At 33.8% G+C, this 72,089-nt stretch overlaps 6 protein-coding genes and 1 pseudogene across 10 annotated transcripts; 4 read left to right on the top strand and 3 right to left on the bottom strand.

The window, feature by feature from the left end:
• The first annotated feature begins 4,904 nt into the window (after window positions 1-4,904).
• Window positions 4,905-5,612, top strand: LOC131629938 (uncharacterized). Its single transcript, XM_058900743.1, has one exon. The coding sequence runs from the start codon at window positions 4,905-4,907 to the stop codon at window positions 5,610-5,612; it is 708 nt and encodes a 235-aa protein (XP_058756726.1).
• Window positions 5,613-7,369: 1,757 nt separating this feature from the next.
• LOC131629936 (uncharacterized) lies at window positions 7,370-8,494 on the top strand. The gene has a single exon (XM_058900742.1). It carries the CDS (start codon window positions 7,370-7,372, stop codon window positions 8,492-8,494), a length of 1,125 nt encoding a protein of 374 aa, XP_058756725.1.
• A 7,561-nt stretch (window positions 8,495-16,055) lies between these two features.
• Window positions 16,056-16,155, bottom strand: LOC131629953 (small nucleolar RNA R71; annotated as a pseudogene).
• Window positions 16,156-26,270: 10,115 nt separating this feature from the next.
• Window positions 26,271-28,552, top strand: LOC131629952 (uncharacterized). The gene is made up of 5 exons (XM_058900757.1): window positions 26,271-26,403; window positions 26,563-26,624; window positions 26,840-26,963; window positions 27,299-27,369; window positions 28,134-28,552. Exons 1-5 carry the CDS (start codon window positions 26,310-26,312, stop codon window positions 28,431-28,433), a joined length of 651 nt encoding a protein of 216 aa, XP_058756740.1. The 5' UTR covers window positions 26,271-26,309; the 3' UTR covers window positions 28,434-28,552.
• A 5,147-nt stretch (window positions 28,553-33,699) lies between these two features.
• On the bottom strand, window positions 33,700-40,314 carry LOC131629926 (phosphatidylinositol 4-kinase gamma 6-like). 5 transcript variants are annotated; one of them, XM_058900731.1, is made up of 5 exons: window positions 40,121-40,314; window positions 39,833-39,906; window positions 37,038-37,083; window positions 36,723-36,952; window positions 33,700-36,598 (listed from the first exon to the last, which is right to left on the bottom strand). In XM_058900731.1, the coding sequence occupies exon 5, from the start codon at window positions 36,417-36,419 to the stop codon at window positions 34,443-34,445; it is 1,977 nt and encodes a 658-aa protein (XP_058756714.1). In that variant the 5' UTR covers window positions 36,420-36,598; window positions 36,723-36,952; window positions 37,038-37,083; window positions 39,833-39,906; window positions 40,121-40,314; the 3' UTR covers window positions 33,700-34,442. The 5 variants fall into 5 exon arrangements, with proteins under 5 accessions (XP_058756714.1, XP_058756713.1, XP_058756716.1 ...); XM_058900730.1 differs by lacking the exon at window positions 36,723-36,952; XM_058900733.1 differs by lacking the exon at window positions 36,723-36,952 and having other exon boundaries at window positions 37,038-37,053.
• Window positions 40,315-51,326: 11,012 nt separating this feature from the next.
• On the top strand, window positions 51,327-56,070 carry LOC131629924 (O-fucosyltransferase 27-like). The gene is made up of 10 exons (XM_058900726.1): window positions 51,327-51,743; window positions 52,156-52,240; window positions 52,581-52,651; window positions 52,743-52,831; window positions 53,191-53,434; window positions 53,533-53,645; window positions 53,751-53,841; window positions 53,932-54,060; window positions 54,294-54,841; window positions 54,936-56,070. The coding sequence occupies exons 1-10, from the start codon at window positions 51,552-51,554 to the stop codon at window positions 55,402-55,404; spliced, it is 2,031 nt and encodes a 676-aa protein (XP_058756709.1). The 5' UTR covers window positions 51,327-51,551; the 3' UTR covers window positions 55,405-56,070.
• A 180-nt stretch (window positions 56,071-56,250) lies between these two features.
• LOC131629925 (transcription factor BIM2-like) lies at window positions 56,251-61,129 on the bottom strand. Its single transcript, XM_058900727.1, has 7 exons — window positions 60,943-61,129; window positions 60,740-60,836; window positions 60,012-60,081; window positions 59,820-59,915; window positions 58,144-58,577; window positions 57,015-57,144; window positions 56,251-56,561 (listed from the first exon to the last, which is right to left on the bottom strand). The coding sequence occupies exons 1-7, from the start codon at window positions 61,049-61,051 to the stop codon at window positions 56,460-56,462; spliced, it is 1,038 nt and encodes a 345-aa protein (XP_058756710.1). The 5' UTR covers window positions 61,052-61,129; the 3' UTR covers window positions 56,251-56,459.
• Window positions 61,130-72,089: the final 10,960 nt, after the last annotated feature.

Here is a 72,089-nt window from a genome sequence, read left to right as displayed (position 1 = left end):
ACCATATGTTTGACAAAAAGCCTCGCGCATGCCTTGAACTTCCGCTCAGCCAGACGCATCATTGTGACTTGATGAGGGCACGACTTTGAAGACTTGTATCTCATTCAATATTTGCCCAATTGTGCCAATTCTTGTTTCAATGGATAGAGGGGATGGCAAAGAAAATAATGATACCAAGTTTGCATTCATGGCATTCTTGTAGAGCTCTAAAAACGGCTTGAGATTTGGCACGCCATGTGTTTGGCAAAATGCCAGGTCATGACCTGACTTGTGACCTGGATTGTGACTTGGTTCAAATGAGTTTTCAGAAACTTGTCAACACTTTAATTCTTCATACAAGCTTCAAATGAAGAAGTGTCCAACTGCAAAGTTGTTCTTCTCCATGAGAGGAACAACTTTGATGTTGGAAATTTCTCCAAAAAACGCCATTTGCCACGTGTAATTCAGTGCTGAAGTGGACTGCCCAACAAGATCCAAAACACCCAAAAAAATTTCTAAGTGTGGAAATTTGCCTTTTTACTATTTTTTGCAACTTTTTGTCGAACTCCCGATTTTATCCATTCTTTGACTTTTCTTGACTAATTTTCCACCAAAAGTCAATATTTGAATAATTTTCCGATTTTGACCCAAAAGTCAACTGTTCCGATTTTTCCGACTATTGATCAAATTCCCGATTAAACCTCTTCCAATCGAATCCAGTCGAACAAACACATCCACACAGTCAGTATGAGAAGTTTTCCACACATAGAAGCCACTTCTGATTAAATGTTGACCAGAAAGTCAACTGGTTGACTTTGGTCAAAGAAACCCTGATTTAAAGAACCAGATGATTTGCAAGCTTGTACCCTCTAATCAATGCCCTGATTTGAAGCAGAGAGACGCCCCAATCCAGGAGGACTTCAATGAACATAGGGCCACATGATTATACCTCAGTTTTCTCATTCTTTGATCGTACTTCTTTGCTATGGAGCTTTTTCTTGCTGGCCCTTGAATAACACCTATGATATGAATGCATGAGTATGGATTATGACCTAAGTGACGTATGTACATGAATGCAAAGCCTAAGCCAGTTAGAAGTTAAAGGGTAGGACAAATTTAGGGTATGACAACTATCATATGCAATTTTTGGAATTTCTTTCCCTTCTCCAGAAACGTGGACATTCATATGCAATCTTCTAGAATTCCTTTACCTTCTCCAAAAACGTGGACTATCGTATGTAATTTATGGAATTTCTTTCTCTTCTCCAAAAATATGGACTATCATAAGCAATTTTTGGAATTTCTTTCTCTTCTCCAAAAATATGGACTATCAATTGCAATATCAATAATTTCTATCCCTTCCCAAAAAACGTGAACTATCATATGCAATTTTGGAAATTTCTTTCCCTTCTCCAAAAACGTGAACTATCATATGCAAGTTTCAAGAATTCCTTTCTCTTATCCAAAAACTTACACTATCTTGTGGAATTTATGGAATTTCTTTCTCTTCTCCAAAAATATGGACTATCATATTCAATTTTTTGACTTTCTTTCTCTTTTTAAAAAACGTGGACTATCATATGCAATTTTTAGAAGTTACTATCCCATCTCCGAAAACTTGGACTATCATATACAATTTTTGGAATTTCTTTCCCTTCTCCATAAATGTGGACTATCATATGCAAGTTTCAAGAATTCTTTTCCCTTCTCCAAAAAGGTGGACTATCATATGTAATTTATGGAATTTCTTTCTCTTCTCCAAAAACATGGACTATCATATTCAATTTTTGGAATTTCTTTCTCTTTTCAAAAAACGTGGACTATCATATGCAATTTTTAGAAGTTATTATCCCTTCTCCAAAAACAGGGACTATCATATGCAATTTTTCAATTTCATTCCCTTCTCTATAAACGTGGACTATCATATGCAAGTTTCTAGAATTGCTTTCCCTTCTCCAAAAACGTGGACTATCATATGTAATTTATGGAATTTCTATCCCTTCTCCAAAAACATGGACTATCATATGCAATTTTGGGAATTTCTTTCCCTTCTCCAAAAACATGGACTATCATATGCAATTTCCGGACTTTCTATCCCTTCTCTTAAAACGTGACCTATCATATGCAATTTTTGGAATTTCTTTCCCTTCTCCATAAACGTGGACTATCATATGCAAGTTTCAAAAATTCCTTTCTCTTCTCCAATAACCTAGACTATCATATGTTATTTACGAAATTTCTTTCTCTTCTCCAAAATCGTGGACTATCATATTCAATTTTTGGAATTTCTATATCTTCTCCAAAAATATGGAATATCATATACAATTTCAGGAATTTCTATCCCTTCTCCGAAAATTTGGACTATCATATGCAATTTTTGGAATTTCTTTCCCTTCTTCATAAACGTGAACTATCACATGCAAGTTTCAAGAGTTCCTTTCCCTTCACCAAAAACCTGGACTATCATATGTAATTTATTGAATTACATACTTTTCTCCGAAAACATGGACTATCATGTGCAATTTTTGGAATTTCTTTCCCTTCTCCATAAACAAGGCCTATCATATACAAGTTTCAAGAATTTCTTTCCTTCTCCAAAAACGTGGACTATCATATGTAAGTTATGGAATTTCTTTCTCTTATCCAACAACGTGGACTATCATATGCAATTTTTGGAATTTCTTTCTCTTCTCCAAAAACATGGACAATCATATGCAATTTCAGGAATTTTTATCCCTTCTTCAAAAATGTGGACTATCATATGCAATTTTTGGGATTTCTTTTCCTTCTCCATAAACGTGGACTATCATATGCGAGTTTTAAGAATTCCTTTCTCTTTTCAAAAAACGTAGACTATCATATGTAATTTATGGAATTTCTTTCTCTTCTCCAGTGTTGGATGTATAAGAGAAAGAACCCATTTACCTAAAATCTTAAGGTTTTGGGTGAAGATGTGACATCTCCCTCTCTCGTAGTCCTGGATCATTGATCCTGATTGTGCTCATATCTTTCTCGGACTCCCCAAAAGTGGGATCATAGTCGTTGTTCGGCTTTGTGGGAGAGCGGAAGCTGGATCCTGTTATAGGATGTGCGAGACTCGCACTTGTGAGAGAGAATGTTGGATGCAAGTGTGAATGATTAAAGTCCCACATTGTTTATGAATGGGTGGAATGTTGGATTTATAAAAGAAAAAACTCATTTACATAACTCCTTAAGGTTTTTGGTGGAGATGTGATGTCTCCCCTCTTGTAGTCCTGGAGCATTGATTCTGTTGGTGCTCATTGCCTATGAATGAGTGAAAGGTTGGATTTATAAAATAGATGACACATTTACCTAAGCTTCTTCGGCTCAACCCTCAATTTTGTTGAGACACGTAACGAGTGAGGAAGACAGGAACAGGTTCGCTAATGCTATGGTGGGTGAGATTCTGATCGCGGGTTCGGCGCATAGAATCCAAACCATGATGGATGCTGTTGGTTTTCACGCTATTAAGGTGTCGGTGTTAGGGCCGAATCTTTGCTTGCTCGAGGAAACGGAACAAGGGGCTTTGGGGATTCTGTTAGAGGAAGGTGTATCAAACTGGAAGTGTTGGTTTTCTGCAATCAGGAAGTGGACTCCTGATGTTGTTGACTCGGAGAGGACAATTAAGATTAGGGTGTTTGGTATACCGTGTTTTGCGTGGAACAATGATTTTCTTATGTCGTTGGCGAATTCTTTGGGAACGTTTATCTGTTTGGACAGTAGGACGTGTGAAGGGAGTTATTTTGAGTTTGCTAGGATCTCACTGAAAGTGAAATTTGATTTTGCTTCTCAATAATCAGTGTTGATAGATATTGACGGTGTCCCTTTTACTCTGCTGGTTTTGGAAGAACTGGAGTGTCATTCTTTTCCCTCCGTCTCCATTGCTTCTTCTAATTCTAATTCTGAATCTTGGTCGTCGGATTTCGTCGATTCGGAGGAGGCTTGGTCTGATGACTCAAAAGGCAACAGGGAGGATAATGTGAAGGTTTCTGATTCTGACCCTATAGAGGAATTTTCGTCTAGACATTCCTTGGCTGGCAGTAATATCAGTTGTTCCGCATCAGGGCAATCTGATTCGGTCGTTAAAAACTCTGTGTTAGAACCTTGCTCCCCTTTAGATAGTGTTCAGCCCGAACTGGGAAGATATGATAGGGCTCTGATTGCTGCGAAATCGAAGGATTTATCTTTGGTGTCTGATGGTAATGCTCTGTCTGGCACTGTTCCGTTGGAACGGGAGATTGCTCAATCAGCAGCGATGTCGGATGCTGGTTTTTTTCAGGGACGGGTTTGTTCAGTGGCTGGTGGAGGAAGTCTCGTGGGTGCTGGTCAGGACAAGGTGTCAACTCACAAGCGGTTAGCAGTGAGCAGCACAGGCCATGTTGGAAATTCTTTCTTATTGGACAATTGTGGTAACAGGGAGGTTAATTCAGTTTTGAAATCTAAAACGATCAAATTGAAGAGAATTTCTGAGCTGGGTTCTGTCAAATTTTTGGCAGCTACAAATAAATTCAGGAAGATTAAAAGGAAAGGGACTCTGCAACAATGTTCTTGTTCTGATTTACTGGCAGTAAGTAGTGGTAAAACTGAAATGTGTTATTGGGATCATGCTGAAAATTCAGTTATTTCAAGGAACAACAAAAAGCAACGGGAGTTAGTGGAAGATGAAAGGGGAGGTAAATTGAAGGAGTCAATTATTGCTTTGGGTGTTATAGGTAGGGAGGAAGCTAATTCTAAAGTTGTCCCGACAACGGTTGGAGGGGAGGAGAAAACAAGCCGGTTTTTATGATTATTGGCACGTTTAATATAAGGGGGGAGCAAATGCTCTTAAAAGAAGAAGAATTAGTTCTCTAATTAAAAAAGGTGGGGCGGATGTTTTCTTGATTCAAGAAACGAAGATTGCTAACATGCATGAGTTTTGTGCTCTTAGTTTTTGGAGCAACACGAATATTGGTTTCTCTTTCTCTAACTCCCTCGGCTTATCAGGGGGGCTAATAACGCTTTGGAAAAACGAGGCATTGGAGGTTATTCACAGTTTCAAGGGGGAAGGATATCTCGGAATAAAAGTGATATGGAAGAGTTTTATTTACTACATTGTGAACGTTTATTCGTCGTGTATTTTATCTAAGAAGAAGGAGTTGTGGAGTAAGTTGTTAGAGTTGAAAGAGACTTTCACGGATGGCGAATGGATTATAGGAGGGGATTTCAACGCCGTCAAACATCGTGGCGAGAGGAAAGGGAGAACGTTATATGATAACAATAGTGGTATGAGGCTTTTCGCCGAGTTTGTGGAGAAGAGTGATTTGATAGACATTCCTTGCAAAGGTAAGAAGTTCTCGTGGTATAGTGGAGATGGTAGGTCCATGAGTCGCATTGATAGATTTCTTCTTTCGGAAGTGATTGTTGATAGATGGAAGGTTATTGGCCAAAAAATTGAAGATAGAGATTTATCGGATCATTGCCCCGTTTGGCTCGTGATGGACAACCGTGATTGGGGGCCGAAGCCTTTTAGGTTCAATAATGAATGGTTCTCTTTTGATTCTTTTATTCCTTTTGTGGAAAAATCTTGGAATGAGATTAAAGTTGAAGGAAGAGGGGACTTCATTTTGAAATAAAAACTCCGACACTTGAAAGATTGTTTGAGGTGGTGGAACAAGAATGTTTTCGGGAAGATAGATTTGATGATGGAGGAGGATATGAGAGAGATTAATTTAGGGGATGAAAGGTTGGAACAAGATTCTTTTGATTCTTATTCCGATGTTGTTTTAGATAGGAAGAAGGCTTCTAGTAGGTTTTGGTTGAATTTGAGGATAAAAGAAAATATGTTAGCTCAAAAAACCAAATTGAGGTGGTTGAAAGAGGGGGATCGTAATAGTTCTTTTTTCCACAAGGCTATGAAGGAGAGAAGAAGACTTAATCACATTGGCCCTTTATCTTCTTCGGGATTGTTGTTGGATTCGGTGTGTGAGGTAAAGGAGGAGATTCGTAGTCATTTTTCCAATAAATTTGCGGAAGGGGAGCGGTTAAGGTCGTTTTTGGGAGGCATCAATTTCAACAAAATTAATAGCGAAGACGTGAAGGAACTCGAGAAACCTTTTCTTGAGGAGGAAATTAAAGAAGCGATTTGGAATTGCGGTGATTCGAAGAGTCCGGGCCCGGATGGATTCTCCTTTTTGTTCATCAAAAAGTGTTGGAATATTGTCAAAGAAGATTTTGTGCGGTTTTTTAATTGTTTTCACTCCGGCGAGGCTTTATCGAAAGCGGTCATTTCCTCTTTCTTGGTGTTAATCCCGAAGTCTCCTAATCCGGTTTCCTTGAATGACTATAGACCTATTTGTTTAGTAGGTTGTATGTACAAAGCCATTGCGAAGCTCTTGGCCGGAAGATTAAAAAGGGTGTTGAACTCCATTGTCTCTCCTTGTCAAACCGCGTTTGTTCTGGGCCGGCAACTTCTTGACGGCGTGCTAGTGGCAAATGAGGTGGTTGATTATGCTAAAAAAGAAAAGAGGAATTGTCTTCTCATTAAGGTGGATTTTGAAAAGGCCTATGACAAGGTAAATTGGAATTTTTTAAGATCTATGTTAATTGAGATGGGTTTTGAATCGAAGTGGGTTAGATGGATGGACCTTTTGATCTTTCATAGTAATATGTCTGTGTTGGTTAATGGTAGTCCAACCGATGAATTTGTGGTAGAGAAAGGCTTGAGGCAAGGTGATCCTCTTTCACCTTTTCTTTTTGTGTTAGTTACGGAAGCTTTGTCGGGGTTGGTTAGGAAGTCTATGGAACTAGGGGAATATAGTGGTTTCAAGGTAAATGGAAGATGTGTGGTGGATATTCTTCAATTTGCGGACGACACTTTGTTGGTTGGGGAAGGAAATTGGAAACACGTGTGGGCTATTAAGGCGGTTTTGAAGGCTTTTGAAGAGGTGTCGGGTCTTGGTATAAATTACCACAAGAGCAAATTGATTGGAATTAATACTAATCCTTATTTTTTGGAAGCGGCGGCGCATGTTCTCTCATGTAGGAGGGAAGACAATTCTTTCAAATTTCTTGGCATTAATATTGGTGCTAATCCTAGGAAGTCTTCCTCTTGGGATCCTCTCCTTGCTAAAATGAGGAAACGTTTATCGGGATGGAAAAATCGCTTCTTGGACATTGGAGGTAGGTTGACTCTCTTAAAATCTATTCTTTGTTCTTTATCTATTTTCACCATGTCTTTTTACAAGATGCCGAAGAAAGTGGCCAAGGAGTTTTCGCAACTTCAAGGTAACTTTTTGTGGGGTGGTGTGGAGGAAAAAAAAAGATTCATTGGGTTAGTTGGAAGAAGGTTTGCCTTCCTAAAGAATTGGGAGGTTTGGGTATTAAGAACGTGATGGACTTTAATCTTGCGCTTCTTAATAAATGGAGATGGAGAATTCTTAAAGGTGATAATAATGTGTGGTACGACGTGCTAAGAGCCCGTTATGGAGACATTTCGACGACGGTATTTTGTGGGGATTCTAAGGCGCATTCATCTTTATCCAAATCTTTGTGGTGGAAGGACTTAATCAACATTGGCATGGCGACTAATAGAGATCCAATGGCGAATCATTGCAAATTCGAGATTGGCAACGGTTTTTCTATTCCTTTTTGGGAAGGTAGATGGACGGAAGGCAATATTCTAAGTCATGAGTATCCGGACCTTTATTTATTGTCTTGTTTCAAGAAGGTTTCGGTGGGAGCGATGGGAGGGTGGCACAATGGAGTATGGGGTTGGGGTGATTTTGGTATTAAATCTAGCTTTTTGACTACCGACATTCGTCTTTCTTTGAACTCCCTTCGTTCCTCTCTTCCGTTGATGGCTTTTGGTTCGGATAAGGGAGACAAAGTTGGTTGGTTAGGGACTAAAGGAGGTGAGTTTTCGGTAACTTCTTGTTACATTTTTTATGCTTCCTTTCGTACTCCGTTTGGTCCGTGTAATAAAAATGAAGAGTTGGTGGCCAAAATTTGGAAGTTGGCGGTTCCTTTTAAAATAAAGATTTTTGGGTGGAGACTTTTTGTTAATCGATTACCGACTAAAGATCTTTTGAAGATTAGAGGTATTCCTATTCCTTTAAACTCTTTATGTTGCTCTTTTTGTGAGGCGGAATTAGAAAGTAGAAATCACTCCTTCTTTAATTGTAAAGTGGTGGATTTAATTTGGAACGATATTGTGATTTGGGTCGGTAAACCGGTTGGTAAGGAGGAGGATTGTTTAGCTAATTTTTTGGATTGGTATAGTTTTTGTAAAGTTAACAAAGTTAGGGAAAGCAAGTGGGGCCTTATTTGGATGGCAACCACGTGGTCGATTTGGTTAACTCGGAATGGTATGTGTTTCCGGAATGACGGTTGGAATGTTGATAATACGGTGTGGAATGTAAAGTTGCTCGCTTGGAAGTGGTCCTTTTTGGGAGAAAATTCTAATTCCAATTATAGTTTTTACGAATTTGTAAAGGATCCTCTTTTGTTCCTATCGTAGCTAGAATTGGTTGGTATTTTCTCTTTGTTTGGGAGGACTTGTCCGCTTTTGTGTAAACAGGATTGGAGAACCCTTTGTTCTTCCTTTTATTGATTCTTGATTACTCAAAAAAAAAAACCTATCACCTTGATGTTTCGAGTAGAGATTTGACGTCTTTCCCTCTTGTAATCCTGAGGCATTGATCCCGTTGGTGCTCCCGCCTTCCCCCAAATTCCCCAACATTTTTATCCCCAAATATTTATGTTTATATTATTGATACATTGAATTGTGGCCAAGTCTCTCGATTCGTTTTTAAAATATATTTTGTTAGAGTTAAGCACTTTAGGTGTGGATGCATGCAAGATTACCTACTTAGTGAGATGTCCCTATTTTCATCTTTTATTTCACTTAATTTTTTTTCTTTATAAGAGAAATATGATATTCCTATATATAATGGTCAAGAGGTCAAAACCAGCCGTATATGATTATTAACTACTTATTAAATGTAATAAATTATGTATTAAAACAGTAATCATTCATCTTGTGTGTCAAAGTAGTACTACTAAGATTTAAAATAAGATGAGAAACGAAACCGACTATGTTTTTGTCATGAGAGGCACACCTTTCTCAAAAAGAAACCACTTGCATGAAGTTGGAGGCTACGCCTTATGTTCATAGAAGCACGTAGTACAATACAACACCTTTTGTAGTATTATTGTTTAATCAACTTGTGCATATGCTTCACATTTCTATGCATTAAATCAAGTGCTCATTTTCAGAGGCTCTTAATTTGATGTTCTCGTGTCTCTTGGGGAATTAATATGCCATGAACTCCTTGAAATCATCACCTTTTTCCTTCTTGTAGTAGGTGTATGTCTTGAGAAAGTTTAAGTGCATGTTTTGACTCACTTTAGGTTTCACATGGTAATATAGAGAAGTGTTAGATGTGTAATAAACGTTTCTAGATTTGTATAAACGTTTGAGAAATGCTATCAACACTCTCTTTTCAACACTCTCTCTAATACTCACTTTCTTATTGGTTGAAACATGTGTGGGTCCTACCACTTTATGTGAGATCCATTTCCAAAGTGAGGGACCCACACATGTTTTAACCAATAAGAAAGTGAGTGTTAGGGAGAGTGTTGCTAGCACTCCTCATAAACATTTAGATATAATTGTGTTAATAATAGTTTAGTCTATTAATATTTTATTATATTTTTTTAAATTATTATTTTTACTTTATATTATTGAAATTTTATTTTTATTTTATTATATTTTTATTGATAATATGATGTTTTGTGTTTCTTTTGACTCATCAAGAATTACTTATCCCATTTGCTGTTGAGTTATTAAAATTTTGGGAATATGTTTATTCTGATTTTTTTATTGAATGAAAAATTCTTTCATTGAATGAGTAAATTGTTCTAGACATATTATGTCTCATTTTAAGTGTTTGAAGATCGATATTTACTCATATATAGTTTTGATTGATTCTTTCACTGTCAGTTATAATATTGGTCATGTATACTATTCGTCTTCCTCTCTCTACGTTGTAATTTGAATTTCTTATTTGTTTGATTTCGTCCGATTTGATTTTGTTTGGTTCCTTTCTATATTGGTTTCAATTGATTTGGTTATGTTTGACTTAGTTTAATTTGATTTGATTTCATTCAAATTTGTTTGGTTTGTTTAATTTGATATGATATGGTATCATTTGGTTCATTTTGAATTGATTTGATTTGGTTTTGTTTTATTTAATTTGCTTTTGTTTGGTTTGGTTTTATTAGTTTGGATTAGTTTTGTTTGATTTGATTTCATTCTGTTTGGTTTGGTCTGGATTGGATTGAAGTTGATTTGATTGTTTCTCTTAGAATTTGAGGTTAGATCTAATTCAACCTTAAAAAACCGGCTTTTAAAGTAAGGATTTCCCCCACTTATAAAGCTATATTTATTCCATATTCATCAAATGTGTGACTATTTAACATGCTTTCTCACGCCTATAACTATTGGGCTTGATATGTTAAACAACTTGATGTAAATGGTGAGAGACACGATATCTTAAACAACTTGATAGAAGGTGGCCAAATGGATCTTAGATAGATTTTTATACCATCTTAGAATTTAAGTTTGAGCATAACTCAACCTTACAAAATCAATTGTAATGCGAGGATTGTCTCACATTTATAAACATATCTTCAGATTATATCTCATCCAATGATGGACTCTTTAGCAGGTTTAGTTTGATTTGGTTTGTTTTGTATTGGTTCGATTTGATATTATTTGATTTGATTCTTATGTTTGATGATACTCACCATTTGGAGGCTTCTCTTCTTCCTATTGACTCCTATATTTGTTTTCTACTCCTCTCTACGACAATTCTTCTCTTTGATTGCTCCCTTCTTTAGTTATGATATTGGTTGATTTAGTTTGATCTCTTATTTTTCAAAGTTAATTTATAGCAAACTTAAAGTGTAGAAAATTTTTGCTTGAAGGGGAATGTTCGAGTTTTAAATTTATAAAGTTTATTATTTAGTATGCTTTTGTTTTTGAAACTCTAGTGGCATTGTAAGTTTAAGGGAGATGATAGATAATACTAGAACACACTTCGATTACAATATGTAAGTCTTCGACAACAGCATGCGAACAAGTTTCGACCTCATGCATATTCTCTGTCGAATCAGAAACTACACTTCGACATAATAGAGTTCGATCCAATTCTCACATCGTAAATGTAGTGGTGCAGACTTGAAGCTGATCGGAACGTTGATGTCGTCTATAAGTATTCGAATTTTGCACCGTGTCCCTAAGCCTCAACTGAAGAGCAACTGTTTTGGGATGACCAAAATAGTTCCACACTATTTAAAAATTAAAGTTAATTAAAGATAATTTACATACAACAAGTATACATTTCAACCTACCAAGACGTATTTTTTAATGGACAAAGCTATAAACTCACATCGCAAACGGACAATATATTATAATCGTAATAACGCGTACTTGAGGTCTACCAAAATAATATCAAATAATTTTCTTAATGGTAGTATTTGGATTAGAACCTTGGGGGATCTTTGATTCCCAATTGCTTTTAGTCTTCCTAAGTTCCACCTAAAGCCTAATAAAAGATTCTACCTCTTATACTATTTTCTAGTCTACGTTGCCATTAAAATAACAAATAAACTCTCCTACCCCAAGGAATTTTCCCCACATGTGACTCCTTGTTCTGCAATTAATCTATTTTGCTGTGAGAAAGAGGTTCATTTCATTTTGAATTGGAATCTACAAGAAGAACACTCATTTTGTCTTATCTCACTAATTAAAAAGATCTTTACCTGAATACATCGTTTTGTCTTGCTTTGTTTTTTCTTTTAACCACCATATGACAATATTTTGTCAGAACTATTCAACGTAGGTCCAATCTATTCAACGTGTACCATACATGTACAGCCAGCTATTTAACTTCTCATTAAATCATTTCGTTTAATTTGATGGCACTTCCAAGATAATTAATAATCATAGTTTAATTCCGATAGGTACATTGATTTATTTGTATTTTTTTTTCTTGGAATCATATTCTTAATTTCTTATACTTATATTATACATTCAATATTTACACTAAACATTATTTCCCTTATTTATATCGTAATCTATTAGAAAGTAATAAATATCAATCATTAAATTTATCAAGAGAGAATGTTAACACATTAATGTGTCTATTAATTTCTCTTTATTGATGAATTTAATAAATGATATATATATATATATATATATATATATATATATATATATATATATATATATATATATATATATATATATATATATATATATAGGGCATATCATATGAGAATGACATATTTATATGAGAATGTGAGAATGAATCTGAACCATTGGATTTTAAAATAAATGGTTGAGATTATGAGTGAATCTTTTTTTCTCTCTCCTATATCTTGAAATAAATGAAGTAGGAGAGAGAAAAAAAAGATTCACTCATCATCTCCACCATTTATTTTAAAATCCAATGGTTCGGATTCATTCTCACATTCTCATATAAATATGTCATTCTCATATGATATGCCATATATATATATATATAGGGGACGATTCAAGTGAGAACACTTGGTTATTATGAGAAATGAAAACAATGAATCACGACCATTAAATTTTGGTTTTGTTGATTTTAATGGACTGAATTGGTTTCTCTTTCTATATTGATTTAAAATAAATATTAAGGATCATAGAAAGAGAAACCAATCTAGTCCATTAAAATCAACAAAATCAAAATTTAATGGTCTTGATTCATTGTTCTCATTTCTCATAATAACCAAGTGTTCTCACTTGAGTCATCCCCTATATATATATATATATATATATATATATATATATATATATATATATATATATATATATATCCAGGAGTAAATTATTATAACTTACTCCAAATCTAGACCATTGATTCTTCTCAATCTAATGGTTAAAAATAATAAATAATAGTTTTCTCTCTCCACATTTAATTACATATTATTTTTAACCACTAGATTGAAAAAAATCAATGGTCTAGATTTGGAGTAAGTTATAATAACTTATTCTTGGAGTAAATATAACCCTCCTCATATATATATATATATATATATATATATATATATATATATATATATATATATATATACATATATATATAGTGTTTAAAGGTAGTGCACTGACAGTGTAAATGATATATAAATAATATATATATATATATTTATATATATATATATAAACAGTGATGTGAACAGTGTCTCTTCATAGTGTATGAACATTGACTTTTAATTGTAAAATAAAGTTGATTAATGAAATATAAAAAGTTGGTTAATAAACACCCAGATATTTAAAATGTAAGATATTGAGATCAATCATGTCAGAATAGCACAACGAAGACTGTTTTATATAAAGAGAGATTTACAGCTCATTAGATGTTATAATCCATGTGAGACTTATATACAAATATAAATATATATTCTATCACACCCCTTCAGTCGAAGCGGGAGGTTGACGGACGCTTAGATTGTTCCGAAAATTATCAAAGAGAACTTTAGGGAACCCTTTGGTGAAGATATCGACAATCTGTTGTCGGAAAGGAACATGAAGAACACGAGCTTGACCACGAGCAACCTTCTCCCAAACAAAGTGAATGCCCATCTCAATGTGTTTTGTGTGTTGATGCTGGATAGAACTTCCGGATAGGTATATAACACTAACATTGTCACAGTACACAAGAGTAGCCCGAGAAATAGTAAAATGAAGCTTCAAGAGAAGGTTGTAGAGCCAACATGATTTTGAAACCGAATTAGCAATGCCCCGGTACTCAGCCTCAGTATGAAATTAAGTTGTCGCCAAGAAAAATACAATAACCCGAAGTAGATCGACAAGTTGTCGGGACATCCATCCCAAACAACATATGTGTAGGAAACAAGTTTCTCGATGGGAGAGGGTTAGAGATGCAAACCATGTTTGTAAGGTTCCCTGAACGTAACGCGGGATGTTGATAACCATGAAACTTATATCATTTTTTGACTCGATTCACATGCATATTTTATCTATTTTGTGTTTCATTTGTAGTGTTATGTTGTTATTCATATGTTGTAGGTTTATGACAAGTTTGGATTGACACAAGAGAAAGTGATGTAAAAATGAGCAAAAGAGGAGAAAAAGGCATGTAGCACAAAGGAAAGCCCAAAAAGGACGTTTCTGGGCCCATGGCATTCGCCATGTCTTGGTTGCGTCTGCCATGGGTTGCTTAACCAAGTCCTCCTAATTTCAAGGGCGTCGCATTTGCCATGCAGCGCATGCCCAAGAATCCAGCAACTTCCCGCTATTTCTTCTCCCGCTTCTTCCAAATCTTCCTCAATAAACCTTGCAACGAATGGGCAGGTAGTTGGAGAGCATTATCACTATATATATAGTTTATGTTTTTAGGTTTTTAGGATTAAAGTCTTCTAGTTTTCATTTATGCATATATTTTACCGTAAAAAGTATTAAATATTCACATTGAGTGATTAGTACACCATTTGTATTCACGCATTCTGAATTTTCTAGAGCACCTGGATCAATTGAAATTAATTCTGCCTCCATTTTCATTATGAAGTTTTCTTATTCAAATTTACCTACTTTCCATTCCTTGCACCACTTTAATTTCCGTAAGTTTTATATGCTATTATTACTAGTTAGTAACATATATGGTTGAATCTAACTTTGTATGCTTGTGTTGCTGAATTGAATTATTATATAATTATTATCATGTTTCTCTTTTGTATGCATAATAATAATAACAATAACATGAGTTTTAGGCATGTTATGCCTGGATAAATTTATAGAGTCTGATATGTGAGGATCGTCGTTCCGACAGGACTCAATAAATGGAATTGGTGTGATTTTTATATTAAACTATTTTTTTTCTTCTAATTTTTAGCTTTAAGATTAAAAAGTTTTGTGCGAGAGCGACAACACTAAGGTACCGGTCAATAGCACGACGGTGTGAGCCCTGTACTAAATATTAAAAATTGGATTTAATTTCTAAAAACAGCGAGAGCGCTTTAGTGATTAATTATGATCTATTTGTTTTCAAAAATTGTTCCCAAACTTAAATGGGTGAGCAAAAACAAAACATTTACGGTATTAAAACATAACACGGGTTGTGCGAGAGTGGGTAGTGTTTTTAAACTAATATTTTCTTCCGAAAAGTATTTTTAAATAAAACAAACGCCAAGATTTTATTGACTCCCAGAGGAACACTGGGAATCACATTCTGATCTCCCTTATTTGATATTCTCTAAAAACCAATCTAGTTTTAGTATTTAGTTTTAGTTCCCTCTAATCAAAAGACTTTAGCCTTAGACTTACATAGCATCAGTAGAATATGGTAGATTGATTATTAGTCCGTGTGAGTTCGATATATTTTAAAACTACATGAGATTTCATGCATTTGTGGAACGCTCACATTAAGTTCTTTGTGCCATTGTCGGGGACTAATTTAGTCAATATCGTAACTTCGTTGTTGCACCGTAGAGACTGAGGAAACTTATTGCTTCTCTATCATAGGTTGTATGCCAGATACTCGTACCTCAGGGAACGAGTTAGCACAACCCATAAACAAAATCGAGCATTTTATTCATCTAAAATTCCGAATTAGACAACTTCACTTAGAATATAATATCCTAGATATGGATGCAAACAAAAATTGTCCTCTCAAGAACTACACTATCCCATCACAAGAAGAGCCTCACGCGAGCATTTCTCCTTCTACCATCGAAACAAATAATTTCGAATTGAAACCCTCTCTAATGCAAATGGTGCAACAAAACCAATTCTCTTGTAACCCTACAAAGGATCCTAACTTGCATTTACCAGTGTTTATGCAATACATGATACTTTAAAGAACAATGGAGTTAACCCCAAAGCCATTAGACTACATCTTTTTCCATTCTCCCTAAGGGACAGAGCCAGAGCCTTGCTACAATCCCTACCTTCAGGTTCCATTACTACATGGAACCAACTAAAGAAGGCTTTCTTAACACGATATTTTCCTATAAGCAAGACTGCTATGCTAAGAGCCAGATAAACAGTTTTATACATAAAGAAGGCGAGTCACTTTTTGAGGCTTAGGAGAGATATAAGGATATGACGAGATTTTGCCCACATCACGATTTAGAATAATGGTTGATTATTCATACCTTTTACAGTGGTATTTTGTACAACACAAGACAAACCATGGACGTTGTAGCTGACGGCGCATTAATGGACAAACCCTTTCAAGAAGCTTATGAGCTTATAGAAAACATGGCCCAAAATTATTATCAGTAGGGAAGCAAGCGTACTCCTGTAGAAAAGTCCCAACCTAAGGGTGGTATGTTTGAAGTCAACGGCATAAACAACGTCAATACCAAAATGGACGCCCTTACCCAAAAGATCGATAATCTAACAACTCCCGTTGCTATCGTAGCTGCTGTCAATCCAAACTGTGAAGTTTGTGGAATTCCTGGACACATCGTTATCGAATGTCACCTTCTGAATGGAATCCAACCTGGCCAAGTAAACTATGCTCAAAGGAATCCATATTCCAACACTTCTAACGAATCATCTAAATTTCTCCTATAAAAACAACAATGATCTGTTTGCTCCTAGTCCACCACCAACCATACCTCCAGGATTTCAAAAAGGAACCCCTACTGCTCCTAATGCACCTAGAAAATCTAACTTGGAGCTAACGATGAAAAACTTCATTGCATCCCAATCTCAACAAAACAAGTAGTTTTTGGACCAAAACGTTCACACGAGTGAACATATCAATCAATTAGTGAATAAAGTAGATGCTTTAGCCATCCATAACCAAACGCTTGAGATACAGATCTCACAAGTAGCTCAACAACAAGGAGCTAATGCTACTCCTGCTGGCACATTTCCTGGCCAACCTCAACCAAATTCTAAGGGTCGTGCTAAAGCCATCACACTACAAAGTGGGACGGAGTTAGAAGGACCCAAAGACTCGAGAGTTCAAAACCAACCAATGACTGAAAAAGTAAACAAAAAGCCAGAGAATGTAAATGATAATACTCATGCAAGAGAACCATAAAATAATGATGGGTTGGCACCCAAAGATAAGGAGACAGTCGAGAAAGAAACACCATATATACCTCCACCTCCATATAAGTCACCCATTCCCAAAACTGATGGTCAGTTTGAGAAGGTTGTAGAACTCTTAAAGCAACTTCACATTACTATCCCTTTCTCAGAAGCCATCACCCAAATGCCCTCATATGCTAAATTTCTTAAGGAAATATTATCATACAATAGAAAGCTATATGATGATAGTTTAGTGGCACTCACTGAAGAGTGTAGCGCCGTCCTACAAAACAAAATGCCTCTGAAATTAAAAGACCATGACAATTTCTCCATTCCCAGTGTTATTTGCAAGTTTGTGATCGATAAAGCACTTTGCGACCTAGGAGCTAGTGTTAGTTTAATGTCGCTTTTAATTACCGAGAGATAAAACCTAGAAAGCCTAAAACCCATTAGGATGTCACTACAGTTGGCAGATCGTTCAGTTAAATATCCAGTAGGAATCCTGGAAAATGTTCCAGTAAGGATCGGTCAATTATACATCCCTACAGACTTCGTAGTGATGGATAAAAAAAAGACTCAAGTATCCCAATTCTTTTAGGAAGACCCTTTTTAGCTACTGCAGGTGCAATAATCGATGTAAAAGGAGGAAAACTTACTTTCGAAGTAGGTGAAGAGAAAATTGAGTTTATTCTTTCTAGGTCTATGAAAGCACCTGCTATAGATGACACCTGCTACTTTATAGCCATCATTGACTAGTGTGTAAAGGAATTTGAGATGGAAAACCCTCCAGGTACAAAAATCCTAAAAAATCCAACACCACCTATACTTGAAGATGATGAATTCCGTCAACCATATGTAAACGGCAGTCAAAGAGAATGTCTAGCACTTACCCAAGATCACATGCCTGGCCTTAAGCAAATGTTAGTAGAACTCAAGGAGTTGCCCAAAAACCTTATATATGAGTTCCTAGACGAACTACTAAGCCGTCTAATAATAGTTGATTCATATCAACGAAAAGATGAAACTGAGAAACTCTTAGTTGTGCTAAGAAAATGTCCTAAAGTTTGAGATGTAACATCTCTGATTTAAAAGGGATTAGCCCCTCCATATGTATGCACATGATCATGTTAGAAGAGGTCTCAAAAACCTCTAGAGAACATTAAAGGAGGATTAATCCGATCATGAGTGATGTAGTCAGGAAAGAATTGCTAAAACTACTTGATGCTGGAATTATCTATCCTATTTCATATAGCCATTGTGTAACACCCTTCTAAACCCCGCTGAAATTTAAATAAATAATCAGAGTAAAAACATAAACACAAGGGTGCCACAATTATTTAAAAACAAATAATCCAACTAAGGTCAAAGTCATGCTTCATTAGGAAACGACTCACCAAAACATAATCATGTTTATCACAACAGAATAAGAAACATCGTCAATACAACTAAATGGAATTATAATCCAACACCAAATAAAATAGAGTAATCTCATAAAACTCTAAAACTATTGTTCCCCAATGTTACAAGATCAGAGCATGACCGACACGACCCAACATAAACGGATAAACTCTACGAGTCATCCTCACCGAGCACTAATGTCGCTACTCCTCAATCTGAAAATGACAACATGTAAGGGTGAGTCTCATTCGCAATTAGTAAATATTATGCAAATTATAAGCAACAAGCATCAAAATATACCGTTCACCCAATTATACATACAGATTCACACTTATCATTCATCAATTCACACAATAATAGATTACAACACACAACACAGAAATCCATACAACCATGTTATGACAAAATGCATATGACACAACTGACACTATGCATGTGGTACCAATAAGCTGTGGAATCAATCCACCTAACCGATCTACGCCTCATCGAGATACGGCCCACCGACACAATTTCCGCACAATGGGAAATATGTCCACCAACGATCCAAACATCACCGGGATCCATCATCAAATGCATATGAATGAATGAAACACACATAACATACTTAAAAACATCACTGAATCACGATGAACAACTCATCTCAACACCACATCACCGAATAAGTATGTACATGTTTTCAACATCATTCAAATAGTCATGCATTCATCACAATCATAATAATAATCATACCAATTCATCACCACATCAAATATATTGTCACACCTATTTCACATGCACACAATGTTCAATTCTCATCAAGTAATTAAATCAAGTTTTAAAGAAATAAAGTCGGCACAACACAGAAATCCATACAACCATGTTATGACAAAATGCATATGACACAACTGACACTATGCATGTGGCACCAATAAACTGTGGAATCAATCCACCTAACCGACCTACGCCTCATCGAGATACGGCCCACCGACACAATTTCCGCACAATGGGAAATATGTCCACCAACGATCCAAACATCACCGGGATCCATCATCAAATGCATATGAATGAATGAAACACACATAATATACTTAAAAACATCACTGAATCACGATGAACAACTCATCTCAACACCACATCACCGAATAAGTATGTACATGTTTTCAACATCATTCAAATAGTCATGCATTCATCACTATCATAATAATAATCATACCAATTCATCACCACATCAAATATATTGTCACACCTATTTCACATACACACAATGTTCAATTCTCATCAAGTAATTAAATCAAGTTTTAAAGAAATAAAGTCGGCCACTGCCCATATTCATCATTCATCATATAAAACATTCAATTACTTGAACAACACCCAAAACGACACTAAGAAAGGATTCACGGATCAAAAGATACGCCATTTTAAAGTTTTAGAAAAAATCCCGCACTGCAAGTTTCGCTCAGCGACGTGAGGCAGAAGCGAATCCCTTTAGACCTCCGCTCAGCGAACCTCTAGCGACGTTAGATAAAATCTAACCAGGTCGGGACCTCCGCTCAGCGGACCCCCCTCCGCTCAGCGGACCTGCGATTTTACCAATTCTCAGGTCTGCGACAGACCTGCGATTTCACACCCTTTTCACCCAAAATCGATTCCAGACATCATATACAGGTATACAAACATCGAATTTGTCATCATACATCATCATACCTAAAAAAATAACGCATTATAATCATCAATCATACAATTTCATCAATTCAATCCAAATCATAACACCGTAACCTAACGATCACAATATCTAATTGAATCAAACCATACATCAATCTACTTATTACCTAAGACCACATAAGAGATACTAAAAGGAAGAGTCCCCCCTTACCTTAATTCACGGTTGGATTCTATTCCTCTTTGCGTTCTCTCTATGTATTCCTCCATGTTCTTCGTGCCCTAGCTCTCTCCCTCTGCCTCTTCTCAAAACTTTGATCGTACAGAATGAATCCTCTCTTTTCTCCTTTCTCTTTTTACCCCTAGGACCCCTAATATGGTCTTCCCATATTGCCCTCACTAACTATTCACAAATGACCACTCTTACCTTTAATATCTCTAACACTGATATTATTTTATTTTACTAATTAAAATAATTCCACTAATTATTCTAAAATACGCCAAAATTCATCGATACACATAAGCCTCACGCAAACCACCACGACATCACATAAATCATCAAGACATCACATAAGTAATCATAATCTCAAACATCACAGATCATCACAAACCATAATAAGGGCTCAACATATCATCACATTTTCAATACTTCACAATGACTCATAGATTCACGCTAAAATAATTAAATAAATAATTAGTTTAGAATTTGGGGTGTTACAACTCTCCCCCACTTAGAATATTTTCGTCCTCGAAAATTTATCCGATTCAACTACTCCAACTACTTATTCCATCCGACTAATCAACTATCATCTCCGAAAGGCAACCCCATGTATGATACAACAATTCATAACATCAATGGCAAAAACAACACGAATGCTACCCAAGTAACACATTTTACAACTTAACATCACAACACCAAGAGTAACCAACTTAGGAATTCTCCAGTTTAAGATCTAGAACACAACAATATAAGAACACACAACTTAAACACGACATCAACGCAACCAACCTGCCAACATCATTTTTACTCATGTGTGAACAACTGCACTACACCATGCATTCGCTGCGCACTCTGATTACTTGTAAAGTATCAACTCTGCCAAGTTTACTCCAACTTTCAATCACCAAAACCAACATAATAAATATTTTCGACTTAACTCTTCGAAAGTTCTGTTCCAACAGGTATTCTACGCTCTCGTAGTTACCGAATACTTCAAACTTAGATCCGTAAGACAACACCTCGGAACATTCAACATAAACATACATATTCGTGTTCATTCATCAATGCACGAATACAAAGATGATAAATGCAAATCATAGAGACCGACTCACGACTCTATGCAAATGCAATGCGGTACCGACTCAATCATCTCAAGTTCATTCAGGAACTTATTGGAACCATTGTTCGTTACTTAATGTAACTCACCGTCGAGCATACGATGTTCACCCATTGCTCACACCCCACACGGGCACACAATGTTTATGGATTGCTCACACCTCACATAGGCACACAATCCGATTTCTCACACCCCACATGGGCACACAATCGCTTGTAATCATCGCTCACACCCCACATGGGCACACGATGTTACAACAGATTCTCATTAGAATCACACAACACAAGAATGTATATCATGACGCTTCACATGCAAAATGACTCAAGACACTCTTGAAATGCATACATATTCACAATATATATTCATGCATTCATCTCATACTATCACATCAATTACGCCAACTACAACGAACTCATTCACAATTAACATGCATTTACCTTTAATTTAGACAATGCATTTATTCGCCAAAAGGCCACAATTCATAATGGATTCCACAATCTAGGATTCACTCCATGAGGCTACCCACAACACATTGTATAACAATACACACAATTCTTTAAAAACAATCATTGATAAATCAATTAATACACAAGCGCTAGGCTTGACTTCAACCATTTCAACGTACATACTATACTAGTTGTCATGACACGTCTATCCATCAATTACGATTCCGTCTACTATCAACAATAGATTAAGGGTGATCAGTTCCTCAATTTGCCAATAGACAGCCGGTAAACATAACAGTGGCATAGATAATCATTACCCAACGACAATAGCGTACTTCAACTTGTGCCCAAGTCCGTAAGCATAATGTTCCGCCAATTCTCTAAGGCCTACCAACGTCTTCTTAGTTTCCTTAATTCCAACCTCCCCAACGATACAAAAACATTCAAAATCCAATACACATTCTTATACACGCTCGTAGCACCACACAATTATCAATTAAACATCCTTCTAACATCGGGAATTGTTACTACATCAAGTACAATCCGATTCGGTTCGCTCCAATTGCAACTTTCATCTAAGTTAAGAATTTCAACAACGCTAACCAACCAATCGTCTTTCTTTTATTCTCAGAACCTTTATAATCCACCTAGTTTCACACTTGGCCTCATTCAATTCACAACTCAACATTATTATCGCGATCTCTCTTGAATTCGTTCTCTTCTCAACATTACCATCTCATAACATCGTCACTATAATCATTCTCATTCTACATAAATTGCATATCTATGCTTTTTTTTTTCCGATACTGTCACATTCCTACAAATACAAATGTTTCATCAATATTTTACATTCTTCTTCACCTTTTCAATTTTTAGCAAGAATCACCCAACTTCAAACACAAGTACAGACCTTCCAAGCACAAAATTATATTCCAAAATGAAGGGAAATTCGTGTAGATTGCAGAACATCAAGAATCGCTCAAATCCGAGTTACGAGTAAAAAGTTATCATCCTTGCAATGGGACTGGTTCAGAATTCCCGCATGCATAATTTTCCAAAAAGTAAGCATCAGACCCAATATTAAAACACACTTTTATCCCTCTTCACAAACTTCCTAATGACAAATATTATAAGCAAACTGTAGGGAATTTTGTAAGCTTTCCAAAAAGTCCAGAACCGCTTCAATCTGAATCACAAGTAAAAATGTTATGCCCCTTTTACTGACAGCTGCTCCATAATTCCAAAAAAATCAGAATTTGAGATTGATGAACATAAGTTCCATCTCTCTCGCTTGCTTCTAAGATCTACCAACATCCTTTCTTTTCATCCAACTACGAAAATCACCCGACTATAATCCAACAATACTCAAGACATACCATCTACAGAATTAATCCATCAACTATCATTTCCATTGGAATAATTCCTCATTCTCAATCAATTCACCGTCCATAGAAAAAGAGCTTCTAGCCGTGGCTTTTGCGATTGATAAATTTAGTTCCTACTTAGTGGGAGCTAAAATTGTCATCTACACAGACCACACTGCCATTAGGTACCTACTAAGCAAGATAGATGCTAAGCCAAAACTCCTTAGGTGGATCTTATTGTTCCAAGAATTCGACTTAGAAATAAGAGATAAAAAGCTGACAGAAAACATGGTAGCAGACCATCTTTCCCTATTGTTTAGTTTCCACTTGTTTGATTTCCCTTAGGAAATCACACACCCAGTTGTTCTCAATTCGATGATTCCTCTGAAGGAGATAGTTTCGGCAATGAAAACGAAGAAGTGGAAACTGTATTAGCACAATCCACGGTCCCTTGGTATGCTAACTTTGTCAATTACGTAGTAGACGAAATACTACCCCCACACTTACTCATCAGCAGAAAAAGATATTTTTCCACGACCTTAAATAGTATTATTGGGACGAACCCTCCTTTTTAAAAGAGGTGTCGATGGTATTTTTCATCTTTGCGTCCCTGAATAAGAGGTTGATAGCATAATAACCCATTGCCACGCTGCCCCATGGAGGGCATGCTAGCACTTCAAAGACATGTGCGAAAATTCTTCAATCAGGCCTCTATTGGCTTCACTGATTGGAAGATGTACATACTACAATCGTCAAATGTGACTGTTGCCAACGCACTGGAAACATTTCCCAACGCGACGAGATGCCTCTAAAAAACATCTTGGAAGTAGAAGTCTTTGATGTGTGGGGAATTGATTTCATGGGTCGTTTCCCATCATAATTTGGAAATAAATTCATACTTGTAGCTATAGATTATGTATCTAAGTGGATTGAGGCAATAACTTCTCCTACAAAAGATGCACGAGTTGTGAACAAACTGTTCAAAAACACAATCTTTCCTAGATTCGATATTCTAAGACTCGTCATTAGTGATAGTGGGTCTCACTTCATATCAAGAATATTTGAAAAACTTTTACTTAAGTATGGATTTAGGCACCGAATAGCAACTCCCTATCACCCACAAGCAAGTGGTCAAGTTGAAGTTTCCAATAAGGAAATTAAACAAATATTAGAAAAATAATTGTTATATCTAGAAAAGATTGGTCATCAAAGCTTCAAGAACTGTAAGACACCCATAGGATATACACCCTTTTAATTAGTTTATGGTAAATCATACCATTTGCTGGTAGAACTTGAGCATTAAGCCTATTGAGCCATAAAAAACCCTAAATATGGACTAAGGGGCTGCTGGCGAAAAAAGAATTTTAGATATACATGAGTTATAGGAACTAAGGTTATGCGCTTATGGAAAACTCTGCTCTAGATGGTCAAGACCTTTCGAAGTAACTAAATTTTTCCAAAGTGGCATTGTTGAAATAAAAAGCAAGTCTAATGAGACGTTCATTGTAAACAGGAAGATACTTAGGCATTATCACCGTGTCAAAGATGCAAACTATTATGACATTTTAAAATTTAAAGAGCTACCCTCTACTTCGCTAACTTAGAAATATTAGAAAATTTGTAGAGCTGTCGACATTAAATGAAGCGCTGCGTGGGAGGCAACCCACAGTTTATTATTCTTATTATTCTTTTATCTCGACAAAATAAAGTGGTAAACTAACTTATTGGTCCGTGTTAACTTTAATTATGTTCCCTTTCAGGTCATGTTCATTCTCCAAAGCTAACTTTTCCACTAACTAATTAGATAATGCAGAACGTTGATAACATGATAATCATTTTCAAGAACGATGCCCAGAGAAGGCGTTACGGTGTCCTAGCTAAAATGTTGTTGCTGGGATTTGAAGGTTTGTCCTCTATATACTTTACCCCTCGGTTTCTATCCCAACCGATGTAATAAGTCATAAAAAAATTAAAAATTAAAAGGTGTTAAAATGTAGTTGTTAGCATTCAAAGGCGTGTCCTCTAAATATTTTACCCCTCGGTTTCCATCTCAACCGATGAAATATATGGTATTTTAAATTAAAAAAATTGAGGCGTCTATGATATACACCTCTTTTTTTTTTTTGGTAGGGTGAAAATTTCGTCATAAAATGTATTATTTGTAGTAGTGATAAAAAGATATTCTATGCGTTAGTTCGCAATGATAGTGGCATCCCATCAAAGCTTTTCACCTTCTCGGGCCAAGTAGTCGGGCTAAGGCGTATGCAACAAACTCTCGTTCTGCAAAGAATGGACAAGGGCTTGAGGGCAATTGTTTTGGACCGCTCACAAGATCCAAAATGAAAGGCCTAGACGAGAAGCAAAGGAAGCATAAGCGGGGAGTAAGTGTTCTCTATCCTTGCCTAAAGCAGACAATTTCGTTCTCTGAAGCATTATCAACCATCCAGGTTAATCATACGTTTGTGCACGCTATACTCCCCACATACGGTTTAAACCACTCCCACTATATACGAGAGAAAGCGCGTCATTCTCAGGTTTTCAAACTCACTCTCATTATCATATCACTTTTTATTCTTTCACTGACTACAACATTAGAGTGTTAACCTTACAGATCTACTCCCTCTCTATCACACTAAGTCTACTATAACGAAGCAATACTTCAATGTTCATAAACAACTTTGATTCCGTTGTTCACCAAACAACTCTGATTTCACAACGGAATGGTAAACACAATCTTTATAAAATAATTAGAAAAGAACCAAAAGAACAAATAATACTCCATTTTATTTTTAAAAAACATAATACTAAAATGGATACTTCTAAGACATCTTTATCACTAGTTTAATAATCTGTATAACTTCGTGCTGTCCTAAGTATTTAACATACCAAGGAATAATATAATTGTAATGAGTAGAAAAGGTGTCGGAACCCTAACTAGCTTTGACTTGGTTTTGGACCTTGAACCCCTCTATAAAACCCATGTTTTGCTAGTTAACTCTTCTCTCTTTCCGTTGTTAAACATACTGAAAACATAATCATAAGAAAAAGAAACACCAAGATGAAGTTCATCTTCATACTACTCTCAAGCCTTTTACTAGGATGTCTCTTGCTCATGACTGTCCAAAGGAACACATCAACCATGGTTGTTTCAGGTAAAATAATATTTTCCATTTGTTTATCTACTTCCAAATATCAAACTAAAGATTGCATGATTAATTTTTTTTTGGAGTTTTTTCTATAAAAAACTACAAGACATACTTCAACTCGTATATTATCTGATACTATTATCCGATATATTATCGAATGTGCAGGCGGAGAATGGAAAAAAAACAAGTTTGAGATAGCTGAAATCACAACCATATTGACTCAAAAGGTAATTTTTCGCTCTCAAATATTAACAACTAAAAGTTTTTATTTATGAAGTTCGATCAAATGTGCTTAGGTTTACGAATACATTCTAAATCAGTCTTATTTAAAATTGAACGAATTAGGGTTTTGTATTACAGATATAATGTTTATATATGTTAATAATTTATATGGTGATTATTAATTTTGTTTCATGTTACTAATGATTATATCTATGATTAGGAACCTTTGGAGAGAACTATTGGAGCTTCTATGAGGAAGTTAGGATTTGGAACTATCATGCATCATGAAGAAAAAAGTGTGGATTCCAAGACTATTGAAAAAGGACAAACTTCAAAGATTTCAGGTGCAATTCATTGTGATGGATCAGATTATAAAATTGTAAAATGTAGTAGTAAAGAGGAGAAAAATATTAAACCAACAAGAAAGCTGAAAATGGATATTGGTTTTGTAGATTTCACTGATGATTATCATGGACCAAGGCATCACCTTCCAAAACATAACTAAGTGAAATGCATTTGTGAGTGATTTCATCAGTGTAGGAGTGGAAATTTTTTTGTATATCATAAGTATATATGTATCTATATACTTTGGCAATTAATTTCCTAGACTATAGATTAGAATTATTTTATATAGTTTTGAAAGAAATTTTATATATAAATATCTACTTCCATTCCACAGGTAAGGAGAATGGTGGTTTGAAGAAGTCTTTCAGAAGGTTATTCCAATTACAAAAGAGTGATGTTCATGAGGTGATTTATTTTAACATATTTCTCTTATTATTTTTCTATATATATATATATATATATATATATATATATATATATATATATATATATATATATATATATATATATATATATATATATATATATATATATATATATATATATATATATATATATATATATATATATATATATATATATATATATATATATATATATATATATAGTAAATAATTGATATAATTATTGAAACTTATATTCTTGATTACTAAAATAACCCATTAGAAATATTTTGGGATCTTAATAAACTACTTTCAATACTACAATAAGTTATTTTAGTAAAAGAAATATTTTCTCATATGAAGTTTTTGTGTAATTTTTTTAATTATGTTTCTAATTATTTTCAATTTTTTTATAGTTATTGTAATATCTTTTTTCTATGTCATTAATAAATAAATATAATATAAGGGCAATTTTTTAATGTAAGTTGCAATTTTTTAAATTCAATACAATTTAATTAAATTTAAAAATTTGTATATTATTTATAAAGTTTTAAATAGCGTTCGCGGTCGCACAAAGACTTTTGCAATTTCGATCAGTATAAATGTTCCGATAATGATTACGATCGTCGTGACGTGAATTAACCACAATTTCTTTTTCATCATAAAAGAGAGTGAATAACGTGATACCGTTTTCGCGGAAATAGACCTTGATTATTCTTTAAAATAATATATATTGTGAGAAAAATGAAATATTATTTCTAACTTCATTAAAATTCAAACAAACAGAAGCATATGATAATGAGGCCAAAGGTATATTTGAAAGTCACCACCAAGACCAAGGTTGCAATTTCAAGGAATAGTCTCACAACCAACACAAACACCAAGTGCTCACAAGATTGTGATGATGTTGTACCAAATAAGGGTAGCTCAGAGAAATCATCAAGGCATGAACAAGAAATTTCTAAAGAAGCTCAAGATATTGATGCTGCAAAAGAGATTGAAAGCCTCATGTATAAGGATTATAATAATAAGGGAAAGCCATCTCATAGGCCACCCATCAATAATCATGAACCTAATAATCCTTAGTGTTATTTTATTTCAGGTTTACATTCAATTTTGTACTAAGTTGCAGGCAACTTATAGTAATGTAATCCCCTAGATATTTAATATAGTATAGGTTAGTTATATATTATATAGTAGTTTGTTGGGTCAATTAAAAAAGTTTTTGTTTGTTTCCAAAGATATATATGTAGAACTCATGCAGTTTCAGTATTGTATATTAACTATATTATATCTTTATAGCATCTTTATTACAAGCAAGTGAAATGTGATTTTGAATTTTGAAGCAATATATTTATTTTTAACAATCAACTCTGAAGATATATAATAAGACGATTCATATATTTAATGTCTTTAAAAATTTCTGTTAGAAATATGATATATTTTTCTTTTATTTAGTTCAACTCACACTTGTAAGAGAGATTGTTAAACTCAAGTGTGAGTGTTTAAGTTTTATATCATTTATAATTAGATAAAAAATTAAATATATAAGATAGGGAAAATATATACCTAATGTCTTAAGAATTTTGAGTGGAAATGTGGTGTCTATTGTGGTTCTAAAAAATTGGCCCGTTGTTATTCTTGGAGGCTCAAACAAAAAGACCTATTGGCACCTATTTATTTTTGTTGTTAGCAAAGGTGTGAAAGCTAAAATAAGAATATATTGAAATGAAGAAAGATAGCTAGCAGTGCATAATGGAGAAAATAGTTACAACAAATCTGCAATATTATTTACTAACTAACTCTTAATAACCTATAACTACATATTGTAGGTTTGTTATTGAGAAGCTAAGCTAAAGATCACATTAATGGTTAATTTGATTTGGGTTGCGGCGGAAAAATTGAAATTAAGCTATTAATTTACTTAACTCGTAAAGTAAGAATCGTCATCGAACTTTATTGTTTCTAAAGAAAAGAAAAAATATCGATAAAATCCAACAAAAGAAAAGATATGGATATAAGGGTTGGTTACGCAAGGGAAAATTATTGGCATCCCTCACATCTATGGTACTCCATAGGAACCTTTTGAAAATCTGCTTTTTAGGCTAAAGAGTTAAAGTTGCAAAAGAGCGGAGAGATGAGAAAAGAATTTGTTTTTATTATTTTGTGTGTTCGGTAAGACGTCGCATCTTGTGTCTACATATCCCTTCTGTGCAATAGGAAAGTCAGAGCATTTGTAGTTCTGCTCAAAAAGAAAACATGGAGGTTTGTTTGATTTTAAGGGAAAAGACATTTCTTCGCCTTCGAGAGGAAAACACCAATTGTCATCCACAAGTATGAGGGAGTGTGTATTTACATCATCTTGATAAGGAGAGCTTTACTTTGGATTTAATTTACAAGCATGTCTCACATTCAAGTGAAAAATATCAACAACTGCAACCTCAACTCTTAGGGGCTTAGGTTTTGCATCTCAACAAAAATTAGACTAATGTTCTTCCTTTCTAAAAGATTTTTTAAAATAAAAGTGCACAAAGGCGCAAAAAGAAAGTTTGATTATGCTTATCTTTTTTATGTTTTTGAAAGGGTTTTAATATGCTTAAGTATCTTAGCATTTATTAAGAAAAGATTTGACGATCACTTGACAAGGTCTAAGGTTTAGTGAGAAAATAGTTTGAAGTTTAAAAGAAGAAGGTTTTGAAAAATGGAGAAATTTTGAAATTTGAAGAATGAGAGGATATGAAGAGACTGTCCTAAAACATAAAGGAAAAGATAAGCAAAGAAAGATCTAACCACACAAGAGGAGAGCACTTGAGAATAAGTCAAAATGAAACTTCCTTTTCCCTTGGATTGAGCCACAAGCAAAGCATCAAATAAACCAAGTGCATAAGCAGATAAAAATCCCAAAGCATCAGATATATTCAAAGTATCAAATTAAACCACATGCATCAGATGAGCTAGAATGTCTCAGATGAACCGTAGTGTACCAGATGAACTTTCAAGATCACAAGTGCATCAGATGAATAAGAAGATTACAAAGCATATATAACATCCCAAGTTCAAAATTCAATAGTCGGAATAAGGGCAAAGTTCTCAGATGATAGTCCAAGGTTCAAATGAATTCTTAAGTTCTCAAGTACAACCTCCAAGCAAAGGAAAGCTTAACCTAAGTCCAAAAGTCCAAAATCTTCAAACATGGAGTATTAACATCAAGTCCACACAAGATTATTCGGACTTTTTAGGATTTTTCTATGTTTAGATGTTTTTGGTCTTTTGGTAAGCAAAAAGAAATAAAATAAAAGGCAAGAAGCATAAATATAATGACAAATAAATGGCATGAAGTGTAAATGACAAGAATGATAAATGAATTAAAGTAAAGGTGCATTAAAAGATAAAGTGCGTAAAAGTAAAGTTAGCACAATTAATGATCAATGTTAATTATTAATAATCAATCAATTGATTCGGGACAATTTAGTGATTTGTCAAGTAATCGTAGATGTACTTATGTAGAAGTAGAATCTATGAGGCCGATCAATAACAATTTATGAATCATACTTGTTAGAGAAATGGTAGAAACCATTCCCCTAAAACAAGTAGCACAAGTCAAAACAAAAAAGAGAGAGAGAAAGAGATGAAGAAGAAGAGAAGAGGGTTGAGAATTGATCAAGCACCAAGGTAAAGGGATTGGATCATTACTTTGAACAAAACTCTTCATGATACTTATGACAAACTTATCTTCAATCCAAAATACTAAAAATGATCAGATGATTATTTAAAATTAGATTTGAAATGAAGAAAGTTCATCAAGTTTCAATCCAAGGTTAATCAAACAAGATGAAGCTTCAATCATCCTAATTGACCATGTCAACCAAAAGTCAGAAGCACACATACAATTAAAATCAAAAGAAAAATATTAAAAGTTTTTTAAAAGATTTTTTAAATGAATTAAAAAGGAAATTAGATGAAAAATTCAAAACACACTTCAAATGATCAAATAAATGACCAAAAAAATTATGAAAATTCGGGAAAACCATGAGAAACAAGATCTCAAAAGTTGGATATACAATGCATGGTTCTATAGAGTTTCACACCCTATCATGACGTCAGACGCTCCCGGAAGATCACCGAGGTCAACTAACCAGAAGGTACTTGAGGCTCAGGAAGACCACATCGAGAGTGTGATTGAGAGTGTGATTGTGGTCTATCGGCGTGTTGTGGAGATGGGTAGAACGGACATAGAGGCATGACTCTTTGATGATGACACTCTCTGATTGGCTCTCATAGAGAACATGGTTGCCGAGTTACAAAATGTGATGCTGTCAGATGAGGAGAAGGTAGGGGGTTTGACATACCCAATAGTTTATGTATGGTGTGTTTTTTTGAATATTTGGATGTTTTTTTTTGGTATTTTTGGACAAATATTTTGTACAGTGTTGCATACTTGGATTAATGTATGACTTTTTGCATTCGTTTGACTTTAATATAACTTGATTTTACTTTGACTTTACTCTGATTTTACTTAAATATAACTTTGCCTAAAAAATTACGATGTTTGGGACAATGGTGTTGCTCTAAAATGATTCAGGGGTTTTTTGGAGATGCATCTCCCAAATAATTCGCTCTTGCGATTAACACGCTTCCAACACCTTGTAAAGAACGTCAGGAAACATTTCGGAGATACATCTCTAGATACACCTAAATAATATACGAACATGTATCTCTTGACCCTATTTTGTTCAAAATAGGGTGCATCTTAGAAAAGTGCAGTTTGGTGTGATTTTGGTACGTCCAAAGATACAACCCGGACGCATGAAGGACAAATTTGAATTTTCAAGGACGTGGTATGCACATTTAAGGGTGGGTGTAAAGAGTATCCCAAAAGATATGACCTTATCTAGAGGTGTTTGTGGTGCAGTTTGGACGCAAAAGATCATCTGAACCGCAAGAGAAAAGATGTGTGGTTTGATTTGATTTGATTTGATTTGATTGGCTTTTATAAATAGAATCGAACCAACCCAAATCAAACAAATGTGGTTTCGTTCGGTTCGGTTGGTTCAATTTTAAAAAAATAGAATCATACATACCAACAACACATCCCATATCAAACCCAGGCCCAACCACTATTTCAACAACGCATTCAACTACCTCGCCAAGACCGTATACGACCCACCCAGTACCCAGAGATATGCTCCTCTAGATCATTCAGCCAACACAATGAGGCTGGTTCCTCAAGAAGCCAACTAAGTCCCGACTTGGGTCCACAAGATGCAAGTGACCGCCGCGACCCACTAATATCACAAGCCTCTCACCATCGTAGCCCATATGGCTACACAATACCAACTGAAACATTTTTCTTTTATCAAGAAAGTGCAAGTTCCGCCGAGTGCTACGTACCAGAAATCATAACTCCACCTCCTCCCCCACCACCATTTCAAAGCTATGAGGGAATGGGTAACCGACTTTACGATAGTCGGCTTCTGGAACGTTACGGTGGCCTTGACGAATTCCTTGACACCGACCTTATTGATGACACAATTCCAGGCTCATCCACACAGACACAACAAGAACCACAAAGGGGACGGGGTGGGGGTTCCCGTCAACATCTTCAACATGATATACGCAGTCCTAAATGCGGAACCGGCGGACGTTTAGGTCATGGGAGACACTAATCGTTTTTAATTTTCCCTTAATCAATTGTTGTTTCTGTTGTTTTCCAATGTATATGTCGGTTTAAATTGATGAAGTTGTTTGTTTTCCGACTTTTTTTTCACTATCGTTTATTACATATTGCCCTTAAAAAAATAATAATAATAAAATATATATATTGCACATAGGCGTCATTTCAAATGGCTAACCTAATTAGGTTTGCACATTAACGCCATTTAAAATGGTGAATTCACTTAAAAAATCACTGCTTGCGACATTTGGTTTGGCGCATACTCCAGGATATGCTGCCAAATCTAGACACTTTGAGAAATTTTCCCTAGTTTTTTTGGGTAGTTTTTTTTTTAAAACCTGATTATTTAAATTTTTTTCCAAATTTGCTTCTGCATATAAACATTATAAACATTGTTGTTTCAATTCGAATAGGTAACCGACAGTGTGCAGAGTTTCCACCTCAATATGAGATGTATTATACCAACTACCTCCCTGGCTTTATTTGTCTCTTACTCATAACTTTGTATTCATCTCTATACTTTAAACCTGTCCTTTAACATACCAATTGAAATATTCAAATTATAATAATCAGAAGAAAAAACATAGCTAGCTTAATTTGACTCATGTTTTGGACTTTGAATCCCTCTATAAAATTCTAGTTTGCTACTTAATTTTTCTCTTACAAAACATAATCATGAGAAATAGAAACACTGGGATGAAGTTCATCTTCATATTACTCTCAAGTCTTTTACTAGGATGTCTCTTGCTCATGACTGTCCAAAGAGACTCATCAACAAAAACAAGCATCAAGGGACTCAAATTACAACCACAAGATTATAGAGTTAGTATTAACTAGCTTTCCACTTTTTTTTATTGTTTAATATTTCTGACCTGATTTATAAATCCAAACAAACAGAAGCAAATGGTACTCAAGGCAAAGGCATCTTCGAAAACAACAAGTTTATAAGTCAAAGTAATAGTCCCAACACAGACACCACCAAGTGTTCAAAACATTGTGATGATGTCCCAGTTTATAAGGACAGTTCAGAGAGATCATCAAGTTCTGAACAACAAATTTTCAAAAAACCTCAAGATATTGATCATACTGCAAAAGAGATTGAAAACCAGTTTTATAAGGATTGTCATAATAAGGGAAATCCAGTCCCAAAATCTCCATGATAATGAGTCTATGTCTTTACCTTATTTCACATAAAAGGTTCAGAACCTCTGAGGCACCGCCACCTCTGAAAATATGAGTGTTTGTCCCTGTGAAACTCTAACACCGATGTGTCAATGCCGATGTCTGGTGTATGTGCTTCATAGTTCAGAACTCACTCACTACTTGACAATTTCTTTTACAAACTATATGTATAGTGTGTGACACATTGCACAAGCCTTTAATACATTGTTTCAAACCATATTTCATTTATAATAATGCTTCTAAAACTTGCATGAGGTTCCAAGCCTCTGTCTCTGCCTCTTCATCTTCTTTTCTTTACTATTAACAAAAGCTGGGATTAATAACCTTTGAAAATTCTCAAGAAACTGGTTCCACTTCTCTTCATCCATATCTGTCAGCTTCACAAAACTTGAATTTGTCACCAAATCATTCACACTATTATCTCCAGAAGAACTCGCAACCGAAGAACTCGCAGTCGAAGAGCCGCTTCTTTGTTTCTCACCCAAAAACTGATAAGATTTTTCATTGATAGCCGCATTTTTCACCAACACAGATAGCTTTGAAATATCGCCTTCTTCCTCCTCCATTACACTCTCTTCTAGTTTAGAAAGTTTAGTTCTACAGTTTCCGTTTTTCATTCGGAATTGAGATGGTAATAACACTGATGTTGGATTCTCTTCTATATTTAAGACAAAATCAGAATCCAGATCCTCGCAATCTAACTGAAAAAGGGTCGCATCTTTGTCTCCTACTTTTGTCTCAAAAGATGATAAACCTTCATGATCTAATAGCTTCTTCGCCTCAATACATATAAGCTCAAGCTCACTAGGTTCTTCATCGTGACAGTGAAATTCTCTACTCATCATATCGCCGATCTCAGCTAGACAAAGACCAAAGGCTGCTGCTTCTTTGAGGAACAAAGTACAAAGAATCAAAACTCGCAAGCATGCTTCTCGAATCATTGGAAGCTCCATTCTAAGCATTTCTGAATCACGAAATGGATCTAGTCGAGATATGTACTTCAGCTCATCATCAGAGAAAGGAATTGAAGCTTGAGGCCAATGGATCCATTCAAAATAAGGATCTTCCAAGTTTTCAGGTAGACAAAGTCCATGATCGATAGGAAAAAGTTCGACCCGGTCAAACCTTCCAAGCCCATCAAGCTTCTTGACAAGAAGATTTCCTGCGTGTCTGTCTGTATTTAAGATGCGTACATCTAAAATTCCGATTCTATGAACAGAAGCAACAGGAAAACTAGAAGTTCCATGATCACTTGCATCAAAATCATGAGGAATGTAATGTTGGAGTGACGCAATCTTGCTTATTTGCTTCTTGTTAAGACGCATATTACCATTGACCCTGTCGTTAACATTAAAAATAGTGTGTGTAACCTTCACAAGTGCAGTAGAAGGCACATTCGCGAAATGATCATGATCAAGAAGGTAAGCTGCAACTTCTCTGAATCCCGTCTCTCCAACCCTCACCGACCTTTTCAAACCTGGTTGTCCGAGAGCTTTACCGACAAAACCTTTCGGATTGTTTGGTGCATAAGGTTCCTCATCAGTTGGTTTCACAATTGCGACGTTTTCACCATAAATGTTTCTAAAATAATACGCACCTCCTAATCCACTCTGAATAGGAATTGGTTCGACGCCACCTTTTATTGCCATCATAATATCCTTAACCAATTGTTTAGTTCCAGATAACATATCCGAGCGGCCTATAATCTCAATCGGTCCACTCTGATCCCTATGTTGAAGATCCCTACCGGTCGGTGAAAGGCACGGGGTAGATGAACTTCTATGTAAAAAGTTCCTGGTGAGAAGAAGTGGAGAATCATTTCTAACTACACTCAGATCATTTTTCAAGACTGTGTCGCCACATATAAGTGAACTTTCCTCAGTCGGGACATTGAATGCTACCTGTAACTTCCTCTTCACAGTGTGCGCATTGTCACTCCTTTCTAATTCCATGCCAAGAACACAACCGGTTTCTGTCTGAACAAAGACACGTCTTCTACCTGAAGGCCTTCTTTCCATTTTCTTATTCCTGGAACATTCGCTAGGAGGTCCTTTGAAGGTTGCAGCTGCCATCTCGTCATGTAAACAGGTATCCAAATCAGGATACATGTAAGGAAAACGAAAAGGAGCAAACTCGAATGCTAGACGCAGAGTGTTCTTTTTCTCTCGAGCAAACGCCAAACTCGGAAGCAGGCACTTGAGAAGAGTCTTTTGCATGAACAATCATAGCCAACTCTACAAAATCCGAAACTCAGATGCTGGCACTTGAGAAGAGACTTGTGCACGAACAATCATAGCCAACTCTACAAAATTCGAAACTCCAAAGGTTCTTACAAAAAAACTGGAAACTCGGAACAGGATGCCGCTCAACAGAACCGCTACATCGGAGATGTCACCTGACAACAAGAAGAAGCTAAAATAAATTAATCAAAATTCATGAAATGTTCATATTAAGAAATAAAAACCATAAGTGTTAAGCCAAGCATACTTCCAAATGCAAATTAAATTCACTAAAACAACCTTGCTACCCTTAAAAATTTAAGGGTAATATCATTTACAGCTGAGACGGCCGGAGCTGCCACATTAGAGCGGCATTGTTCCGAATCCAATCTCATTATCGCAGTCATTCCAGCCGAGTCACCCATCTGTGACCGGACAGCATAGCCTGACGCAATTTTCTTGGTTTTGCTGTTCTGTACCGAGATAACGGCCGAAACTGCCGAGTTTGATAACATAGTACCAAACCAGTTCTAGTAATAATAGAAAGAAAAAGAATTTAATGTATATTACCTCCAACAGTGCAATATATAGAGTATACAATGAGTAGTATCATACCTTAGTTAAGTTACTCCTAACAAATGAAATCAGTGTTAATCAGAGACTGTGGCATCAGATTAGTGTTAGTTTGTTGAAAAGAAAAAGATGCAAATGATATTTAAAATACAATTCAGAGGTAAATGATTGAATTAGAACTGTTAATAAGAAAGCATGATGTAATTTGTATATCAATAACAGTGTTTATAAAAAGGGTCCAAGACCAATAATTTCTTTCATTTTTCTCACTCAATCTAATCCCAACCACGTCATGAAATGAGTATTTATTCTAACTTACCTTTCATATATGACAAATCAGCCCAAAAGTAAATGGTTTTTTAAACCATTGTTCAAACTCATCATCAATTATCTAATAAACAAAATTCTATCTTTCCTAACTACTCAAGTAAAGACAAACCGACTCCTACACATAAATCCTATCAGCTGAATCATTTCAATGTCAAGGTTTTCAAGACCACAATAAATTGATGGTGAATAATAGACTTCAATCTAATTGTACCTATATAAGTGTCTTTTTTATTAAAATTTGTTTCTGATGAGGAAATTAGATATTTGAATTTTTTTTTTTATGATATTTGTGAATTAATGGGATGATAAAAATTACTATTGTGATTATATAATACTACAAAATATATAATGTTAGAATATATCAAACTAAGAAAATAAAGATAAGAGCAAGTAGATGATATATCTTATATTTCTCAGAAATAGCATTTACATGAAGGAAAAGGGTTATTTATACCACTAGAGATATACTATTATTACATAAATGTAATAATTTACTTATCCTATTATTAAACTTAACTCATTTATCATTTCTATTTATAATAAAGACTAATTCTTAGTAAATAACAATTATTACATTTATGTAATAATAGTAATTTTAGTAGTATAAATATCCCTTAAATGATGTAAATGTGCATCATTTTTTTAGAAATATAAATTATATCATCCTCCTTTCTCCTCTCTTTATTTCTTTAATTTGATGATATTTTCAATATTATATATTTTGTAATATTATATAATTAAAATAATTATATCATCCTATTAGTTCCTATATATCATTAAAAAATATTTAAATGTTTGATTTTCTCATCAAAATACATATTTAGTTTTTTTTAGTTTTCCATATGTATCTCCACTAGATATAATATAATTAAAAAAAATAGAGATCCATATTACATAAACAAAGAACTTGTAACTTTTTTTTAACTATATTTGATGCAGAAACTAATTTTAGTATTGGACAAAACATAACTAAAGGATTGGACAAAAACATGAATTCTAGTCCACAACTAAACCATGAAACAACTTTTTATCTCAAGCTCAAATTATCAAAAGAAATATATCAAAATACAATATTACACTCCCTCTTTCTTATTATTTAATATTTTAATTCATAAATGTAATATTAATGTTTTATATATAAATAAAGAATATTATAATTAAAATTATATTTTTATTTGCTTCATCGACATATCAAACAAAGTAGAAAAAAAATATCTATTTATCATTTTTCTTCTCTTTATATTATTTATTATTTTCATTCATAAATATTAATATTTATATATCAATAAAAAATATTATAATAAAAATTATATTATTATGTCTACTGCATAAACATATTAAAAAGACACATTTTTCTTTCTTCTTATTATTTAATATTTTATCCATAAATATTAATATTTTATATATCAATAAATAATAGTATAGTAAAAATTATATAATTTTGTTTGGTGCATAGCATGGTAATCAAAACTGGATCAGACCAGGAACCAAAACCCTAACCGATTTATTTGGACCTAAAAACCGACATGCGGAAGAACCGAGATTTAAATCGGAAAACCGCTCAAAAATTGAAAAACCGGCAATTTAGACGATTTTTAGGGTTAGACCGGATTTTGCTTTTGATTTATAAAAATATGATTAAAAAAATTTGTTTTGAATCAAAATAATGCATGATTTAATTTTCTTTTTCTTTCTCCAATCACTCTAATACATTATTTTAAATTATTTTGTTATTCTCTATTCATTTGATGAATGAGAGTGGATTTTATATAATAATATATAATAGATAAATACGATAAAATGCAGTTTAACGCATAGAAAATGACCAAACAATATCGTAAATAAACAATTTATAAAATTATTATATTATTAATTATTATTATATTATTATTATCATATTAAAATGAAAGTTTTCAAATTATCTATCTAACCCATTAAAAATATAAAAAACTATATAAAATATTTATAAAAGACCTATTAAGTATAAATTATTAAGAAATTATCAATAAATTATTTTATTTTGTAAAAAATATAATTTGCATTATTATTCTTATATATAACAAAAAATATTTATTTATATATAATCGGTTCATCCACGATCGAACTTAAAACCCTGACCTCATAAGTACACCGGTTTGATGTGTGGTCCAATCTTAATTACTATATAGACATATCAAGCAAAATCGGAAAAAAAAATTATCAAGTACTTTATTCATCAAACACAATACAATACAAAAAGTTGTCTTGTAATATTTTATACTATTATAGACTAACATATTTTTAAATTAATGAGATGACATGACAAAATGATATATTTTTATTGGATGATATTCTAAAACTTTTTTTTATGGTGTAAAATTTTTTTACATATCTCCATTAAACTCTAATAATAATAATAACAATAATAATAATAATAATAATAATAATAATAATAATAATAAATTAAATCAAAACAAATAACAATCATAATAATTAATTGAGTAAATGCAATCGGAAAATAACCTCACCTGCTTCAGCCTCCTGAAAGAACAAACATGCCGCAAATTTCACCACCAAAAGCTTCAGCCATCGTTAACTTTACCTTCTCAACAATATCAGCAAAACGAAAAATCAGAAACAAATCTTCAATTCCAATTCACGAAAATACAAAACGAAGAACACAAAAATTCAAATTCAAATAATTCCAATCGTAAAACGAAAACAAATCGATCCAGTGCGAAATTCAGATTTGAAGTTAATCTAAAAACCTACACATATGGCATGATTTAAAGATTGAATTACGAAAGTGTAAAAACCTCGTCAGCGAGAAGGTTCTGCGGCGCGTTGAGAGGAGGCTCCGCCGTGAGAGGCGGAGGAGAGATCCGATGAGAGATCAGTTCAGCTTACTTCTACAGATTTTTTTGTTTTTACATGATTTCAAGGTTTAACCAGATTCTTGTATTCTTATAGAATTTTAAATTTTAAAGTAAAGAAATCAATATTTTTTTTATCTCATAATTTATTTTTTATTTCTTTGGAAAATTAGTGGAATATGCTTCAAGAAAGTTTGAATATGTGGGCCAGTTAAAAATGAGAGTTTGGACACGCGGGGGTGAAGGGCCCACAGTATTGAACGTGGCAGTATTTGAGATGGATATGTCATTTCATCTTTTAGTTTTTCATTTTCCTTCGTTAAGGGAGTTTGATTTTTTTTTTTTTAATCAAAAAGAGCAAAATATTATAAAAAAAAAAGAGAACCAGTTGCACAAGGGGACCAAAACCAAGATCCCTTAACGACAAAATCTAAGTCTAGGGGTACCCGACTTATCTAACAAGTAATCTCTAATAATATTTTGAGGAATTTGAGTGAACCAAGTCGTAGCTTTAGAATGTAAACCATAACTCGCCAGATAATCTGCACAAAAATTAACTTCACGATAGTTGTGGGTGATCCTAAAATCACGATAGTGGTTGGACAAGAGCCGGATTAGATTGGTAGGAAATAATAGTGACTGAAGTTATGATGGGATACAATAATTTTCCAACAAATTTGTTAATTTTTTTATAGTGAGAATTTAGATTGATGGTGCAAACAAAATGAAAGAGATGTGAGTGAATATGTGATTGAAAATTTTTAACTTTTTTTTTAAAATCAAATAGAAGTTTAGCGTGCAATCTTCAAAGAATCAAATAAAAATATCAAAAAACATTGGAGATGAAAGGAAATGAATTTGTTGTAGTTTCTTTTTCAAAATTATTTGCCGTGACAACTTGGATGAATAGTTCAAGTGAAACATTATAATAAGATGCGATGATTGAGAAGGTTTTTTGCACTCTTACTCTCCAATATGACATGGTTTTGGTGATAATTGAGGAGACAAAATATTTTAGCAATATGAAGATGAAATAGTTCTAGGAACACTTGAAGCTCAAGAGCTTAGAGTGAATCAAAGAGAAAGTGAAAAGGATGTTAAACAGGTTTTGTTGGCTCAAACTAAGAAAGAAACTTTTGAATAAAGAAAGAAAAAATATAAGAAAGATACTAAAGAGTGTAAAAGAAAAGACAAGAATTGGTGTAAAACCTGAATCTTCAAGAAAAATAGGAGGATTCATGAAGAATCATAGCAAGAAGAAAAGTTATGATAAGAAAAAGATCAAATGCTTCAATCGTGAGAAGTATGGACATTATGCATCTAAATGTTGGTTTGGCAAAGAAAAATATACACTGATTAAAGAAGAAGCAGATATGGTTCAGAAAGATTTGGATTCAGACCATGTCTTATTGATGGTAACAACAACTAGTACTGAGAGTTGCGATTCAAAAGCATGGTTCATAAATATTGGTTGCTCAAATCATATGACATCACATAGAGATTGGCTGAAAGATTTGGCTATAAGCCATGTTAACTAGAGTGAAGCTGGTAGACCATAGACCTTGACAATGGAAGAAATGGGAAAGATTGTTTTCATGAAAGAAGATGGAAAATGAAAATCATTGAAGAAGTGTTATATGTCCCTAGTATTTTATTTAATTTATATAGTGTTTGCCAACTTATGAAATATGTTTTTCAGTTACTGAAGAATAATGTATTATAATTTTTTGGGTTAAATATGTTTGTGGTCTCTATAAATATTTCAACTTTTGCTTTTAGTCCTTCTAAAATTTTCCGTCCTTGATTTTAGTCCCTGCCGTCTATTTGGTCTAACGGAAACTGATGTAACATGACACGTCACTGAAAGTCAACACTATAGAAAACGAGACAGATTGTGGGAGTTTGAAACCCCCTTTAAATAACTGAAAAATAATTTTAAAAAATAGTCTTCTTCCTCCTATTCCCCTCTCTTCCTCAATCAAAATCATCTTCTTCCTCTTCTCTCTTCAACTTTCTCACTATAAATATAAATTTTAGAATTCTTTGAATATGAATGGAAATATTCTTTTAGAAGCTATTTATATGCATGCAATATCACTGAAATGTATTCTTTCAGCAATATTACTGAAATGTATCACTGAGATGCATGCAATATTAAAGTTAATAAAGGGAAAAGGTCTACTTAGAAATTCCAACCAAAAAAGATACAAAATAATATTGCTAAAATCATGATTGCTCATCATCTAGCAAACCTTCTAAGCCTTAATTTGTAATTTTCAATAGCTTAGTTATGAAAGATCCTATGCAAGCACAGACAAGCATAACAAAAATATGTTGTACTCCTTTGATGTTTATAAACATTTTAGTAGTAAGCTAACATTAATATTCCCAAACTAAAGGTCATAATTTTATCACATTAAATTTCATTTGCAAAGCATCTCCGTCTACAACATAAAAAAAGATCTTTTGTCACTTTTATCACATTTATACCATGATAGAAATGGTAATGGGTGTCTCTTCTGTCTCTTTTCTCTCCGACGAGTGTAATCGCAGCGCTTCCTCGGTCTCGCTCTGTCTGACTTACAAAGCATGATTCAATTTTTATGTGGATGTAGGTTGGTCTTCTATTTTTCATTAATAGCTTATGGGTTGTGTTGCCATTTTATAAATTAATATTCACTTTCCTCAAGAGGCAACTATGTTGGAGAAAGAAAGATGTTCTGGAATGTATAGGCTTTCATATACTTCATATCAAGGGTCATAGTTGACCCTTCCGGTGGAACTTATCCTTCCAATCATATACCTTATTATAATATATTTTATGATTTATGACAGGGTTAAAACTTAATGTGATCAACTTCTTATACACTTTTTTTAGTACATTTCCATCAACTACTACATATACAAGTTGTTTTTAGAATCTTAGTATGACATTAATGAAACCTACCCATGTTCTAATGGGAAGTGTTTGATTTCAAAGTTTACATTGATAAAGAAAATGAGTAAGTTAAAAAGTGAAAATATAAGCATCTCCCATCAGAGAATGATATTGTGCTCAACTATTACAATATAACATATTTGAGTTTACTTTATATTTCTTAGATTTGAGTTTACTTTCTATTTCTTTGAGGCATTTTTTCAAACAGTTCATGTTCACTTGTAAACCAAGACAAGCAAAAAGAGAAATTCACGGAGAGAATGCAAAGAACCTTTCCATTCACATTCAAAGAATTCTAAAATCTAAATTTATGGTGAGAAAGTTGAAGAGAGAAGCGGAAGAAGATGATTTGGGTGGTGGAAGAGAGGGGAAGAGGGGGGAAGAAGACTCTTTTTCTTTTCTTTTTTAATTATATTTCAGTTATATAAAGGAGGTTTCAAACCCCCGTAATTTGTCTCCTTTTTTGTAGTGTTGACTTTAAGTGACGTAGTGTGCCATGTGGCATGCCACGTCAACTTCCGTTAGACCAAATAGACGGCAAAGATTGAAATTGGGGACGGAAGATTTTAGGAGGACCAATGTTTGAAGGAAAATTTTAGAAGGACTAAAAGCTGGAATATTTATAGGGACAACAAACATATTTAACCCTAATATTTTTATATTAATCAATTATTGGTGTTGAATTCACCATTTACAACAAATAGAACATTTCAAACATCCATGAGAGCATTTGATATGAAGTTTTTCTATGCAAAAATGTCCACTCAAGATAGTTTATTATGGCATCTCAGATTTGGCCATTTAAATTTCAGGAGTCTTGCTCAATTAGTTGATAAGGAACAGGTGTTAGGTATATGCCTAAAATAACCTCGCCTGAAAAGGCTTGTGAAATTTGTCTGGTTGGAAAGCATCCTAGGAATTCCTTTGAGTCAATTGTAGCACGTAAATCAATTGGTTTTATATACTCAACCCGCTACGGTGTCCTTCTTCAAGAATACTCTTTCTAAGTTCGGTAACATCAGGAACATAAACTCGATCACCAAACCTCACAATACCATTCTTGTCAATTCTGAAATTATCTCCTTTACCTTGGTTAATCAAAGTCAATCTATCCACTAACTTGACATCAGTTTTCTGACCCGCTCTAACTCATCAAGGATACCACTTGTTAGTTTCAGCATACCCAATTTAACACTATCAGAAGTACCTTCACATATCAAACTCAAATCTCTGAATTGTTCAATTAAATCCAATTCTCTCACCATTAGCATAGACATGTGTAAAGACTTCCTACTCAAAGCATCAGCAACCATGTTCGCCTTACCCGGATGGTAATTCAGCCCAAAATCATAATCTTTAAGAAATTCTAACCATCTCCTTTGCTTCATATTGAGCTCTTTCTGATCAAAGAGGTACTTCAGACTCTTGTGATCACTGAATACTTCAAACCTCGAACCATACAAATATTGTCTCCATAATTTCAATAGAGTTACAGGGGTTTCAGTTGAAATTAGAGAGCTACAGTTAATATATAATGTTATTTACATTTTTGAATTCGTGATGAAATTCTGAGCCACTTTGATCTTTACATCTTTGTATTTGGTTGATAAATGGAGAAATTCGAATTTGATGTCTCAAGGTTGAAGATGAAGTTGTTTTTGCGCCAAAATTTGAATTTTTGAGTTTGTTTAAAATAGAATGTGTTGAAAGCGTTTTATACATTGGATGTACCACCACCCCATTGGTTAAGAAGGCGCGCTTGCCACCTTTGGGTCTGGGGTTCGAATCCCCCTCGCCCTAGACCCTTTTTGCGCTATTTTACTTTTTCTTGCATTTTTTACTTATTTCACATATAACCAATTGGATGCACATTGTTATCATTAGCGCATGTTATTTTGGCTCAGTGGTATTGTTTTAAGCACGCAACCTTAATGACATGAGATCAACACTCCTTGGCTTCAACAAATTTTTTATCACTTGTTTCTTTGTGTTATTTTCTCTCCTTTAGTTTCTTTTAGGATAACTTAAAGGTGAGAGCATGATAACTTAAAGTCAACCTTATGAGAGAAGGGAAGAGAGAATTTTTAACCAAATATATATTAGGTTCACAAGGGAAGGGAATAAGTTTTAAAACTAATTCATCTTTTAATCCTTAAAATATTATAACAATCATGTTAAATAAAATTTAAAACAAAGTGATATTCACACAAAAAATGAAATTTGTCAATTCATAAACAATATAGATAATCAAACACAAAATATTTAATATTTTAAATACTCTAAAATATATTAAAGCGCAAATAAAATATTGATAAATTTCATACAATCATTATAGATCAGATAAACTATTTTCTCATTTTGATGATCCATCTAGTTCTATAAAAAATTTATAAAACTAAAATCTAGATATGTAACTGATATATTATAATTATATATAGAGATATAATAGAACAACTTATAAAATAATTAAGTTCTTACCAAAAAAATAATAAATAAAATGAATAAAATAAAACACATAAAAACTAAAGAAATATTTGTCATACTAATAAAAAAAATAGAGTTGTTGTAAAAAAAATGAGGAATTTCAATAAAAGGACAAAAGTTAACCTATAATGTTTATTAATCTATTAGGGTTAATAGTGATTTACCCCATGCAATATAGACGTGTTTTGATTTATCCCTCTTTAAAAAAATAATTAAATACTCTCTATAATTTTGGGATACCCCCCTAAGCGTGTAAAAATCGGGTGGTAAATCAATTTTTTTTTACAGGGGGTAATTTTGCGATCGGGAGACAAAAGATTTAGAATTTTAATATTTCAAGAAAGTTTTTAAAAACTTTTTTTTAAAGGGGGTAAATCAAAACACGCCTATATTGCAGGGCTAAATGACTATGAACCCTATTTATTAAAGACAATTTAGAATTTTAATAAAAAAACGAGATTAATTTTATCAATATAACAAAAAATGATTTTATTATAATTCCTCCCCTCCTCTCTAAATCTTCCCGATTTAAAGTGAACAAAAAATTGCTTTAGAAAAGAATTTGTACCTAAAATTCCCTCTTCTCACCTTGTAAAAAATTAAACAAACACATTTAATTTAAAATATTTTCTCTCTCCTCCAAAAACACACTCGTGGTTCTATTATTTAGCAATAGGGATCAATATTGTTGACAAAAAAAATGTAAAAGACTAAAATTCGGTGAACTAAAACTATAAAGTTTAATATATTAAAAAGGGCTATTTACTAATTTTGCAAAGTTTATTGTTTTTTTCTTATTTGAGGATTGCCCATTTTCATTCACAAGAGAAATGACCTAATTTGTTGATGGAGTCATTGGTTTGCAAAATTTGATTATTATGAAATTAATTTGTTTACTCTATTGATCAACCATAAGCATAAAAAGGGTAATCTTTATCTTACCAACTCTCAACATCATTTAGTAAAAACAAAAGAGTATGATAACAAAATAAGAGAATAATTCACAATAAATTAAAAGTTACTTTCTTTCATTTCTCATACATTACTTTGTTTGCATATAACAAAATAGCATTCAAATCAATTTCTAATCTCATTCTCATATAGCATAGTTGCTAAACATAACATCCTATTTAGTCTTTTATCAAATTGTCAAAGAATCTCTTCAATAGTTAAGGTCCCACCAACCTAACCTAAGCCATGGATTCAAATTTAGAATTTGGCTATTTTTTAACCCTTTTGTCTTGAATAACAATGATGAACATTGAACATCATGTATATCTACTTTCTCCATTGCTAAAAAGTCTTCTTTCATTAATCATATAATCAAATCTCAAAATCCCTACTTTTTCTTAACCTTTATTTGATCATTTAACAAGTTACAAATTCCTAAGATGTCTATTTTTAGAAGGCCCCACAAAAAGATAATTAATTTCAAAATAACAAAGTGGTTAACAAATTTCATGTAGGGCTAGAATGACCCCCTCCATAATTAATCTTGATTCACCGACTTCATTGCTAAATCATTGAAATGATCTCATATCAATACAAAAAAGTAAAAATTGAGAGAAGGTAGACAAAATCATAAAATTGGAAATATGAGACTAAAACTAAAATTTTACTTAGAGATTAAAATTTTAATATTTAGACAAAATAAAATATTAAAATTACATTTAGGAAAAAAATGATACTATCATATGTCTATTTTTGTTTGATAAATTAATTTCATTTTTAATTTTAATTTTTATGACTTATTTTTTAATTTTGTGTGTGTATATTCTGTATTTTTTTAAATTCCTTGAATTGTTTTTTAAGAATTTAATTATAGTTAAATTTTTACTACTTAATTTCAAATGTTTTTAGACAGTAAAATAAATAAATTTTATTAAAAATGTTACAATATAAAAATAAATTATTATATTTTTTAGGTTTCTAGAACGTTTTAATAAAGACAAAATTGATTTTTAGTTAAAACAATAAGAATACAAATTAAATAAAAAATAAAAAATTACAAGTTGTATAACTATTTCAAAAAATATTTAAAAAGATTAAAAATACCCGACAAAAAATTGAAAACTTGTGCTAAAACTGTATTAAACCTAAAGAAAACTTAAATTCAATTACTTAAGCGTTATTTTTACTATTTTTCAATAAAAAATATGATTAGTGTATAATTTTTTATTATATATATTCAATTTTCTTCTATTTTTGTTCCTTAAACAATATTTAAAAATATTTATCATATTTTTACTATATAAATATCTCATCTTAAATATAATATTTTATTAATGTGAATTTAAAATTTAAAAATAAGATTGATTTTGTCAAATAAAGATACTCTTAGAATATGACTATGTTCGGATACGCGGTGAAAACGTGCGTTTAGCCACAAACATGCGTTAAATCAGAAGCTATAAAATGTAGTTTATCTTTTTTTACAATAGAAAACTCTTCAAACATGCGTCTATGCTAAATGTACGTCCAAACATACACTACGTCTTATCAATTTTTTTAATAAAAAACTTATTTTTTTAAATGACCTGTTTTTATTTTTTAAGATTATATTTATAATTATACATGCAACTATTTACTATTTATTATCAGAAGCATATTCACATTTATTGCCATTTCTTCTGAGATTTGTTTTTGAAAATTGTGTGCAACTATCATCAGTGTGTTAGAAAAACTAAAGAATTAAAAAAGAAATAAGTATATGAATTATATTTACCTGCTTATTTGACATTGGTTTGTACTAACAACCATTAACACAGGGTAGTGCACCTTGCCACCTTTCGCTTCCAAGATGCTCTTCGATCTGACAATTTTTTGGAAAAGCAGAATTGAAAGGAAAAAAACAGTACTCTCTTTATAATCATTTAATTATCTCACCTGAATTAAAAGTCATGTTTTCGAGCTTATAGCTTATGTCTTATGTCTTATAAGCTCATATGATAATTTAGACCCGTTTGATAACGGTCTTTTCATCACGAGCTTATAGCTTATTTTACTAGCTTATAGCTTATTTTCCAAACGCTATTTCAAATAGCGTTTTAACTTATGTCTTATAGCTTACTATTTTTTCTTCCTTTTTTATCCTTATTATTTTAATTAAAATTCATTTTTAACCCTTATAATTTATTTTAATTTAAAATAAAATAATTATGTATTAAAATATATTTTATGTCATTTTACATTTATAAGTTAATTGAACCGCTAATTTTACCAAACACTTCAATTAGCTTATAAGCTATCAGTCTCAACCATCTGCTATAAGCTATAAACCATCAGTCATCAGCCATCAGTCATAAACTATAAGCTATCAGCTAACTTATCAGTCAACCGTTGTTTTTATCAAACAGATCCTAACAATTTTTTTAAAGTCAAATATCAAAGACCAATAATATATTAAAAAGGAAATAACACATATAAAAACGGAAGGAAAGAGACCAAAACTAAAACCCTTAAAAAAATTTATATCTACAACACATGATATCACACATATTGTTTAAGAAATATATCCTATAAAATTATAGAGATGTTCAAACCAAAGCTAAAACCTTAAGAAATCTTATATTACAACAAGGGATGCTATGCATATTCCTTAAGAAGTCTACCATAATAAGATTATGGAGATGTTTAAACCAAGTGAAGGCCCTATGATTGGAGCCAAAATTAACAAGTTTCTCAGCACGAGAATTCCCTTATCTAAATATGTAAGATACCGTAAATTGTATTGATTGAGTTATCTTGATGCAATTTAGCCATATAACTTTAAGGTGTCAAGTGACAAAGTTGTGATTAGAGAAAACTTAGAACTACAAGCAAGCAGTCGGATTCAGGCCAAGAATAAGACTAGTTGTTTTTAAAAGCAAACTCCACAACCATCGTTGCTCTAATAAATTCAGAATAAAGAGCGTTGCCATTGTTAATAAAATTGGAGAAATTTCCCACATGTTCACTCATAGAGTTTCAAAAAAGGCCTCCTCAAGCAGCAAGAGAAGGGGTCCCAAACGCCATGTCACCCGCCATTTCAAAAAGAGGACATTGTCAAAGCACATAAGCCATTATGACGATCAGAAGGGTGCACTTTAATTTAGAAAGCTTTATTAATGGAAAATCCAAACATTGAGGTGCTTGTGTTAGGAGATAAAATACTACTGACCATGTTATGGATTATGGAGTCTCTGCAAGCATTCCAAGTAGTCTTGATGCTCTAAATTTTAGAATTATTCCTAGCAAACCAAATTTCATTGATGATGTGGATGATGGCAATATATATCACAACTTTGGCAGTTCCCGGACCAAGGCATAATGTTCCAAGAGTTTTCCAAGGAAGATTTCCGAAAATGATTATTGATAATAAAAGCAAACCAGGACCACTGATGGGAAGGAAGCTGCAATCAAACATGATATGATGAGTTTGCATCAAATGTTGCAGGTGGAAGAAAGATGACAATCTCTAACAACTAAATTTTCATTAGTTGTGAGCTTATTTTGAAGGTACCTCCAAAAGTGGAAAGACTTAGAAGGAAGGACACTAGGTTTCAAACCTGTTTGCACCAAGGAAAATGTTGGCTAGATTTAACAAAGAATTTGTAAGCTTCCTCCAAGATCAAGCAAGCAGTCTCAGCATGTCTCCAACATTTAGAGTCTTCTATGATCTCAACATGAATGTGACACATATTGATGATATCAAGAGCGTGAGCCTAAAACTTTGTCTCGCATTAAAAGTGAGGATGAGACGGGGGAGTCTCGCACTAAAAGCGAGGATGGGAGGGGGAGGGGTAATGTACATTTTAGGTCTAAAATTACAAAAATTCATTTAAATGTATATGCTCGCAAAAATCCGTGAAAAAAATACAACAAGACGAGACATACATATTAGAAGGTATGACCCTAAATCTTTGACCGGCCTCATACTAAAGTACAGACAAAACGAATATGTTCAACGATTCAAACCCGTTTTATCACCCCTAATTTTAATCAACTATGTTTTATCATCATAAGTTGAAAACAGATTGAGTATAATTTGAAAATAAATAATTAAAATTATATTAAAACCAACAATACAATCTTTTTGATCCATTATTTTTTACAATTGCGCTTATAAGTCGTGTTGAGTATCAACTACAATATTTGGTCCATTTCAAAATTAATTTGTTTAAAATTTTATACACATTAAATAATATAAAAAAGTAAAAAAGAATAGTAAATTATTTTAAATCACAAGATTAATCACTTAATTTAAATTAAATAGTTTTAATCTCTCCCGTTTTTTCTGAAAATTAATAAATTATTTATTTTTTAACTTTTATTTTTATCTATTAAATTTCAAAAAATGTAATTAAATAAATTATTATTGTACTATTAGATGCAAGGTGGTGTTAATGTAAATTTTAGCGGCAGACTGAGTTTAACTTCTATTAGTATATTAATATCAAACAACGATTATTAATTGGTTTGGTGGTGATTGACGATGAATTCAATAAGAAAAATCAAGCTCTATTCCTACAATTGTGAATGAGAGAGAGTTTAAATCATTTGATGACATAATTGACCTCTAAACTAAATTAATCGATTGAGTGCGCTGAATATTATGTTGAAAAATAAAAAAGAAAAACCAAAAAATTATATTAAAAAAAATCAAAAATAAAAAAATACAAAAGACATAGGATATCTACCAAGAGTACACAAAATATAAAATGACCCTCCTCCTAAATCTTGTTCCAACTCAAACAAACAAAAAACAGCACACACATACAGTCTTCTCTCTCTTGTCTTTGTGAACAACATTGTATACAAAAAATCAAAAACATGCTTTAACACGTGCTTCTCAATCTCACTCATTACTTTCCTAGACTTTTCCATTGACTCTTTCTTCTTCTTTCTCATCACTTCTCAACAAACAAACTTCTCAAGAGAGAGAGAGATTTTTGTTTCCATAATTTTTTTCCAATGAAAGGGGAAACAAAAATGAAGTCAAAAATGAAATGGGTTGGCTTAATTGGAATTGTTCTTTCAGCTTTTTCAATCTTCATTCACTTTCTTCTAGCTAGATTCACTCAACTTGGTGTTTCTGATTATCAATCTTCTGTTACTATCTTCTCCTGGAGACCCATCTTTGATCAACCAGATTTTTCCACCAATGTAAGCATAAAGATCTCACCTTTTTCATTTTTTTTTCATCACCCCATTTTTTGTTTTTGATTTCTCTATCTTAAAGTTAGATTTTTTTCCTCAAACAAATCCCTTTTTTTAAGGGTTCATAAATTTGACTTTTTTGTTGTATCATTATTGTACTCTCAGAAAATGACAAAGATGTTGCATTCAGTGGTGTTTGAGTTCTTATAGAATGTTATTGGTCAAATGATGTTTTTTTTTTTTTGTTATTGTTTTTGTTTTTCTGTGTTTATGATAATAAGCACATCATTGACATTGTTCATTGGTTTTGGATCTGTTGTTTCCAATGTCTTTGGAGTTTTTAAGGTAACGAGATTTTAGACACTGTTTTTGTGTATTTTAAGGTTTTTTTTTTTTATTTTTAATGTTTGTGATGCAGGGAGGTTCATATAGAAGATTATGGGGGCAAGTAAAGCTTTTTGAATCTTTGTATCCAGATTCAGTTCCAAGAGGGGATTATCCTGGTAAGTTCAACTTTTCATTTTTGGTGCTTTACTTTACTCTTTATTCTACTGTTTCAAATTTAGTATGTGTTTGGTTCTGCGGCGAAAAAAATTGATTTTGAATCAAATGATTCATTTTAGTGCTTTACTTTTTATTCTACTGCTTCAAAGTTCAAACATTGTATGCATTTGGAAATGATTTTGGCAAAAAGTTAAATGAATGTAAAGTGACTTATGTTTGGATACCGAAGATGCAGACACTACACTGACACATTGACACTGATAATAATTTGAGGAAATAAAGGTGATTGAATATAACAACATGTGTCGGTTTTCTATATAACATCATTTTTCTTGACAGAACATGGTTCGCAAACAAACGGGTTTATTTTTGTTCGGATACAAGGTGGTTTTCACGAGATCAGGAATTCGGTGAGGTTACTGTTTCTGGTTATGTATCGTATTATATATTTATCTGACATTCATTCAACTCAATGTGTTTTGTTGTCTGTTTCCTTTTCAGATATGTGATGTGGTTGTGATTGCTCGACTTCTTAATGCTACATTAGCGATGCCTGAAATCCAATCAACAACCAGCAGCAAGGGAATAAGGTTTGTCATATCTTCTTTCACAGAATAGTATAAGCTTAGATTAAACTCGGGTTCTGTTTGGATAAACAGTTTAATTAATCGCTTATAGCCTAAGCGCTTATCATATAAGCTCTGTAGCACCGACACCTCTGAAAAAAGGCGTGTCATTGTCCGTGTCGGTTGTGATTACGATCAATTTATTCATTTTTTCAAATTTTTACTAGTGTCGACGTGTCAGTGTCGTGGCTGGTTCATAGCATATAAGTGCTTATGTATAAGCTATATCTATAAAAAAAAACTAATATAAAGTCAATCCAAACAGACTCTCGATCTTATATAACCTATATTTACTATTTCTTTTTACCACTATTTCTATGCAGCTCTCAGTTCAAGAGTTTTGCGTACCTATACAACGAGGACCAATTTATAGTCTCATTAGCGAAAGACGTCAAAATCGTGAGAACTCTTCCAAAATATCTAAAAGGTGCAAGGAGAAAAAAGGAGATTCCGGTGTTTAAAGTGCCGTATTCGGCATCACCTTTTTATTACTTGCATCACGTTCTCCCGATATTAAAGAAGCATTCAGTGGTTGAACTAGTTGTTTCCAACGGTGGATGCTTGCAGGTAACGACAATTTTCGAATCATGCATTAGGCTCGTAATTTTTGCTTACCAAAGTTCATGTTCAGAAGTTGATTTTTTTTTCGCTTTCTTCTCTCTCAGGCCATTCTTCCTCCCGATTTCGAAGAATATCAAAGGCTGAGGTGCCGAGTTTCTTTTCAAGCTCTTCAGTTCCGACAGGAAGTCCAAGAACTGTCCGCTAAGATTTTGCAGAGGCAAGAAAAACTTAATTCTCGTGGCTTTTTCTGTCTGTTTTTTCGTCTCTTTCATAGTCTTTTCCTGTTCTTTTTGTTTCTGAATATTTCCCGATATAATTATAGGTTACGAGCTCCCAGTCGTCCGTTCATTGCCTTTGATCCTGGCATGACGAGAGAGTCTTTAGCTTATCATGGTTGTGCCGAACTATTCCAGGTATATAAATCAATCTTATAACAAACAGGCCCTTAACCTCTCGAGCCTTACATATTCGAACTTTGACGACGACCTTTAATTCTTCACTAGGATGTACATAATGAACTCATTCAACACAAGAGATCTTGGATGATAAAACGCGGGATTGTCAAAGGGAAGCTTTTAGTCAACTCGGCCGAAGCAAGATTGAACGGATCGTGTCCTTTAATGCCGGAAGAGGTGAGAGAATATGTTTAAACTTTTGACAAGGCTAATTTTTCAGGGTCAGTGAATTGGTCGGAACGATTCTTCAAACATCGGTAATTAACCGCCGTTGCAATATATCCTAGTTGTACATATTGGTACTGTTTGGATAAACAACTTAATTAGAGTATTAGACACGGATAGCATGAATGCTTATTATATTAGTCGTTACGTATAAAAGTTGTTTTCATAATTCTGATCTTTTGTAGATTGGTATTCTTCTACGTGCCTATGGATACACGAAGGATGCGATTATATATGTATCGGGAGGAGAAGTCTTTGGTGGTCAAAGAACATTGATTCCTCTTCACGCGATGTTTGAAAACGTTGTTGATAGAACATCTCTTAGTACACCTTGGGAGATGATTCGAATCTACGGACAAGAGGTTAACCTCGTTAATCCTCCTCCAAGCCCACCGCCTTTCGAAGAAGTTAAAAAGCGTGCAGCTTGGAAGAACGCAGGCCCTCGTCCTCGTCCACTTCCTCCCCCTCCAGCAAAGCCGAAATCGTATAACATAGAGGGTTGGTGGGGTTGGGTAGCCGAGAGTGATAACGAACCAGATAGTACCGTTATGGAACTGAGAACCAATGCTCATAAGTTACTATGGGAAGCTATTGATTATGTGGTTTGTGTTGAAGCCGATGTGTTCATCCCTGGATTTGATCGTGATGGGAAGGGGCATTCGAATTTCGCTAGCTTGGTGATGGGGCATAGGCTATATCAGTCGGCTGCGTCAAAGACTTTTCGACCCGACAGGTAAATAACTATCTTGATCTTGATCTATGTTTCTATGTATTATGAGTTCAATTTGTTATTTTAAAACATTGCAATAATTTTTCTGCCGATGCAGAAAAGAAGCTGCCAAATTTGTAGACGAGATTCGCGACCACATGTATCAAGCGAATCGTACATGGCTAAGATCGGTTCGAAGGCATTTGAGAAAAACATTACTTGACGGAATAATCGAAGCATCGAGTAAATCAAAACCGTTGTCCTTTCTCTCTCATCCAATCCCCGAATGTTCTTGTTTGCGGCATGACTCCTCTGAAGTATCGAAGAATTCTTCTAGTCCTTTATCTTCGCAAGTATGGAAAACTCTTGGTGTTTCTCACAAGTGTCCTGCATGGATGGACACGACTAGTCCGGTTTCTCAATCAAAAGATAAGGAAAACGAAGATGACGGCGATGACGATGATTCTGTATCTGGTTTATTCTTTAAACAAAGTGGTGGAAATAATGAAGGCGAAGGAGGTGAAGTTAATACTAAAGACGAAAATCAATTCGAGGATCAAGAAGAGCTTGAGGGTGGCGAAAGGTGATATCCAATATATGCGATGAAGGTTCATCTGACGATTGAAAATGGATTCACATTCTCCGAATTCATGTACATAATTGGTTGTTTCTTCAAACTTCCGCAAACCGGATTTAGTTGAGGAAAGGAGAAAAACCTTGCTCAGGAACATGGTTTTAAATTGCGCTGCAAATTTTTACATTGCGGCAAATGGCGATAACGTTTGACTGATGCAGAGGGCACAATTGCTGTTACCGACTGCAATTTAAAACCTTGCAGAATATATAACATAGGTGTTTACTCTACATGCTAATTTGTTGACAAGATATCAATTTTGGTGTTACTTTGGATGATCCTCCTAGTTAATATTAGGTTTAAGTTCAGTTTGGATTTATTGGGTGGGTGGATTTTATTGATGTAGCACTGAGAACTTAACTCCATTTTTGTATCTGATATGAGTAGTAATTCTAATTTACCCATATTCATATTTTTCATTGTGAACATAGATTCTACCATACATACTTGTGTTATAAATTGCAATGCCATAAATTGCAAATAAGTTATTTATCCAAACAGAGCCTAACTGCATATGTTTGAATGGATACACCTTCATGTAGCTTCAATGTGAAAGCTTATTTTCACATGTGTCCATTTCTAAACAGATTTGAGACAAATAACCTTCATGACAAGTTTTAGTAACTTCTGAAAATAAATTATTTCGAAGTGGAAAAGCGATTTTTACTCATAAATAAACAAAAAACAGTTTTTGCTTTAGAGATTATTATATCTCATAATCACTTGTATTTTAAATTTAAACAAACATCATGGACAGTTATTATAACAAGATAATATAACAATTATAGATTTTCATAAATTTTCCCAAAATACTTACACAACTGATGGTTTCATAACTCCATATAAGTTGTAAATAAGCTCTTTTATAAGCTTATTTCAAAATGTCATTGTTGAATCATGAAATATACATTTTATCTAGATCTAGCCAGCATGGCAAAAATAACCTGACCTACCCAATCTCAATTTTCCTCACAGCTCAACAAAAAAATAATAACATGAGAAGAATCACTAGCTAGCTTCTCGTCTGAACCTCTTTGGACTTTGTTCAGAATCCTCACTGAAGTAATCACATGTCATTGCTTGATTGCTCATATACTGATTTTCATGACCCTGAAACAAAAAAAAATATATTTATGGTAAGATGATGATGATTCAGGAGAAACGAAACAATATGAGGCCTTGCTAAGGTGCTTCCTTAGAATCAGAATCATAGTCGTCCCAAATTTTTGGAGGTTCTGTATAGGTTAACTGCAGTTTAATTGTGACAAAACAACCATGACAGTATTTAATGAGGTCCAATTTAACCACGGTTTAAAAATTACTAATTTTAGACCCTGCGCAGTAGTTCTCCTTCCAAGCCCACAAAGATGGCCATGTTTAGAATCTCAATAGTTTAAAACTGGACCGAAGTTTGAACCGGTCAGACTTCAAGTCATGGTTTAATTGGTTCAATCAGTTTAACTGTGATTGAACCGGATAAATAGCTTAATTAGTTGTTTATTATGAGTGTGATAAGCACATAAGTTCAATAAGCTATTAGTATTTGTATATGGATAAGCTAACCTTTGAGCCATATTGGCAAGGGGCTGACCCAGTATTTGCTCGTCTACCAACATCAATTTGCACCGAAACACTGGTCTGCAACAAATCTACACCCGAAGATTGCAGCGCTTGGGTGAGAGTACCTAATATTCTGTTTAAACAGACAAAACAACCACTCAACATCCAATTATGGCATGAATAATATGTGCTCATAAAGATTCTTGACTTGAAAAGTTAATTTTCCGAAAAATGTCTTCTTGCACAGCTTATTTTGTAATTTGTATGAAATAGTAGGAATGTTAAAAGAAAACAATGTCAAGTTGTCAACAGCGACAAGATGATTCAGGACATATGATTTGAATGTGGAAAGGAAAATTTTGGCGTATTTTCGATAGAAGAACTTTTCTGACAGATTTCAACAATGAATTTCTTACATCAATAATACATACCGCTATATCAGATAGCAGTGTGGAGTGACAAACCACATAACCCCTGTAAGGGTAGCAGGATAGCAGCTATAGTGAGGACTAGAAAACAATATACAAACAAAACAAAATAAGTACTGAAAAATAGCAAAATACACACAATTAAAGGAGTAATCATACTTAATAGTCAATAATTAAAGGGGTAACAAAATTTTAGTTGTTAATGTCTTTCAAAGAATTCCACTGCCAAGCCATTTCAAGCTTTTATCACCAGTAAGCATAAAATAACCTTTACTCTTGGAGGTTGGTGGTTCAGATGAGGATGTCATTGTTCTCGCACATGAAGCAAGTATAGAATAAAAAGAAGTCGTGAAGAATAACAAAATGTATGTCACTTAAAACTATAATGAAAAGACCAATATACTCTTACAAAAACAGAACAGTTAAAAATATTGGATCTTAGATGGAATTTGCAAATTAAACCCTAATTGCAGACAAGCAGGAGCAATTGGATTGTGATAATGTGATAACGGCACGATTTGTGGCAGGGACTGCTGCACCTGTGAGCGTCACCAAGGACCATGCTGCGATTGACAACATAGACATATGATATCCAATGTAGCCAATCGCAAATCACCAAAAATTGCGATTTATTCAAATTTCACAATGCTACAATGCTCTAACATAGTTAACATAGAGGCTCTAAAGTTATAAAAGAAATTCACCTTTGAGAGTAGGCACTTGAGATGCTATCTGACTCTGACCCACTATCAATTTTCAGCTCCTCTTCTTCCTTCAATGTATTATCTGGAACAACGTAGTCGCCCTTGTTTGGTTTGCTTAGCCATACTTGAGGCTGGAGATTCGAAGCCATGCCAGCATTAGATACAGGCAACTCCAGCATCTGTTGAGTCACCATACCACTGCTAACAACCGGATCAAACATGTCCAATCGCATTTGCATTGTCAAGGGAACTGTTTCTCCGGATGAACCAGGGGTGCAACCCTTCTGAATAGTTGTGGAGGGGTCAGGTTCTATTGGGTTCTGTACGTTTTTAGGCAATGACAGAGAGACGTTGTTACGTGTTTCATGAACAGACCCATTTTGAATAGCTCGAGAAGGATCTATAGTATTTTCGGCAGGTCCGTGATGATTTCTCTGAAAAAAAGGTTGAACACAATAAAATTTAAATGAAGAGCCACTGTTATTATTTCAAGGCTTTACGTCACAACAAATCATTGTGAAAACTATATCATTGAGGTTGCCAAATTCCATAAAATGATAAAAAATCTTAAACATGAAAGGAATTAAATTCTAGAATGATAAATTTTATGGATATACGATAGAGTATATTGGCATGACAAGGACCATTTGTGCAAGCCTACTTAGTAGAAATAAGACTTGGAGGTTGGTGCTGTTTCTTTTGCGTTCAATATACATAAACTCTCCTACAATTACACAATTACACAATTACAAGTTTCAAAATGTTATACAACTTAAAAGTTCAAGCTTGAGTGTCATGTAAAGATCAAGTTTGTCAATAGCAAATCGTAGGAAATAGCAATCAGTTCAAATTCAAAATGCTAAAATACTATAGCACATCTATAACCGCTATCTAACAACACTATGTATTAAAGCGTGTATCACAGAATAATAGTTGTTTGTTAAATTTCCGCTACATAATAGTGCTACTATATCCATTACTTGACAGCATTGTTTTAGATATGAAGTTTCATCACTCAAATTCAAACATTTTCTCATGTATTCCAAGAATTGTACAAATATATAAACAGGAGAAACAATATCGTCGAGAACCCTGAATGTTAGGGTCAAGGCTCAAGTTGAAATGGAGCTTATAGGAGCTTCTCTACTAAAATAAGCTTTACACTTACGTACAAACCCATATAAGCTTTGCTTACATATGTTAATGGATAAGTTAAATGAGTAATTCACTTTACAAGGTAGAGTAACTAATCTAAACCCATATGCACATAAACCAAACATTGATATTCCAATACATTCTAATTGTTTTTTTTTCTTTGAAAACTTAGTATCCAGCCTTAAGACCGACAATCTAAGGAGACCAATTCCACAGTCCACAAGCGAGGACTCATTTAAAGCCAGAGTAAAACTCTGTCTGGACAAGGATTGTTAGCATCTAGCAAGATTTGAACCTCAGACCTTGAGAGGGGCACACTCTCTGGACCCAAGCCTTCCCCAATAGACCACTTCATCAACATGCCAACATAACATTCATAATTTGTTATGTATGTGCACATGGTATATTACATTGCTTTATTCATCAACAATTGCATTTATATACGTACCCATGCGTATATGTCATGCATTGGCAATCAAGGTAAAAAGATAAACACATACACACTATTCTAAATACTTTACCCATGGAATTAATTTGCTTGGCTCCTGATTCCATCCTTCATAAGATTGTTCATAAATTTGTAACTTTTCCTGTAGGAACTGAATGTATTCAATAACCTGGACATAAGATAAACAAAACAATCTACAAAGTATCAGAACTTTAAATAGAACACTTTACATACAATACAAGAAGCAAATAATTGAATCAAGTACCTCCAACAAAAAAGAAGCTTTATCTCTTTTTTGATCATTTTGAGGTATAAGTTCTCTCAGAACCTGAAATCTGTCTCACAAATATATTTCTTCTCAAACTTCCAATCATTACTAAGGCTAAGGCTATGTTTGAATATTGTTAAATGAAAGGATCAGAGCGGAATGGAGTTGAATAGAATAAAGATGTCATTCCATTGTTTGGACATTTCAGCTATATGTTTGGATATCATAAAATCATCGGAGTGGAAAGAAGTGCAATGGAGCGGAACGAAGATTCCATTCCATCATTTTGAAATTTTAGGACAGAACAAACCAAGTTCTTCATTCTGCCCAAATCAGAGGTGAAGAAATGTGGTGGTAAGTGATGAAACAGAATGAAATATCTACCACTCCATTCTGCTCATCTCCATTCGATTTTAAATTATTCAAACAATGAAACAACATTTCATTCTATCTCATGCTTTTATTCTGCTCCATCGATTCCATCAATCCAAACAAAACCTTCATGACGGAATAAAGCAATTTTGTCCTTCGGCTCAAATTGGAGGTAAAAAAAAATGAAAAATGATGAAATGCATTCCATCAGATTTCGCTCCATTCCTTTCTGTTCCACTCAAACATAGCCTAAATTTTAATTAACCTAAAATATTAACTCAAAATATTCATAACACAACAACTTATTAAAAAAAACATTTTTTTTTATTTTTTTCAAAAAAAAAAAAACTCGCCTTTCGTTAATTTTGCTTCTTCTACGCTGCTCAGTCTCAGAATGCTTAGAACGATGAGGGTTCGCTCTTTTACCTCTACCAGTTTCATCCACCTTCACTGCCAATTTCATCATTTTGAGTTGAAATTCAATTGCAGAACATAATTAATAGGGAAAAATTGAAGAAATTTGAATGAATTGTGAAACCGTAGAGAGAGATTGTACCATTGCTGTTGTTGTTGATATTGAGAGCGGAAGAAGTGTTGACAGTATAGAGGTCTTGATCATCATCCAACAGTTCTTCATCTTGATTGCCTTTACAAAACCTAGCCATTTTCTTCTTTTGATGGAAAAAAATTTCTCGAGAAAATACAAAGTGAGAAATAAAATAAAGAGTGAGCTTAGTAATGTGAGTACACACATGACACACCATAGTGCAACTAATTACAAAAAAAGAAAAATTCCCAAAAGTTATATAAAATTTTTGAATTTTTTAAAATACTGAAAATATATTAATTACGATCATTCATTTATCATTTTATACGAAAAAAAACTCTTTCAAAAAAAAATGTATTTATTTTTTTCTTATAATCGTATTTCTCTGAAACAATCTTTTTCCATCTCATATATACTCTCTGAAGTTCTGAGTATAATCTTATTGACTTTCGCTATGTTTTATTTAAGTAGGTTACAAATGAGTTTGACGAAATTGCATAAGATTTCATTTAGTTTCTATTTTAATGTCTTGTCTTAGTCAAATTTATGGTATAATTGAGTTCCTTATGAAATTTCTCATTCACTTTAAGTCAAAATGATATTGTTATGCATACAAATGCAGGTTTGACCAGGTGAATCTTAATGCTTTGTTTGTGAGTTTGGAGAGGAATGGAGGGGGGAGTTTTAGAAAATATGAAGGATTGAGTGAAAAGAATAAAAATATTTTGGGTAGGAGGGTTTTGGAAGGGTTCAATTTATTAAAAAAACATTTTTTTTAATTTTTTTTCAAAATAAATTAAAACTTGTCTTTCGTTATTTATGCTTCTTCTACGTTGTTCCACCTAAGCTCAACCGGTCGTAGCTCGAAAGGAACATGGCTACTGCTAATTCTCTGTTTGACAGCATTTGTAACACCCTTCTAAACCCCGCGGAAAATTTAACAAAAATCAGAGTAAAACATTAAAAAGGGTATTACAACTTCAAAATATTTAAAACATTAAACCATGTCATGCCTTATGAGGAACTTCAAAACACATTATTCAGTAATCATGTTGACACAGCGGAAAATAATTCAAAACTGAATAACATAAAACAACGGTATTCAACACCAAGAATTTACCGATTTAAAACCAACAAAACATCATTCTAGCATAAGAATTAATCCACCAGACAATACTAAAATAAACGTCCCCCAGTGTTACAAGACCAGAGCATGACCCGACACAACCGACTAAACAAAGTAACTCTACGAGTTATCCTCACCAAGCCCAAGCCGCTACTCCTTAATCTGAAAAATGTCGACAGTAAGGGTGAGACATATCACAATTAAACTATATTATAAGTTCATAACGACAAAATATCATAAGCAGATTATTCACCCAATCATCACATGTATTTCAGATACACAACAGTTAATCAAACACACAACCATTCATATCAAACACATACGAATTATAACATTGGACAACTTCCATTCATGTTATAATCCTACACAACAACCTAATGCAATGCAACTAATGCATGTGGTACCAAACATGGAACAAACCCATCTCACCGATCCACCACCATAAAGATTCGGCTACTTCTCTCACTAATTCCACACAATGGGAATTAGCTACCGCTGTCCCACTACCATAAGGGATACAGCCCACAACATGATTATGAAATACATGCATCAACCATAACATGCACATCATCAACATCCACCAAAGATTCATAATCATTCATCCATAACACACAAAGAAAACTCATATCACAACCATTTGATATTCACCACAACATAATACATTTAACACATAAATATATTATCACCACAGCAATCACATAGCCTTTATCAATTACAAATGACATATTGCATACAAGACAATCAATGTCATCCTCAACAACCACCAAAAACAACATCTACATTTGATAACTTAAGCCTCATGTATACATACAATTACCAAAAACATATGCAATTAAGAATTATCTATGCGATTCTGATATTTACGCACATCACCATAATTCAACATATTGAATTATCCACCACTTGTACAATATGCATTTATCACATAATAATCACAACAAGGCATAGAATTTATCATTCATCAATTCCATGTATCACAATTAGCACATAGTACACAACACCAATACATATTGTTCTTAAATAACATTATTTCATGACATACACATATACAATTACATGTCATTTTCACAACCACATAATAATTAAATCATCTAGTGCCAATCAAATTATTTTCATCAAAAAGAGCATTTCGTTAGCTTCGTAACGCTTCGAACGGCACCCAAAACGGACTTACGGATCAACAGTTGTGAATTTTTAAAGTTTTGAAAAAAATGCCAACACAACGATGTAACGGGTTACATCATTCATGTAACCGGTTACATCAGTTCCAGTAGTGAAAATACCCCATTTTTATTCGATGTAATCGGTTACCTCAACCATGTAACCGGTTACATCACCCAAAAATTCCCAGAAAGTTGCGTTTTTCATCATTTTTCACATAGGTAACCGGTTACCTCAACCATGTAACCGGTTACATCACTGGAGAAGTGTCAAAATCTGTATTTTTCTTCTGCTACGGGATTCTACCCTCAAACCCCCAAAAACCCATCTTTTACACACTAGAAAATCATTATAAGTCATAATTCTTCAAGTCCAATACCAACATTATGTAATTATTCAAATACACACATCAATTCTATCCATTGTGCATAAATCATACATCATTCACATCATCACAAACACATCCAATTTGCCCTATGGATTCCAAAACCCCAAAATCTAACACACATCCAATTGAGATACAAAACCTACATAATCAATCCTATCATCTTTAAACTGATAATATAGGCTAAATGGATTAGTCACCCCTTACCTTAGCCAAGAACCTTGAATTCTTCTCTTCCTCCTCTTCTCCCCTTTCACGTTCCTTCTCTTTTCCTCTTTTGCTTCCCTTTTTCCTTATTTTCTGAATTTCTCTATTTTATAAAAAAAATAGGATAATTAGTTAGTAAGGCCTCTCCATTGGCACCTCCTCTTTTACTAACTACGTCACGGCCCAATAACCATAATTCCCATAATTCTTCCAAAAAAATCCAATTTTAATTACTAAATGATCGAATAATTTCCAAATAATTAATTTAACTTAATTAAATTAATTTATGAAATTACGGGGTGTTACAACTCTCCCCCACTAAAAGAGTTTTCGTCCTCGAAAACATACTTAAAGTGAAAAGTTCCGGATATGAGTCCTTCATCTGACTCTCCAGTTCCCAGGTAATATTTCCCTAGTGGATCCTCAAAATTCATTTGACATAACCAACAGAAATTACATCTCACGCATTCAATCTCAGCTCTTACGTCGCATTCGACCACCTCACAGGTGTACCATTCGCTATACCTCCAAAAGGTTAACGACAAAAGAACATTGAAGTACATCCCATACAATGCTCTCAATAACTGGATAGTATAATTACAGAACCATGGTATGACCACACCTGATCAACACTGCAGTAATGTATTCCATATACCGAACGTACCATTCTTAAACATACTTTTTCATTTGAACGATGAAATAATACTTACACTTTTCACCAACTGCTTCTTTCAAGAAAATTCAATAATCGTATCCTTCATACTATTGAATATCAACTATCTGACTCCTCTCAAGTCATACCAGTAATTATCTAACACGTTACACTCCGCTTTCGCTACACTATTCTGATTACTCATTACAATCATCATTACCAATTAGATTTCTCAGTTTTATCCAATTTCGACTCTCTTTACTCATTCGTTCCAGAATCCTTCTTTACCATACATGGTACTAATTTACCACTTAGCAATATTTATACTCATTCAACAACAAATTCCTGAGTTACTACACCTATTAAGACATTCCAACCATCGAAACGAGTACACATGAGTAGTTATAACCACACTCATCAACCTCAATATACCATTGCTTACGAAATAGCTCAACTGAGTCTCACTCCTCTCCAAGAATTAAATCGACTTCGTCCTTCATAGAGTATAATTATTCATTATATCTGGAAATCTACCATAACACCTTTCAACAACACAAAATTATTATAGCATCATATAGTATCAACTCTTCGTTTTAATTTCGCCGAATACATACTCGTTAACTACGTACAACCATAATAACATATTCATCATCTCGACAATTATTCAAAAGAGTTATAACTCTCCGGTACAACATCTTTACATCCACTAGATCATAAATCCAACATATAGATCAATACATGTTCTCTACGTAGGTTCCCGACATATTAATTCCTCATTGCCTACGAGTAGTACTCACAACACAACTCCACATCACACTTTCGCTGCGCGACTCTGATTACCCGTCTCAAGTCATCATCCAATATATTGCACTCTTCCATCTTCACTTCTTTATAAGTTCACACAACATAGTGAGTGATTATTCTCACGGCTTAGTATTCATCGATTTTTAAACCATTAAGGTAACAAAACAAGTTCATCCCATCTATATGATTCCGCCTACTATCAACAAGAGATTAAGGGTGATCAAGTCCTCAATTTGTCAATAGATAGTCGACAACCATACGTAAGCATAAACCGTCGTTACTACATAATAGTGTCCTTTCCGAGTTTACACCCAAACTCATTAACATCGTCATAGTTCAATAATTCACTATGGTGTCCCTCTATAATATTCTTTCTAAGCTCGAAAACATCAGGAACACAAACCCAATCACTAACCTCATTATACCATTCTTGTCGATTCTGAATTCGCCGCCTTTACCTTGGTAATTCAAAGTCAACTTTATCGATCAACTCAACATAACTTTCTGACCTTCTCTAATCTCGTCAAGAATACCACTAGTCAGCCTTAGCATACCCAATCTAACACTATTAGGATCACCTTCATATACCAAACTCAATTTCTAAATTTTTCAATTAAATCCAACTCTTCCCCATTAGCACCGACATTTTTGAAGACTTCCTACGCAACACAATAGCACAACATTTTTCTTACCAGGATGGTAATTCAAACCAAAATCATAATCCTAAAAAAAAAAATACTCTAATCATCTCCACTGCCTCATATTAAGCCCTTTCTGATCAAAGAGGTACTCCAACTCTTATGATCACTAAATACTTCGAATCTTGAACCATACAATTAACCTGCAAGACCAAGACAACATTCATAACTCGTGGTTTTAATCCAAATTCATGACATCCTTCACGTCCAAATATCATTCCACTCGGAATCTCAACGAAGTCTTCCTCTCATCAACAGATGTTAGAAATTCTCTACAATTCTTCTTTTATACTTGTCGTTGCTTTAGCATCACAAATATAACTCCAACCGTTCTAAAGTCTATTTCATCTTTCCTACTAATTCACTCTTCACTAAAATCCATAGGCACTCAAATCATCTTTATTATCGAACATCTCATTAACCTATTAATCCACAACATGTTCTACTCAACTTTGTTTCAAACAATCGCGGTAGTAGGCATTCTTATTCGACAAGTTTCACGCTTCCTTAACCAACTTCACAACATCTCCTCATAGGATTAATCTACTATACTTATAACTCTCCCATAATGTAGAACATAATCTCTCCTCTTCATAGGTTCAAACGGCACGTTAATTCGACACTCGGAACTCAAGATATGAATTTTCCAACGTCATCCAAAATGCAACATCGACATCATGCAGCGACGCTCTATATGGTATTACCAAAACTCTTCAAATGGTATATTCAATTCTTAAAATTACTCCTTAACAACCTTCTAATTATTCCTTCAATCCATTCAACACTGACACTGACATCCCGTGCAGTACCAATAAACAAGTCTAGTTCTAAGAACAAGAGTAATCGTAACTTCACCTCTTTCCAACCTCATCCTGTTGCAATTAAATATGTTACAGCTGCTGCAACCATTTTTATAGCAAATTTCATCTCTTTAGCTTTCCGACGCTTCAAACGGAACTCAAATCGGATGTACAGAACTCCAGTTATGAATTTTCAAAGTCCTGCAGCTGTTCAGCAATTTTCCTGCGTGTTGCTTACGAAAATCCCACTCCCAAACTCATTCTCTTCAACTCGATCACATTCCAAACAGCCCCTTATCATATCTCTTCACTTCCAAACATTCTTATAACTTGAGCAACACATCCCATCGTCGAAGTGCGATTTCTGAAACATTACGACCGCAATCCTCTTTGCAACTTGCAGCTGAACCTTTTCCGAGACGCAAGGCTACTCAACTGACAACTTTGCAGCCCCTCAGCAGAGCTGATACATTGCAACTTTCTAATTTCCTCTCCTACAAATAATAATCGATTACCTCTAATCATCTTCCTTCAAGATGTTCCAACTTAATTACCAGTAAAGTCTTAATTTCAAGTCACCTTCGATTCGGAAAACAACAACTCCAACGACGCTTGCACTATTGCCAACAACAGCCTACTAAATCAATCATCTTACAACTGAAACATAACCGAGGAGCCAAGCTTCTCCCCCACTTGTTTCAAACCAACTTCCGCAACAAACAACCAAGTACCGACAGTGATCCACTCACATGTCGCATACCAAGGGATAGTATGCCGACAATATTCAACTGTCGTGCAACTCAACTGACTCGACATTTGGCCGGACGGACCGACCTGCTCTGATACCACTATTGTAACACCCTTCTAAACCCCGCGGAAAATTTAACAAAAATCAGAGTAAAACATTAAAAAGGGTATTACAACTTCAAAATATTTAAAACATTAAGCCATGTCATGCCTGATGAGGAACTTCAAAACACATTATTCAGTAATCATGTTGACACAGCAGAAAATAATTCAAAACTGAATAACATAAAACAATGGTATTCAACACCAAGAATTTACCGATTTAAAACCAGCAAAACATCATTCTAGCATAAGAATTAATCCACCAGACAATACTAAAATAAACGTCCCCCAGTGTTACAAGACCAGAGCATGACCCGACACAACCGACTAAACGAAGTAACTGTACGAGTTATCCTCACCAAGCCCAAGCCGCTACTCCTTAATCTGAAAAATGTCGACAGTAAGGGTGAGACATATCACAATTAAACTATATTATAAGTTCATAACGACAAAATATCATAAGCAGATTATTCACCCAATCATCACATGTATTTCAGATACACAACAGTTAATCAAACACACAACCATTCATATCAAACACATACGAATTATAACATTGGACAACTTCCATTCATGTTATAATCCTACACAACAACCTAATGCAATGCAACTAATGCATGTGGTACCAAACATGGGACAAACCCATCTCACCGATCCACCACCATAAAGATTCGGCTACTTCTCTCACTAATTCCACACAATGGGAATTAGCTACCGCTGTCCCACCACCATAAGGGATACAACCCACAACATGATTATGAAACACATGCATCAACCATAACATGCACATCATCAACATCCACCAAAGATTCATAATCATTCATCCATAACATACAAAGAAAACTCATATCACAACCATTTGATATTCACCACAACATAATACATTTAACACATAAATATATTATCACCACAGCAATCACATAGCCTTTATCAATTACAAATGACATATTGCATACAAGACAATCAATGTCATCCTCAACAACCACCAAAAACAACATCTACATTTGATAACTTAAGCCTCATGTATACATACAATTACCAAAAACATATGCAATTAAGAATTATCTATGCGATTATGATATTTACGCACATCACCATAATTCAACATATTGAATTATCCACCACTTGTACAATATGCATTTATCACATAATAATCACAACAATGCATAGAATTTATCATTCATCAATTCCATGTATCACAATTAGCACATAGTACACAACACCAATACATATTGTTCTTAAATAACATTATTTCATGACATACACATATACAATTACATGTCATTTTCACAACCACATAATAATTAAATCATCTAGTGCCAATCAAATTATTTTCATCAAAAAGAGCATTTCGTTAGCTTCGTAACGCTTCGAACGGCACCCAAAACGGACTTACGGATCAACAGTTGTGAATTTTTAAAGTTTTGAAAAAAATGCCAACACAGCGATGTAACGGGTTACATCATTCATGTAACCGGTTACATCAGTTCCAGTAGTGAAAATACCCCATTTTTATTCGATGTAATCGGTTACCTCAACCATGTAACCGGTTACATCACCCAAAAATTCCCAGAAAGTTGCGTTTTTCATCATTTTTCACATAGGTAACCGGTTACCTCAACCATGTAACCGGTTACATCACTGGAGAAGTGTCAAAATCTGTATTTTTCTTCTGCTACGGGATTCTACCCTCAAACCCCCAAAAACCCATCTTTTACACACTAGAAAATCATTATAAGTCATAATTCTTCAAGTCCAATACCAACATTATGTAATTATTCAAATACACACATCAATTCTATCCATTGTGCATAAATCATACATCATTCACATCATCACAAACACATCCAATTTGCCCTATGGATTCCAAAACCCCAAAATCTAACACACATCCAATTGAGATACAAAACCTACATAATCAATCCTATCATCTTTAAACTGATAATATAGGCTAAATGGATTAGTCACCCCTTACCTTAGCCAAGAACCTTGAATTCTTCTCTTCCTCCTCTTCTCCCCTTTCACGTTCCTTCTCTTTTCCTCTTTTGCTTCCCTTTTTCCTTATTTTCTGAATTTCTCTATTTTATAAAAAAAATAGGATAATTAGTTAGTAAGGCCTCTCCATTGGCACCTCCTCTTTTACTAACTACGTCACGGCCCAATAACCATAATTCCCATAATTCTTCCAAAAAAAAATCCAATTTTAATTACTAAATGATCGAATAATTTCCAAATAATTAATTTAACTTAATTAAATTAATTTATGAAATTACGGGGTGTTACAGCATTGGGCAAAAAGGGAAAAAGCCCAACAAGATTCCAATTAGTGCCAAGGAGAATATTACTTACATTGAGTTTCCTGTCATAAGGAATGTTTTCCATATCAAGCTCCAAAGGTGGCCCGCACCACAAATCCAACCAAAGATTAATAGATTTATCATTCCCAAGCAGCAAAGAAGAATTGCTCTTAATCGTTAAAATTCTTGTTGCATTCATTAGCACGATGTCCTTTGACACCACACTTGTAACACTTAATCGGAGTAATAGCTCCTCCCCTATATGGCTTTCCGTCATAACTAGATTTCTGCTTCTTTTTATCATCATAAGATTTCTCACGGTATTGTCCTTTCCCTTTCTCATCATTCGAAGACTTATAGTGAGAAGCACTCTCCCTACTATCCTCATCGTAAATCCGACTCTTGTTAACCAACTCCGTAAAACGAGTAATTTGTTGGTAACCAATAGCCTTCTTGATATCATGCCTCAAACTATTCACAAACTACAAATACTTAGACATTTCCGCATTCATAGTGTTGTAATGAGGACAATACTTGATCAACTCTAGGAATTTTATAACATACTCCGCTACAGCTCCATTCCCTTGCTTCAATTCCAGAAATTCCACCTATTTCTTTCGACGCACATCTTCCGAAAAATAATTTTCCAAAAATGCATCACGGAAAAAAGCCCAAGTAAATTTTATGTCTTCCTCGTCAAATCTTTGCAAAGTGTTACTCCACCAATCCTCAGCTTCTTTCTCTAGCATGTGAGTGCCAAACTTCACCTTCTGCACATCGGTACAATTCATGACTCGAAAGATCTTCTCGATCGCTTTTAACCATGCTCATGCCTTGTCAGGTTCATGCTTTAACATCCTATTTTTATTAGATATTTATTTAATTAGAATTATGTGATATTTTGATAATTATGTGTTTTATTTAATCATTGTTTTAGTGATAATTATTTTATTATGTAATTAGTAATAGGTAGAAATATAGTAAATTAGCTAACGGGCCTAATTGAGTTAGAAATGATAGTTGGATGGGTTAAGCCCAACATAACAATTAGAGCTAATAGGGGATTTTGTGAGATAACCTAGATTTAGAAAAGAGAAAAGATAGAAAGAAGAGAAAGAGGCAAGAGAAGAACAAATAGTGGATTTGTAGATTTTCATCAAGAGAGTGGATTTGAACTAGAGGTAAGGGTTAGAATACAAGTTCTTATAGACTATATGATTGGGTAATGTGTTTGTTGTGATTATCTCTTCATCTTTGCAATTTCATGAAAACATAGAAAAGTTAGGGTTTATGCTAATTTCTATGGATTTGTATGATTAAACATGATTTTGATGATGAATGTGGTTTAATAATGATGAATACTAGTTTTATTTGTTGGTTATTGATGACTGGAAGTGATTTTGAGTAGTGGGGTGTGATTTTCGCAGTTCTGAGCTTGCTGTTTTTTTCTGCAAAATCGCATACCCGCTAAGCGGATGCTGTTTGTTTTTTTTTTTAAAGTGAAGGCTCGCTAAGCGGACCTAGCCCGCTAAGCGGAGCTGCAAAAACTGAAAGTTATTATTTTTAGTTCTAGTTAGCGCGCTTCAAGCTGGGCTATTGAATTTGAGTTTCCATAAGCCCGCTGGAAGGTCGCTAAGCGGACCCTACTGTATGGAACTTTTTCCAAACTTTGAAATATTGTATATTTTGATCCGTAACTCCTTTTTATGCGCCGTATGAAGCGTTAGGAAGCTATTGTGATGATCTATATGATAGAATAAAATTTATTAACACTTGATTTATTAATTATGATGTTGTTATGTGAGATGACATGTAATTGCCTTTATATGCGTTATATTTTGGTAGGTGGTGAATAACAATTGTTGGTATGATGTGTGATAATATATTCATAATGATTGTGATTGGATATATGATAATGGTAGTACTTTGTTGTCATCGTTAATTGTATTGTGAATGCTGTGTACAATTGGCGGATAATTCATAGAGTTGGATTATTGTGGTATGCGGTAAGTTAAGATCGATGAGATAATCTTAATTGCATATATTATTGTTATTTGTACATACATTCATAGCATGGTCGGATTTATGGTGGAAGCGGTGAAACTTGGGTTCACATGGTAAGAGACATTGATCCTTGAATGGAAATAGGCGTAGAAGACGCAATCCTTAATTGGAGA

This window comes from Vicia villosa, unplaced genomic scaffold, assembly GCF_029867415.1.
Source record: "Vicia villosa cultivar HV-30 ecotype Madison, WI unplaced genomic scaffold, Vvil1.0 ctg.000622F_1_1, whole genome shotgun sequence".
In the NCBI taxonomy this organism is placed as follows: Eukaryota; Viridiplantae; Streptophyta; class Magnoliopsida; order Fabales; family Fabaceae; genus Vicia; species Vicia villosa.
Note: the sequence above shows the minus strand (reverse complement) of the source record. Positions and strands in the feature narration are given on the sequence as shown.

Coding starts and splice junctions, on each gene's coding strand:
- LOC131629938 (XM_058900743.1), top strand. CDS start 4,905: ATGCATGAGTTTTGTGCTCTTAGTTTTTGGAGCAACACGAATATTGGT.
- LOC131629952 (XM_058900757.1), top strand. CDS start 26,310: ATGAAGTTCATCTTCATACTACTCTCAAGCCTTTTACTAGGATGTCTC. Junction 26,404..26,562: donor ATCAACCATGGTTGTTTCAG/GTAAAATAATAT, acceptor TCGAATGTGCAG/GCGGAGAATGGAAAAAAAAC. Junction 27,370..28,133: donor AAAAGAGTGATGTTCATGAG/GTGATTTATTTT, acceptor TCAAACAAACAG/AAGCATATGATAATGAGGCC.
- LOC131629936 (XM_058900742.1), top strand. CDS start 7,370: ATGGACTTTAATCTTGCGCTTCTTAATAAATGGAGATGGAGAATTCTT.
- LOC131629926 (XM_058900732.1), bottom strand. CDS start 36,419: ATGCAAAAGACTCTTCTCAAGTGCCTGCTTCCGAGTTTGGCGTTTGCT.
- LOC131629924 (XM_058900726.1), top strand. CDS start 51,552: ATGAAAGGGGAAACAAAAATGAAGTCAAAAATGAAATGGGTTGGCTTA. Junction 51,744..52,155: donor AACCAGATTTTTCCACCAAT/GTAAGCATAAAG, acceptor TTTGTGATGCAG/GGAGGTTCATATAGAAGATT. Junction 53,646..53,750: donor TCCGCTAAGATTTTGCAGAG/GCAAGAAAAACT, acceptor ATATAATTATAG/GTTACGAGCTCCCAGTCGTC.
- LOC131629925 (XM_058900727.1), bottom strand. CDS start 61,051: ATGGCTAGGTTTTGTAAAGGCAATCAAGATGAAGAACTGTTGGATGAT. Junction 58,578..59,819: donor CAAGCAAATTAATTCCATGG/GTAAAGTATTTA, acceptor CCTTTTTTTCAG/AGAAATCATCACGGACCTGC. Junction 56,562..57,014: donor CTTGCCAATATGGCTCAAAG/GTTAGCTTATCC, acceptor TTTTTGTTTCAG/GGTCATGAAAATCAGTATAT.